Genomic DNA, 68,589 nt, shown 5'->3' with positions numbered 1-68,589 from the left:
GCCCCAGGCCCAGGCCTGAAAAATTTTGAATAGTTTTTAATGCATAAATTTTGCTTTGTTTGAGTACATTTCTTTTTTTGGCACTGAGGATTGAACCCAGTGGTGTTCTGCTACTGACCCACAGCCCCAGCCTCACTAACCCCAGACAGGGCCTCACCAAGTTGTGACCTCCGGAGTGGCTGGGATCACAGGCGTGCCCACTGTGCCTGGCTGTTTGGGTGTATTCTTAACCCCACTCGTGGAAGCTTGTAGAGTATCTGGCCTCCCCCCAACATCTCTCTTTCTTCTCTCTTTTGTATGTGAAAAAATGTATTTTTGTACCATAACTCATAGCTTCGAGGAGAGACCTTTTTATACCGTCAGGCCTGTAGAATATATTAGTGCAGCACTTCACTGAATGTAATATTAAAAAAAAAAAAAAACTGTTTTGATGGCAACTGCCACGACTCTTGTCATGATTAAGGGTCAGTTTTTTAAATATCTCAAACTTAACCAGTGTTCATTTCCCAGAGCTTCAGTATCACAGTACTCGCTTTACCAAGGACAGAAAGGAGCCCAGGAAAGGAAGAGGGGGCCATCTCTGGAGCACTGGGTCTGGGTGGCCGCCTGGGTGGGGCATCTGGAGCTGCTCTGGGTGCAGAAGCCTGGCCCCGAGCGCTGCCTGGTGGCCTTATCCAGCTCTTGCTTTGTGCGTGGCTCCCTGTGGTCTCTGGCATCAAAGTACAGCCATGGGGGGGGGGGGTCTTGAAAACTGGCCTAGTGGATGGTGCCCAGGGCTTCCTCCACACCAGTGGTTGGTGATAGTACCTGGAGGTGGCTGCCATTGGAAAATTTTAATATGGGTCCCCATTAGGCCACATGGGTCACGACCAGAGGGATGGGAAACTGGGACAGGCCTGGGTGCTGGCCAGGAAGTGACCAGATGGGAACTGAGAACATGGGGATTGGGTGAGAGGCCAGGAGAACCGTAGCAGAACTTCTTCAGGGACAGTGACACCTGCTCTGGCCACTGGTTGGTCCTGGGGTCAGCGGGCCTGCAGGGGGTTAGGAATGACTCGTGGAGATGACTCTCCACAGCGTCTGGGGACAGGGCTGTGCCTCGTCGCCAGGGGCATCCTGAAGTGCTTCCTCTCCGCAATCCTTGCTAGTCTGTTTGTTTGTTCGGACCTGGGGATTTACCACAATTTACCACTGAGCCACATTCCAGCCCTTTTTATTTATCATTTCAAGACAGGTTCTCACTGTGTTGCTGAGGTTGACCTTGAACTTGCGATCTTCCTGCCTCCACCTCCTGAGCTGCTGGGATTACAGGCGTGTGGCTCTGTGTGCACTTCTTGCTAGTTCTTAAGATGCCTTGATGAGTGACATCTGGCTTCCAGGTAGACACTGATAGTTTCTCCTGGTGGGTTTTGAGTCTGCCGGTCACAAAGCCAGCTCTTGCCATCCATCTTGCATTAGAGGGACCTCCAAAGTCTCCTGAGTGTTGAGCCCCCTGCCCCTTTTCGCTTGCTTGTTTGGCGCCTGGCACTGACGGAGTGGCCCACCAGCCCACAGCCATGGATTTTTAAAAGGCATATTATCATCCTGGGGAACTTTTATTTTTGGCTCTTTGACTGCTTGGACTTCTTGCTCTTTGCTTGTGAATAGCTGAATTGTGTGCTTTTTACCGGACCCAACATAGTCCCCTTAAAATTGTCAACCTGGTACCCGAGGCTGCTCAGCACCCTGCATTCCCATAGGTGGCCACGCCCCAAACCAGTTCTCAGGTAGCACAGAACCGGTTTGTGATTTGCCCAGTCGGCTGAACACAAAACCTTGAATTTAAGTGTTCAGTTGGAAATAGGTTGCCAGGTAAAACAGAGAAGGGTTAAACTTGATGTTGCCAAGCACGCGTCCCCCTGTCTCTGCAGCTCCTGAGGTTTCACTGTAGTTCTCCACAGCATTGTCCCTGTGTCCCTGTGACTAGATCGATTCCTGTGATGGTTGGGTGCATGCCTAGGACCTTGCCAAGTTTTCTCTTCCCAGCTGGAAGCCCCACTGTGTGGTGCCCACCATGGCGCACACTCGAGGTGTGCTGTCTGGTGGTCGGCTTTCTGTGCACTCAGTTTGTTTGGCCCAGTCTGCGTCGTCTGGTCTGTGTGGCAGGAGGCGAGCCCAGCCCGTGTGAGTTCCATGTGCCCTGGGTGGTGGGTTCTACTGATCTATAGATGTAAATGTTATCTGGCTTATTTTTTCTTTTTTATTTTTTTTGCAAAGTGATCTGTACATTCCTCTTATTTATTAAATCACTGGCTTTGGTGTTTTGTGGAGAGATTTGTAGATTGATTTCAGAACAGAATTAAAATATTGTGAAAATTACATCTTAATAAATGTTTATTGTAATTTGTTGTATGGACTTTTTAATTTTTTTGCTACCAGGGATGGAACCCAGGGGCGCCTAACCACTGAGCCACGTCCCTGGCCCTTTTTATTTTTATCTGGAGACAGGGTCTCATGAAGTTGCTTAGGGGCTTTCTGAGTTGCTGAGGCTGGCCTCAAACTTGTGATCCTTGTGCTTCAACCTCCGAAGTCACTGGGGTGCCAGGCCTGTGCCACTGTGCCTGGCTTGAACTTCTTAAATATACTTTGGCACATTATCTGAGCATTCATGGGGTTTATCCAATTTGAATGTGTTATGTCAGTTCTATGATTTTATTTCCCAATCTGAGAAGGGTCAGAAAACCTTGAATTTAAGTGTTCAGTTAGAAATAGGTTGCCAGGTAAAACAGAGAAGTGTTGAACTTAAATTTCAGATAACCCAGCAGGGCCTTCGCAGCAGAAGGCTGCAAGTCTTCATGTTGACTGAGATGCGTTGCAGCTCACACTAGAAATGGCTGGTTTGTCTGACACACACTTTGGCAGGTGTCCTGTATCACCCATTGGGTTGGCAGCCCTTGTGGTGTCCAGTCTCCACCCTAGCCGGAGCCAGGGTGTCCCTGGACGCTGAAACTCCTTTCCTTAGCAAACATTTGCAGAGAAGACTGCCCACGGCTCCATAGGGGGCAGTTTGGGGTGGTCATTGGGGTGCTGCCTGCAAGCAGCCTGGCAGTCCGTGGCTGGGAGCCCAGCAGTGTTGGGACAGGTGCCGGGATGGATAGCGTAGCACTTGGTAGGGACAGTAGTGCTGGTGAGAAAGAAACAGGATGGGTGGACACAGTCCCGTTGCACAGACCAGTCTTTTAAACAGTTTTTAATGAGGCTATAATCAATAATGACTGGCACGTGTTCTGAGGGTGCAGCTTGTTAACCTTTGATGGACATCTGCTGGCTGCTGTGGTGCATGCTTGGAATCCAAGTAGCCAGGGAGGCTGAGGCAGGAGGATTGCAAGGTCGAGGTCAGCCTCAACAACTTAGTGAGGGCTGGGGATGTGGCTCAAGCGGTAGCGCGCTCGCCTGGCATGCGTGCGGCCCGGGTTCGATCCTCAGCACCACATACCAACAAAGATGTTGTGTCTGCCGAAAACTAAAAAATAAATATTAAAAATTATCTCTCTCTCTCTCTCTCTCTCTCTCTCTCTCTCTCTCTCTCTTTCTCTCCTCTCTCACTCTCTCTTTAAAAAAAAAAAAACAACTTAGTGAAACCTGTTTCAAAAAATGAAAAGGGCTGTGGAAGTAGCTCAGGGATAGAGCACCCCTGGGTTCAATGCCCAGCACCCCTCAAAACTGACACGTATCTACACTTGTAAAACTTACCCCTGTTGTTGGGGAGCCTGATCATCCCCCTCACAAGCCACTGGTGGCCTTTTGTGGCAATTCCTGTCCCTGCTCCCTGCCCCCAGGTGATCACTGAATTGCTCTTTGGAACAGTCTGTGTGTGTGGCTGGAGATGGAGCTCAGGGTCCTGCACATGCTGGGCAAGCACTCTCTACACCTCTGGTTGCTTGTTTGACTCTTGTATTTGGTGCCAGGGACTGAACTTGGGTGCCTAACCACTGAGCTACATCCCCAGTCCTTTTTATTTGAGACCAGGTCTCAAAAGTTGCTGAGGGGCCTCACTGAGTGGCCCAGGCTGGCCTCAAACAGGTGATCCTTGTGCCTCAGCCTCCTGAGTTGCTGGGACTACAGGGGTGAGCCATCATGCCGGAAACTTTTTTTTTTTAAACTGCACATCACTCATGGCATCAATGATGCCAGTGTGAATAGTGCTAAGATTAGCTCCAAATGCCACCTAAGCATACCTTGACCTCCACTGTCCAGGAATTAAGAGCTTTCAGGTGTTGGCATGGAGCCCCGTTGGGAGGTTTAGCGCACAGCATGGTGTAAGTCACTTGTAGGGTAATCTGTAGAGACGGGAGTTCTGTGGCGCTATGGATGGACCCCACATTCACGTGTGGAAGCCCTGTCCTAGTGTGGTGGTGGAGAAAGGATTGGGTTTGGACAAGGTCTAAGTCACTCAATCTATAGTTTTTTTTTTTTTTTTTAAACTATTCATTCATTCATTGGTACCAGGGATTGAACCCAGGGGCACTAAGCCATATCCTGAGCCATTGGGATGACAGGTGTGCGCCCTGTGCCTGGCTGCAGTATTTCACCAAAGCAGCCATGTGGAAAGGGGCACCGGCTGGGTGTGCCCTAGTGGCAGTGCACCAGGGCCTGGCTGCCATCCATAGCAGAGGGCTGGTCCCTGAGTCCCCCCAGAGAGCAGTCTGGCTGCCCGTGGGATGTGCTGGTGTAGGCAGAACTGCTGTGGGTGACAGGTCCCCTCGGTGGCTGGAGAGGTCACAGCTATTAAGTGGTCCACTTGGTGGAGAGGCGCTGGCGTATGCGGGTGTGAGTGTGCGTGTGAGTGTGTGTACCTCGCAACTCCACCAGTGCTGGGTTCCGCTTCCCGCCCTCCCTTTGGCCTCTGCTCTCAGCCAGGAGGACAAGGGAGGGGCCGCAGCCTGCTCTGGAGCATCTCCAAGTGGCCACGACTCTGCAGGCACCAAAACATCCAGCGTTTGACAGTGTATTGAATGTGTATCTTATTTCTTTAATTTATTCTAATTATTTATTAGAATAATTACAAGATAGCAGAATTGAGTTTACTTCAAAAGCATTAAGCCCTTAAACTTAGATGTTCGCGGCTTCCAAAATACTGAGTTTTGAACATTCGAGAATAAAGTGCAGTTCTGGAAATAGGAGTGTTGCTGTGTGAGGGCAGCCAAGCGCATGCGTGCTTGGGTGCCCACGTGCCCACGTGGGGCCGCTGCACTGTCTCCAGGAGAGTGTCTCCAGGACCTGCTGCTCTGCTGAAGTCCACCTCAGGGAGGTCACATGGCCCCCCTGGTGGCCCCTCCCAGGCCCTGACGCCTTCTGGACCCTGCTGAAGGCCTGTCTGCTGCCCCTGCCTGGACCCTGGCATCCCGGCCTGGCTCTCGGTGCCCTCCTGCCCTCCAGCACCCAGTCTCCACTAGATGGCATCCTCTAGTGGCATTGCATTTCTGGGTGTCATTTCCCATCCTTGGTGTGGACTAGTACTTCAGTGGCTGCCAAAGGGGGCAATGGTAGTTGCTGCTGAGATTTAAAATCCATCAGGTAACCCCACTTCTGGACCAGCCCAGGACAGACGGATGGGCAGACTTCCACAGGACGCATAGAAAACCTACAGAGTGTTGAGCAGGAGAGAAAAAAAAAAAAATCAAGGGAATGAGGATGTCCCAAGTGGAGAGGCACTGTCCCTTTTCTCCTCTTGTGCTTTAGAGAGTCTGGGGCGATTTCTGGGGCCACTTGGTGCTGTGTTGGATTGGCCGACCTTGACCAGCAATGGAGAGCTGGTCATGGGAGGTGGAGAGAAGTTTTGAAAAGCCACGGTGGATGCCCCTCCCCGCCTGGGGAACGTGAGCCTGTGAGCCTCCTGTTTTCTGGAAAGAATCCAACATTGTGGCTTATAGCGGCCGTGAACTTAGCCAGCTGACTGTTCTGTGAAGACAGTCTCCCGGGCCCATGGGCACATGGCTCGCTCATCATCTAGGCACCACCTGGGTGCGTCTCTGATGCAGAGAGAGTCGAGTGGTCCCAACAGGGCTGCAGAGCCTACCGTGTGTATCTATGGCCCTTTACAAAAAATGTCGCCGGCACCACCTAGACCTGCATGGCTAATGAGCACCTGGAGTGTATCAAAGCACAAATGAGGATGTGCTGTAAGCAAAATACACTGGGAGTTTGCAAGACATGGTACCCAAAAATATGCAAAAAGATTTTTTGTTGTTGTTCCAGGGATTGAACCCAAGCCACATCCTCAACTCTTTTTATTTTTTTTAATTTTGAGATAGGGTCTCACTAAGTTGCTGAGGGCCTCACTAAATTGCTGAGGCTGGCTTGGAACTTGTAGTCCTCCTGCCTCAGCCTCCCAATCACTGATATTACAGTTATATGCCACTGTGCCTGGCTCATCTGCTCCTTTTTAATTGTTAAGCTGCTAGAAGGTCTTACTCTGCTCAGGTGGCTCACAGTGTATCAGATGGCACTGGACTAGATGAACACCACGAGGACAGAGCCCCGTGTCATAGCTTCAACTTCAATCCCTTGGGCTTAGGAGTTGAAGCAGGGTCAGAGCAGTTTGTTCCTCTGCCATCAGAATGGTCCTTGAGGAGGGAGGGAGCCTGGGGAAGTCACAGGTGCTCTGTACACACTAGTCCTGAGTCTCAAGACTTGGGACAGTCATTCATTTCCACAGTCCGAGATGTGCTTGTGTCTGTGCCTGGAAATATTCTCATCCTGGGATAATTTACGGGCAGCAAGAGTCCTTTACCCCAGTCCACCGTTGCTGGCCTGACTTCCACTGCTGCTGTGAGTGGGAGGGAGCCCCGTGGAGTACTGGCTGGCTGGGAAGATAAGGGGAAAGTTTCGTGACTTTGAGGGACAGCAGGGCTCTGAGCTCTGGCTCTGCTCTGCCGCTTGCTGAAGTTGCTCAATCCCCCGGCTGAGAAGGGATCAGCTCTACAGCACTGAAGGGCCAGCCCAGGCCAGGCTGAGAAAGGAGGCCCAAGGTCAAGTGGCTGGTCCCCGGGAACCTGGGCCTTCGCCCACCCTTGTGCCAACTCCCTAAGGCAAGACAAACTCCGCCCTTTCTTTGCTCTCTCCCAGGAGGCTTCTGAGAGTTCTTTCAACACTTGGACAAACTGTGCACAAACCATGGCAATCAGAGCTGGAATAGCATGATCTCCTCTGTCCTGCAGAGGGGCTGCCAGGGGTAGTGAGAAATAGTATTCGCAGTTACACAGTTTACAAAAAAAAATTTTTTTTCCATTTAAACTTAACAACACATCCCTGTTTTGTCTGGGACTAGAGAGGTTAAGTGACCTGCTTGAAATGACCCAGCAAATAGAGGGCCGGGGACTGGGATGGCACCAGCAGTGGTGCTGAGGATTGAACCCAGTGCCTCACACATTCTAGGCAAGTACTCTACCGCTGAGCCACAACCCTAGCCCATCCCCAGCCCTTTTTATTTTGAGACAGTGTCTCCCTAAATTGCTCAGGCAGGACTTAAATTTTTTGATCCACCTACCTCAGTTTCCTGAGTCACTGGAATTATAGGCATGAGCCACCATGCCTGATAGAAAATAGGATCTTAAAGTACATTTATAAGATGTTAGATGCTCGGAGCCAAGTGCGGTGGTGCATGCCTGTAATCCCAGAGACTCGGGAGGCTGAGACAGGAGGATTGCAAGTTCAAAGCCAGCCTCGGCAACAGTGAGGTGCTAAGCAACTCAGTGAGACTCTGTCTCTAAATAAAATACAAAATGGGGCTGAGGATGGCTCACCAAACAAAAAAAAAAGATATTAGTTGCTCAGGAGACCCTTAGTTTGTGTTGATCCTTTCTGGACATTTTTTGGCCTTCAGGGGTCTTAAGTTGCTCTATGCAAAGAGGCTGTTTTACTATGACTCAGGATCTTGTAGCAGGCTTGGTAAAATAATTCTAGCTAGTCACTTCAGAGTCAGACAAAGGTACAAAGTTCTCATTAACTTAGATTTCAAAAGGCTAAAATTGCCCCCCTTAGCTATTTATTTTTGCAGTATTGGTTTTTGAACTAGGGCCTCCAGCGTGCCAGGCAGGCTGCACCACTGAACCATGCCTCCCCCCCCCCCTTAAGTTCATTCATTCATCCATTCTTTGATTCACTTGCCTGCATAGGCATGGAATTCTCACTGTGTGGTCCCACTTTCCCTAGTCACATGAAATACTATTAATAGCAAGTGATTTGCATTTTCCATTCTCATTCTTTCCTGAACAGAGAGTGGAAATTTCCAGAGGCTACAAGACTTGTGCAGGGCCTGTAGGGAAAGAGTACATGGGTGCTCAGGACTGTCCAAGGTTTCAGGCACCCACCAGGGTCTTGGAACCTGCCTACTTTGAACAAGTGGGGACTATTGTGCAGTTAAAGCTACAAACTGGTGTTCAGTGAACACCGAGTCTCCTGCCTTGTCTCCTGCCTTGTCTCCAGCCTATCACAGTCTCCTGCCCTAAGGTTACCCCTGTCACCAGTTCTTGTGATTCCTGTTAGGGATCACCGATGATTACTTGAGCAAATTGCTTATGTCATGCTTTAACACAGTAGTGTCTTGTACACACTTTTCTGTTTGTTATTATTGTTATATTACATCGCAACCAGCCAGCTTGTTCTTTGAATGGCTAGATACTATCCCATTTTATGTGTTTGCACTATTTATTTAATCATTCCCTTATGGTGGGCATTAAAGATGTTGGTAAGCTTGTGATCAACAGCTGCAATTTCTACATGACTTATTTACTTTCAGTCTCAGTTCTGTTATGCAAGTTATTGGACTTGGTGCAAACTTTAAAAAATTAAATGTTTTTTTTTTTTTTTTTGTCTCTAGTCTTCCAGGAATGAGGCTATTAATTTCATCTCCTCCATCTTTCCAATAATGCAGAAGATTTGAGACCAGTTTGATGGCCCTGGAATGAAGATGTGTACTTACGTCATAAGCCTAATAATAGGGTTGAATTGGTCTTTTAACATACTTTACTTACCTGTCCATTACAACTGCTCCCAACCCTTCCCCCTATACTGGGAATTGAACCTAGGGGTGTCTACCACTGAGCTACTTCCACAGCCCTCGAATGTTAAATGTGTTCTCTTTTGAGACAGGGTCTCACTGATTTCCCCTGATGGGCCTCAAACTTGTGATCCTCCAGCCTCAGCCTCCCAAGTTGCCGGGATTACAAGTGTGTGCCACTGCTCAGGGTTCATTTCTGCTGTTGATGCAGTGAGGCTAAGCATTTAGTAGTTACCTCTTACCTGTAGGGGATAAGTTCTGAAACTTTGAATAGTAGTGAACTTTATATAAACCATCCTTTTCCTGTACATTCATAAATACCATAAATTTTAATTACACTACAGAAATGTTAGACTGTAGTTAGACTACAGAAATGTTGTAGACTGAATTCCAACAAGGAAAAGTAGTCATTTTTCTCGGGTTTTGTCCTGGGGGTTGGGGCACACAGTAGTACCCAGATGAAGATCTTAACCTGCAGCTAGCTGTAGGGCTGCCTAGCAATGCCCACAGCCGTGGTCACAGGATCTGACCAGTCCCCACTTCCTTTCCTATGGTCTCTCAGCTCATCAGACCTCACCCCAGGGCAGCACAACCTAGGCAAACAGCTAACCGCAATGGATGTGGACCGTCCTGGCCTTGCCCTGAGGAGCCAAGATGAGAGCTCCTCCTATCCTTTTTGCGTTCAGGCCCTTAATCCACTTGGGATAGAGGAGGTGGAGGCGCTGGCTTCTTTCCTCACCCTGCCATAATCTGCCTTCGAGGCACCTGTTTGTAGGGATCCAGCCTGAAGTTCCCTGCCTCTGCTCACCCCATAGCCAGGTAGTTACAGAGCATGGTGGGAAAATGCCTCCTGGCACCTCCACCCGGGCCACGGTCCACTCTGGCCTGGGTATGGTGTGCGGGGCACTTCACTCTCGAATTCACTCCCTTTCCTGCACTGCGAGCTTCCGTCGGACCTGGTGCGCTGAGTCCGGCCCATCCCAGGAGCTAGTAAACACGTGAGCACGTAAACGGAAGAGGAAACGTGTTCCGGGCACCGCAGGCGCGGGTCCCTCCGTGGGCACCACCTCGGTGTCTAGGTCAGCTCAGAGCGCTCAAGGTGAGTGTTTCGGGATTCCCGGGACCAGTTTGCCCAGCAACTCGTGTAGTCAAGGGGACGGCGTTCGCTCTTCGCGGCTATCGGTGACTCCGCCCCGCTGCCCAGCTCCCATTGGGCACGCCCTTTCCAGGATCTCCTTCCGGATTGGTCCAGAGGCGCAGCCCATGCGCCGGAACGTCGTGCGATTGGTTGGCGCTCAGGCCGACTTTCCGCGGCCTGGCGGCCTGGGCTGATGTGGGGCCAGCCCTTCGCCAGCCAATCAGAGCGCGGGCTGAGCGTGGCGCGTGCCAGTGCCCGGATCCCTCCGCGCCGCTGCTCCAGCCTGGGGCTCCCAGAGGCCGCGGGAGGGCTCGGGCGGGGCGTGGCGGAGAGAGAACTGATCTTGGCAGAGGGTTCGAGCAGCTTCTCCCAGAAGGGGCTTCCCCTGCTGCTAAGGACCCTCCCCTCTCCCAAGTTCAAACTTGCGCTTTGACTTCCTAAAGAATCAAGTCAAATCCTCCCATCAGTTGATCTGAAAAAAATGAACACTACCAGCCGGGCGCGGTGGCCCACTCCTGTCATGCCAGCGGCTCGGAGGCCAAGACAGGAGGATCGCAAATTCAAGGCCAGCCTCAGCAACTTGGAGAGACCCTGTCTCTAAATAAAATATAAAAAGGGCTGGGGATGTTGCTCAGTGGTTAAGCGCCCTGGGTTCAGTCCCAGGTAAAAAAAAAAATCCAAACCCAATCATGAAAACAAATAAGGAAGCAGAGATGCTAATACAAATAAGAGTCGTCAGTGGACCCAGACGCCCACCGTAGGTCAGCCAGACCTGCTCCTTTTGCACCGTTGGAGCGCCCCACCTGGTGCTAGGCGCCTTGAGGGACAGCAAGGACTAACTGCCTTAGAGGAGAACAATGGATAGAAATGGGCGCTACCTGGAATGGTGGCCCCATGCTATGAAGTGTGTTTGTGTGTGTGTGTGTGTGTGGGGGGGGTTCCAACAAGACATAGACTCCCTCATTCGCTGTAGAACTGTGCAGAAAAGGAAGGGAGACTGTGTGCACCTGTGTGCATATGAGATCTTGCACCTTGTCGCCTTCTATCTCTCGTGGTGTGGTGTGTGCCAGCTGAACACACTAGAGACTTTGTATATGTCACAATCCCTTTTCTTTGGAAACTTGGCTTCTGAAGAAAGAACTTAAACTTACATAAGAGAAGAAAAGCCAACTCAAGCCAGAGGGTGGACAGTCACCTCATCTGGTCATCTGGTCACCTTTTCTTGCTGTGTTACTGCTTGTTACTAACAAGCGGCCCTACAGCAAACTGGAGGGGGCTTGTCTGGCTCACCTTCCTCCTTGGGGGTTACATGAGACCTCTCTGCACGTGGAATCCCCCTGCCTCACTGTTGGCCCAAAGTCTGACGGGTGGCACTACCCAAATCCCTGTGTGTGGTCCATCCATGGTCGTGGTGGCCTGGGTTGCAGGTGTTAGAGGGAGAGTGCAGCCCATGGCCTCTGTGTGTTGGCTGTGAGCCCATGGTGGGTACAATGCATTCATGTGCAAACAGTGCTATGTGCCTGCCCGCCACATGCCAACACAGCGGAAGGGATTTCATGGAATCTCTCCGTGACAGAAGGAAAAAAGATGCAAATTAGTAAAGGGAATGATTTAGCCTTTTGCACTCTGAAGGAAGCCGATCTCACCACATGCCAGGGCCTGTGGAGGGGTAGTAGGGAGGGGTGGCGAGAGTGTTTACTGGTACCAGTACCAAAGAGCTCTTAGAGGGGGTGGCATTTGGGATAATGACAAATGTCTGCGTCAGGTGATCCCAGCAGAAATGGGCCGATTCATCAAAAAATTGTTGAAAACTTATTTGCCAAATAATTCATTCACAGAATTTGCAGAATTATCCAAAATTTACACATTTGTCAAAAAACACATCTTATGGCTGAATTGTCTTGATTTTGATTTAGTGAAAAAAGAATAGTCTTTTGATTTTTTCTTGACTATAATAAATATACTTTATGAATATATATGTATATATGCTTATTTATTTATTTGAGAGTGTGTGTGAGTGTTTGTGTGTGTGGTGCTGCGATTGAGCCCAGGGCCTTGCACATACTGGCACAGCTCTGCCACTGAGCTACACCACAGAGAGTAAATTTTGACACTGAGAGGAGTCACCGAATTCTTTCCCCTTACACAAATCAAGAATATAGCAGATAAGACTGCAGGAACCTTTGACACCTCCCCAGTCCTCCCTCCCCAGAGGAAACGGTTTCCACTGCCCACAGTTGAATGAATGTCCATTGGCTTCCTAGGGCCCCATGACAGAGCACACCAACTGGGGGCAGAGGCCAGAAGGACAAAATCCAGGTGTTGGCGGGGTTACACTCCTTCCTGAGGCTCTGGGGAGGACCTTTCTGACTCTTCAGTGTCCTAGGTCCCTTGGTGCTTGTCTGGATCACTCCAGTCTCTGCCTGTGCATCACATGACCTCCCCCTGTTCCTTTTGTTGTTGTTGTTGTAGTTGGTACCAGGGATTGAACTCAGGGGCACTCGACCACTGAGCCACAGCTCTTTTTTGTATTTTATTTAGAGACAGAGTTTCACTGAGTTGCTTAGTGCCTCACCCTTGCTGAGGCTGGCTTTGAACTTAGGATCCTCCTGTCTCAGCCTCCTGAGCCGCTGGTATTACAGAAGTGCCCACCGTGCCCAGCCAGCTTTTTCTTTTTTTGAGACAGGGTTTCACTAAGTTGCTGAGGCTGGCCTCAAACTCTGGGTGCAAGTCATCCTTCTGCCTCAGCCTCCAAAGTAGCTGAGACCACAGGCGCCAGCCCCAACATCTGACTACAGGGGTCTCTTATAAGGTGATCCAAGATGATCTCCCATCTCAAGGTCTTTTACCTGGTACACAGCTGTAAAGATTTTTTTCTCCAAATAAGGTTTCACTCACAGGTTCCAGGTGATATATCTTTTGGGGGGCCATCACTTTCCCACCCACTATAATATCCTAGTTTTTCTTCTATACATATATATTAAAGTTTAGGATCTATATATAGGAATATATAGGAATGTTTAATGGGTTTAACTCTTCTTTCTTTGGCATGATCATGTTGCCCAGGCTTGAACTCCTCTTCTCAGGTGACCTCCGACCTCAGCCTTCTGATCTTAATGAGTTTTACTTCAAAAGCTGCTTTATCCCCTGTTTCCCCCATTGCTGGGCTTTTCATTTGTTTCTACGTTTTCAACCCAGGCTTGAAGTAAGACTCTTAAGATCAGCACGCTCCGTGGGCGCACGCCTGTAATCCCACAGGCTTGGGATCAAAGCCAGCCTCAGCAATTTAGCAGGCCCCAAGCATTTTGGTGAGACCCTATCCGTAAATAAAATACAAAAAAGAGCTCGGTTCAATGCCAGTACCAAAAAAAAAAAAAAAAAAAAAAAATCAGCCCATGTTCGGGACCTGCTTTTGTTTATTTTTGTAAGTTGTGAGATGTGCAAAATATTCAAAGACTGAGCACAGTGGGTCTGTACAGTTCTAGAACTGTCCTGCCCAGCTCAGTGGGCATGAGCAGGGTCTTTGTAAATCCCTCCCTAAATCTTCCCGCCTCGGGTCCCTTGGAAGAACCAGGTGCCTTGGAGGTCACGGAGCCTCAGTGCTCTCTTTTATTTTTCTACCTGTGTGCTCCCAACAAGGGCCTTCTGGGGTTGGCTTGAGTTGGAGCTTCTCACCGTGCGCAGGGTTAGGTCGGCTTTCTTTGGCCAGCCGTTCTGGGGTTCAGCTGGCCTTGTGCCCGGAAGGCATTTTCACTGCTGCCCAGTATTTCCCAGGGCCCCTCAGCGCCTTCTCCCCTCGGGTTCGGGGCCATGTCTTGCTTTCTTGTTGGGGCCAGGGAGGCGGAGGAGGCTGAGCTTTGCAACATCACAGGTGCCTCTGGCCCTGGGTCACTGGCAGCTGCCTGGTTTCCACAGCCCCTGAGGTATCGGGGAGAGCTGGCACAACTCTCCTTGGAGGCCAAAAGAGGAAATCCTGATGAGCTCCAGGCTTCTCTGGTCCCCCAGTTAGGTTCACTTCCTGCTCCTCTCTGTGCATATAGCTACTAGGGATTTACAGCAGTTTAAAGGTGAACTCACCTGTGAGCCTACAGAGTTAAACCCTTACAGACTTGTGGATAGTCACGTCCCACTTAGTAGGTAAAGAGCCTCCTCTTCATCTGCCTCTTCCCATCCATTCGTCCAAGCCAACACATGCCACATGGGAATTTGCAATATGTGGCCCTCCCCCAGGCCTGCCTGCAGTACTCCCTCTGTCCCAAATCCATCTGCACCCTCTGACCACGCAGCAGCCAGATGATCCTCTCAAAATGAAAGTCACATCAGCCCCACCCCCCCGTTTTGCCATTGCATATTGCATCCCAAGCACTAAAATAACACCCGGAGTGTAGTAGGTGCTCAATAAAGACATAATCCAGTGTTGAGTGGATGGATTTATGTTCTTCCTGGTTGGAAGCTGATTCAAAGGGCAAAAACCCATGGCAAAGGGTTTCTTCTTTACCTTCTCTCACCATGCAACCTAATTCTAAGACATTTAAAAAAAAACTGGGCCCCGAAGAGTAAGAAGGAGCCCTTCCCTGGCTGCAAGACTCCAAGCATCACGTCTCCTCCCAGACAGCAAATCCCCATGTGCTCTGGTGAAAATATGAGGCTCCCCAGCTGAATGATTTTGATGAAAAAAGGTTAAAACGGGAAGTCTGAAAATGTGGAGGGGACATGGGGGCTTGGTGGGGACCGGGACCGATTAAGGAGAACATTCCCATTTCTCAGGTGTGGGAACCGCTTCTAAGCTCCAGCTAAGTGGAGTCCGAGGTTGCCAGCCTTTCTGAGTTTCCAAGCCCCAAATTCAGGTTTCACCTTGGGCAGCATTGGCTGGCAGCCTGGGCGATAAGCTGTTTAATTTCAAAATCAAGGGTTCTAACTTTGCCATCATGGCTCCTGTGAGAGAGGCGTCCTGGCATGGGGATCTGACAGTCTCTTGTCATTACTGGTGGCCTCATATCATAAGACCATGTGGCCTCAACTGAACCATGAGGTGATGAACATCCTCAAGTGAACAGAGGCCTACAGGGAGAAAGGGAAGTGGCCTTGGTGAGCACTGTAGGCAAAGGGCCTCAGGCAGCAGCCCTGAGCCTGGACTCCGTGGCTAAGCCATCCTGCAGTGAGTGTCCACTGGGCTGGGCCCACTTATGGCCACTCCTCATCTCGGGGAAGAAAAGCTCCTGCGAGCCTGTGTTGAAGCTTCTACTGGGAGACAGACCCGGGCTGGGTACAGCCAGGCCTGTGGACTTCCGAGCTGGGAGTCCATTTGCAAGGACACAGTGTGGATCTTACTGAGGGTAAGATTTTCTTAGGTGGATTTCATCAGGTGGATTTTCTTAGGGTTCTCTACCCAAGACAGGAATTTCATTTTTCCCAGTTTTATATGAACACCCATTTATTCCTATAGGTGCAAAGACACACCATGGTTTGAGACGCTTGAGAAAAATGAGATTCCCATTATCTTTTGCCATTGCATATTGTCCATAACAAACCGTAGCAGACGCAGGGACCTGGAGGCGGTCCTAAAATTTGGAGATCAGGGAAGTCATAGTGCACAGCAAGTTTGAATGTGGTTGTGGGGATTTAAGTTTGAATGTAGTTGTGGGGCCGGGAGAACTGTTAAAGACAAAAGGTGGGGGCGGGGATTGCTGCATCCACTCCAATGCAGCAAAGGGCTGTCTGTGGGAAGCCGAGGGACTGCTGCTGATTGACGCCATTAACACATGAACATGGAACCCAGGGACAGCATCCAGTGGGAGATGGGCCCCGCGTCCAAAATAGACCCTCAGCCCCCTTTCTTCTCTCCCAGCTGTCACCTGAGTCTGGCCACCAACATCATCCCTTGCAATATGATCATAGCTGCTCTATCTTTCCTCCCGAAGACTTATCATTTAAACGTGTCCCCAAGGTTCATGCATTGGAAATTTCGTACCCAATGCTGCAGTGTAGGGAGGTGGGACCCAGAGGGAGAGTTTAGGTGGGAGGACTCCACCCCCCCACAAGAGGGGATTAATGCTGAAGGAAAGGCTCTGGGCTGCAGGGTCCACCGGTTCCTCGCCCTCTCTGTGCACACAACAAAGAACAAACAAACAAAAAAGCCAAACAAGATACACTATTCTTTACTGGGCAGCCCCAGGGACCTCCCCCTACAAAAGCAAATAAACAAAAAACACTTTCAATGCTCTCATCTCTTTAGAGTCAAAGACAAATTCTCTGCTGGTCCCAGGCTCCACTTGAGCTACCACCTCTTTCCTGGATGACCTTTCTTCCCCCCAGGTCTTTCAGGTCAAAGGCACCCAAGTTCCCTACAGCACCCAACAGGAACAGGACAGATCACTGGCTGTTCCTGATGCTAGAAACTTATCCCCAGATACGGAATAGCTCACTGGTGTCACCTCTTCAAGTCTCAAGTAGAAGTCCACCTCCAGAGGGGCCTTTCCTGGCACCCCTATTTAAATGGACACACATCTTCTTCCAGGGATTACACCGCTCCCTGGCTTTCTCTCCATAGAACTCAAAAGTTTTTTTTTTTTTTTTTTTGTTAGTTGTTGTTGTTTGTCCCTTAATCAGGGATTGAATTTAGGGGTGCTGAACTACTGAGCCACATCCCCAGCCCCCTTGTTTATTTGGAGACAGACTCTGGCTAAATTTCTTAGGGACTCACAAAAAATTGCTGAGACTGACCACCCACTTGCGATCCTCCTGCACGGACCTCCCATATCGCTGGAGGCGTGCACCACCGCGCCCGGCTCAGTGCCTTTTTTTGGACAGATTCTATACCCTACACGCCCCGCTGCACAATGTCGGCAAGGACACTCCCGGATACACCGTGTGGACTACGGCAGCTGTCCGACCACCGCACTGTCACGCCCTCCTGTTCCCCACCCGCTATCGGTGCACGCCACGCCGCAGGCGCTCAGTAAGCGTCGGCACAGGAGCGCACCAGCACCGAGGGAGGGAACCACGCCGAGCCCCGGGAGCTGCTCGCACCGCCGGGCCGCAGGTGTGGGCGGGCGGCGGCCTAGCGCGCCTGCGCCCAGCACTCCTTTCCGAGGCGCGGCTCGGCGGAGGGTTACAGCGGTGGGCGTGGCCTGTCCTGGGAGGGGCCAGCGGGGGCGTGGCCTCGCGGGTGTCCCGCTGGAGGCCGCAGCAGCGCCGGCTCAGTCTTGCCGCCCGCAGCGCCGTGCGACTCCGTCCCCGCCGCAGCCTTCGCAGCCATGTCCAGGCAGGCGCGCCCCGGGCGCGAGGAGATCATGGAGTGCCAGGTGATGTGGGAGCCTGACAGCAAGAGGGACACGCAGATGGACCGCTTCCGGGCGGCAGTGGGCTCCGCCTGCGGCCTGGCGCTGGGTGAGTGCGGGGCGCAGGCACCGGCCACCCCAGGGCCCTCCGGAAGAGGGTCTCTAGGGTCCCGGGACCAACCGGGCGGAGGGAGGGTCCCTCCTCCTGGGAAGGGCGTGCCCTTTTCCAAGGGAGTGGCGGTCCCGGCCCCTCCTTGCGGTTGGGATGCGCTCTTGAGGTCCAGTGTCCCGCTGCTGCGATCGGAGGAGCAACCGGACGCAGGGACCTTTCCTGGGGGTGGCGTCCTCCGGACGCGGGGGGGCGTGCTCCTGTCCCTGAGGAGTGGCACCCCTGCTGTCACGGTGCCACGCCTCTCCTGACCAGCATCTCCTGGCACGTGGGTCGCCCACTCCCGGGAGGGTCACTCCTCTGGCTGTGACAGCCTCCTGTTCGCTGAGGTCCCTTGCCGGGTTTTCTACTTGTTCGGTGCTCCTCTGGAGTCTTGGCTCCCAGCCTGTAGGGGCTCTTCCCTAATGTACTGTTGGTGGGGTCCGGTGTCAACCCCCTCTGATTTCCAAGCCGCCTTTACTAGAGGCCAGCATGGATTCCCTAGCACTCAGTGGGATGTGCCATAGCAGCCTACCTTTGGGAAGAGGGTAGAGTCCCTTCCTCTTATGTTTAAACTCCCAGCCCCCAAACACATCCTCCTTCCAGCCACCCTTTGGCTCTCAGAAGCCCCTGTCTGATGTGCATGGATAGAGGTCCCTCTTCTGGGTGAGGGACTTCTGCTCCTTCCTGGGCACTCATTGGCATGGCTTGTGCAGCTGCCTGCTCCTGGTGGCCCTGGGTGTCCTCAGGGATTTTTAACTCATCCTGGCCTTCTCCCCCCACCCCCACCTCCTCAGCTGCATGGTCTCCCTCATGTCTGTTAGTGACATCGCTCTCCTGGTCAGCTTCACAAAAATGCAGCGGGGTCATTGGCCCTGCAGCCTGGAGCCTCCCTCCCCAGCATGGCTTTCCTGAAGCCTGGAGCCAGCCCTCTCCTGGCAGCCTCCTCCCCTCCTCTCTGAGCCTGGGCTGCTCTTCCTGCTTCCTGCTCCCCACTCAGCACACCCTGCCTGCTTTGCCAGAATGATCCTGAAGCACAGGTCTCACTTTGTCACTCCTTGGCCCAGAAACTCTCCATGGTTCCTTGTTGACCTTGGGACCGCACACTGCTCCTGGCAGCTCCCAGGTTCCCCTTAGCTTGGTGGCCCTTGCACAGGGTCCCTTTCCTTGCCCAACCCAGCTCCACCCCACCCCCCCTCACTTGGACAGAGTGTGTTTCTTACCACTTTCAGGCTTCTAGGCTGTGGGTGGACTTGACCTCAGGGGGAGCCAGCAGGCTGTGTTGGGGAGTTACTTCATTTTTCTGTGTCCCCTTTCATTTCGTCTGTTTCTTCTGCCAGCGTCATCTAATACTGATCCCCTGGTAGCTTTACAACACAGTTTCATACAGGGGCAGCCCTGGGAGTGGGCAAAACCTCCTTGCTCCTAGCAAGTGGCAAAGAGAGGGACCTGTAACCTGACTACCTGCATTTTTAACTGACTGCACTTGGTAGCCATGTGACCTGGAGGAAGTCATCAGTTAGCCCAAGCTGTTTCCTCAGGGTCTGTGGCACTGGGTGCATGTGAGGGTGCCAGGAGATGGTCAGGTCCAGGTGCAACTCTGCTCCTGGCCTGTGGGTTGCTAGGCAGACATCAGCCGGCACTGGTGGCTCCCAGTTTTTCCCTCTGTCCAGGCTCTTGGACTGTTGGTCCCTGGGTCAGATTTGACCTGCAGATGTGGTGTTGAGCTTCCAGCTTTTAAAAGTTGGAAGGCTAAAAAAAAAAAAAAAAAAAAAAAAAAGTTGGAAGGCTGCATATGAAAAGCAAGTTTCCTAGCTCCTGAAACCCCAGGGCCTGCAGCGCTGGTCTGCACCCACCTGGCCTTTCAGTGGGAGCAGCGTGGAGCTCCCTGTGGTCTGGACAGGGAAGGGTCCATGCTATTTGACTCTTTCCTCCTCTGGGGCACACTTCAGGTGATGTGTTCCCACCTGCTTCTCCCTTTTCACATGCTGGCTCCTGGAGGTTTTGGGCTTTGCCTTAAGGTCTAACTCAAAGGCCATCTTTCCTTTGAATATTTTCTCCTTTCCTCTGCTCTCCAGGTGCATGTGATCTGGGCTTTGGTCCTGCCCATCTGCTCCTGCATTTGTGGGCATTCTTACTGCTGCACAGCAGCCCTCCTGCTGTGGCTCCTCACAGCTGGCACAGCCTGGAGTGTGCCACTGAGTGGCTCTGTGCAGAGCTCTGCGTCCCCAGCTGCCCCAGCCCTGGACTGTGCAGGGAGGAAGGGGCCTTCTCCACCCTGGCTGCCTCTCCTTGCACCTTGGGCAGGAGATTTTCTTTTTCTTTTTTTGGTCCTGGGGACCAAACCATGGGCTTCACTATGATGGGCAAGCACTCTACCACTGGCTCCATCCCCAGATTTTATTTTGATATAGAACCTTGCCAAGTTGCCAAGGCTGGCTTCAAACTTGTGATCCCCCTGCCTCAGTCTCCTGAGTTGTGGGAACAGGCTGGCCACTGTGCCATTGTGCCAGTGGGGGGAGATTGCTGTCCCTGGATTTCTGGAGGTGCAGGGCCTTGGTGAAGTCATCTGCTTCCTTTCCACGACTGCTCCCAGCCAGTTTGCCTGAGGCTCCCTGCACAGCCACGTGGGGCTCAGGGTCCCCTGATGCCAACTTCCTCAGATGCAGCCTGCAGCTCCAGCCCAACTTGTGCATGTGATCCTTTTTTGCAAGGCCCCAGGGGACATTCTGCATGTGCCACTTTCTCTAATTAGGGACCAGGGTCACAGTACAAGCTTAAAAGGATATGCTGCTCTTTTGGTGCGCTGCACCCTGTGTCCTGTGTCCTGTGAGCTGGAGGACACCTTTATGTGTGCATGACCAGGATAGAGTCTGCCGACAGGAAGCTTGGTGGCTGTTGTCACAGCTCTGCTGCCACGGGGAGAGAGCCTGTGGGCTTCACATGAACGTCAGGTAGCCTGCGGTTGAGTTCCTACTGTGCACCCATTTAGCAGAGTGCTGCTTAAAAGGGTGATGGCGTGTGGTGCATGAAGTGCACTTTTTATCCCTCACTGCCACACATCACCCAGTCCTTGGTGACTTGAAACCCCACCTGTGCTCGGGACTTGAGGAGCTGCTCAGTGGGGTGATTCTGGCCTGGGGTCTCAGGAGCCACAGGCGTCCCAAGGCCTGACACGGAGGAGCTGCGTGGCTCCCTCCACGCGGGAGCTTGGTGCTGGCTGTGGGCAGAGGCCACTTGGGTGTCCTCCTGGCATGGCCGCAGGCTTCTCCCAGACCAGGGGTAGAAGCTCAAGTGTCTCTTAAGCTGTCATTTCCACGCTGCCCCATTGGTCACACAGCTCGGCCTGCTCACGCTGGGGAGGGGACCGTTCCAGCGGTGGCAGCGCCTGGGTAGGTGTTGGTGGCTGCCCACCAGGGTCACACACTCCCTTTCTCAGGAGAAGCCCACATTCAGAATTTCATTTAAAACATCAGGTTTTGAGGTGTTTTAGCAACTAGTTCCAGTTCTTGTGAGCAGGTGCCCGAGGCCACCTGGCTTCATGTTGCAACTCGGCATCGGGGCCCATGGTCCTCCAGGTTAAAGTGTCACTGTGACCACCTGGTCCCCAAATGCCCAGTGCCATTACATTTTGTTCCCTGGTGACGCTGCTGGTGGATGCCCCTTTGCGATGGGCCCAGGGCCTTCTCTGGAGGCCTGGACTTCCACCCTCTGCCTGTCTCATGTCAAGGGGGGAACTTTTGCAGCTGGAACGCCGCTGTGCTTGAGGATCAAAAAACCAAACCCCAAACAGACCTAGGGCGGAGGAGCTGCAGGTCCTGTTCAGCCAGTGCCACTTCCCACGGGTGCCAGGGCCACCTCTCTGAGAAGCACCTGGCCTTCCTCCCTCTCGACCAAGGAGCAGGGAGCCATCTTCCTGCTAATTAGCATTTCCTGGGGCGTGCCTCCCATCTGCACGGGCTGGCTGGGTGTGCCACCTCCCTGCAGATGGTGGGGTGATGCCAGGCCACACCTTTGGGCACCCTCTCTCTGCTGAGCACAGTCCCAAGCAGTTCCTGTGTTCTGACTCAGTGACCCTAGGATAGGTACCATTATCCTCCTCTTATGGAAGAGACAACTGAGGCACAGAGAAGTAATATGTCAGGGTTACCCCATTAGAGTGGCAGGATTCAAACCCAGTTGAACTTAGGAGCCTATCCCCAGAGGGTCCTCACCACAACCCTATGACCTTTTCTATTTGCTTGTTCTGCAGCTCTGGATGACCCCGGGGGTGCTCTACCACTGAGCTGCATCCCTAACCTCCACCCTTTTTTTTTTTTTTTTTTTTTGAGACAAGGTTTCACAAAGTCACAGAGGCTGGCCTCGAACTTGTGCTCCTCCTGCCTCAGTCTCTAGGTAGCTGGGATTCAGGCGTGCACCACTGCACCTCTACTGAGAGCCTTTGATTCATTCATTCATTGATTCATTCGCTGTCCTGAGGCTCAACCCCGGGGCCCTGAGCGTGCTGGGACTGCTGTGCTGCTCAGCTGCACCCCCACACTCAGGAACCTTTCAGAGGAGCCTCTCTAGCTGCCCTGTGCTGAGGCTCCCAGGTGGGGTGGCTTGCCCCGGCCACCCTCTAGGAGCAGCAGAGCCAGATTCGACCCTGGCCATCCAGCCTGACCCTGGAGCCCAGGTGACCACTGCACCCGTGTGGGAGGAGCCAGGGGTCTACCCAGTAGTTTCAAGGTGACCCTTGAGGGAAACTGAGTCCCCAGAGGCAAGGTGGCTGGAGTCAGGCCAGCCACAGCCTTCCTGAGGCCCTGTCTGGGCTGTCCTGACTGGACGCTTCTGGTTGGGGCCCTGTCTGGGCATCTTTGCTGTGAACCAGATCCCTGATTTCTGGGCCTGGAGCCCTAAGGTCCTTGGGGTCTGCTCTGACAGTGATCGTCCGGCCTCTGAGCTCCCTGCTTCCCTCAGGGCGATCAGCGTCCCCCCACCCCTGCCCACACCAGCTGTCTCCACCTGGGCTCTTGGCACTGCTGTAGCCCAGAAGACCCGAGTGGAGTGTCCAGACTGTGTCCTGAGGCCAGGCCAGCCCTGGCCCTGTCCCCCTGAGTCCAGCATGCCTGAGGAGTTACTGGACCCCACAGTCAGAAGGGACACTGCCCAAGTTCAGTGTCACGAGGCCTCTTCCTCTGCCCCTCAGGCCTGGGGACTGTGAGGAGGGGTAGTGTTGGTATGTGGACCGCCGTGATAATTGAGCATGGATGTAGTGTGCTCTGGTCGGTCATCTTCCTGCTGTCCCAGTGTCCCACCAGTGGGCTGTGCCTGGGGCTTCCCCTGGGCCTCCAGCACAGCGGTCCCCTCTGCCTCAGGATTGCTGGTTCGTTTTGGTTAGTCACTTGGACCCTGTGCCCATGGAGGGTGAAGCCCTCAGTCAGCTGGGGGCAGTTTACAGAGAAGTGAGGCCTCCCGTAGGGATGCGATCCAGCTCTGTTTCCCGTTTCATCTAGATGGCACTGAGCTACGTCCCCAAGCCCTTTAAGCAAACAAACAAAACCAAATATGTGTATTTTTTTGAAATCTTGGGACAGGACCCCACTAAGTAGCTGAGGCTGACTTTGAACTTGGTGATCCTTCTGTCTCAGCCTTCTGAGCTGCTGGGATTACAGGGGTGCGCCACAGTGTCTGGAGGGACAGTGGTCTTTTAACTTCACCGCCGCTTCTCGGCGGCCCCTGGGGTTCTCCTTCCTGCTCCCAGATGTGCGCCTCTGTCCCTCCCAGGTTGGCCTTGATTTCTGAGGCATTGGGTTCAGCTATGTGTCGATGACTGTCCATCTCAGGTAGTTTGGATTTCTTCTGCAAATTTGTGTTGCTCTTGTCCTGTTAAAGGCTACAGCTTCGCTGGGCATGGTGACACATGCCTGTGATCCCAGAGGCTCAGGAGGCTGAGGCAGGAGGATGATGAGTACAAAGCCAACCTCAGTAAAGGCGAGGTGTTAAGCAACTCAGCAAGACCCTGTCTCTAAATAAAATACAAAAAAGGGCTGGGGACATGGCACAGGGGTGAGTGCCCCTGATTCAATCCCCAGTACTTCCCCCTCAAAAGAAAAAGACAGCTACAGCCACGTATAATTGGTCTTTGAAGCCCGGAGACAACCCAGACATCCTGGAGGAGTGTGGTTGACTGAGTCCTGGTTCCCCAAGTGGAACACCGGGCAGCCCTTACACCCAGGGAGGAGGCAGCTCCCTCCGCACCGAAGTGGAGAGGTCTGTGATGTCTTCAGTGAGACAAGCCAGTTACAGGACAGAGGGTAAAGCAGGCTGCATTTGTGATACAAATTGCACACACACTCCTTTCTCCCATAATCTCTGTGAGAGAAGAGAGAGGAAATGTTACTATTGATCCCAAGTGAACCCAGTGGTGAGGGAGCCCATAGTCCTCTCTGGATTTGCAAATGCAGGTGAAGGTAGCATCCTGTTGGATGCTCACCGAGGGCCACACGTGGCGGTGCATGAGGTGGCGCATGCCTGTAATCTCAGTGACTCAGGAGGCCAGGGCAGGAGGATCCCATGTTGGAGGCCAGCCTGAGCAACTTAATGAGACCCTGTCTCAAAAACAAACAAAAAAACATAAAAAGGGCTATGGCTGTGGCTCAGTGGCAGACTGCCCTGGGCTCAGTCTCCAGTGCCAAAAAAAAAAAGAAAAAAAAAAAACGAAAAAAAAATTGGAAGGGCCCAAAGGCAGAGGAGATGTCCCCACGGGAGCCTGGTGTGACCAGTGGGCTTGCAGGAGTGGAAGGGTTGGGGAGGGGCATGTCACTCACTCTCTGCCAAGACACGGAGAATCCCTGTAACTGGCGATCTCTGGACAAGGAGAGGTAGATGGTTGTGGGATGCAAGAGGGAGGCTTGTTATATTTTTGTAATGCTAAATCATATGAATGTCTTATTAAAAAATTACAATAAATAACAGCCCCTCCCTGGGACCCTGTCCTGGCAGGAAGTCCACCAATAAGCTAGTGGTTCTGGTGTTCCAGGTCTGTTGGGCACAGGCTTGCTCGGCCCTGCGCTAAGCTCTTTATACAAGTGCTCATTTAAATCCCCTGGGGGGCTGTTAATCCTGCCTCTGTGTAGGTGGGGAGCACCTGGCATCTGGCTCCAGGGTAACACTTCTTCTGGGGACAGGTGGCAGAGGGCTTGTTCCTGATGGTGGAGCTCCTCCTTGGGCCACCCCCTTCCTTAGCCATGACACTCCTGCTGGCCTGCTGAGCCTCCCACCACACGTCCCTGAGCCCTGAGCAGTCTCCTTTTGTTCTTAGAGAGTTATGACGACCTGTACCACTGGTCAGTGGAGTCGTACTCGGACTTCTGGGCAGAGTTCTGGGAATTCAGTGGCATCGTCTTCTCGCGCATGTACGACGAGGTAAGTGGAGATCCTGCCTCGCGCTCTTCATGGTGAGGTGCCCGTTTTGGGGAATGCTGGGTGGTGTCTCCTTTGAAATCCTCACGTTGGCGGGGAAAATCCAGACCTGGAGAGCAGGTTTAGTCTAGGCCCCTGCCCCCAGAGCCTGCTGTCTGTGAGTGCTCTGCGTGGTGCACCCCCGGCCCTTTTGGGAGCTTGAGCCCTGCTAAGGAGTAAACCCAGGGTGCTCTGCCACCCAGCCACCTCCCCAGCCCATTTTCATGTTTTATTCAGAGACAGTCATACTAAGTTGCTTAGGGCCTTGCTGAGTTGCTGAGGCTGGCCTTGAACTTGCCATCCTCCTGCCTCAGTCTCCCCAGCTGCTATGTTTGTGGGCGTGTGCCACCTTGTCTGGCTCTATTCAAATTGTTTTGACTGTAAAATACACATAAAATTTACCCTTATAGCAATTTTATAGAGTATGGTTCAACAGTAGTAAGCACATGCATGTTGATGTAGTGATTTAAACTGGCCTGGATTTTATAAAGAACTTTTCAACTCCTTAGTGAGACTGTAAGCAACTGAGCAAGACCTTGCCTCAAAGATAAAAAGGCTGGGGATGTGGCTCAGTGGTTGCGCCCCAGGGTTCAATCCGTGATACAGTAAAATAAAATAACTAGGCCTGGGGATACAGCTTCGTTGGCAGAGTGCTTGCCTTGCATGCAGAAGGCCCTGGGTTCAATTCCCAGCACCACCCAAAAATAAATAAATAAAATAAATAAAGTAGTAGACTAGAGTAGCAAAGTAAATTAAAAAAAAAAAAAAATGAAAACTGGATAAGGCTTTGGGCAGTGAGTGAGTCAGCTTCCCCTGGCAGTAGCTTTCACCTGTTCAAGGTGCACTCCTGCTGAGTGCGCGCCTTGTGTGTGTGTGTGTGTGCGTGCGCGCGCGCGCTTGTGTATGCATCTTGGCTTTCTGTCCTTTGAAGGTCGTGGACACGTCCAAAGGGATCGCGGACGTCCCCGAGTGGTTCAAAGGCAGTCGTCTCAACTACGCAGAGAACCTCCTGAGGCACAAGGAGAACGACAAAGTAGCCCTCTACGTGGCCAGTGAGTGCCCAGGGGTTCTGGGTGGCGCACAAGTGCACGCCTGTGGTGCTGAGCGTTCGGAGGGGCCTGAAGCACGCAGGAGCCGCAGGCTGGGATTGTCACCCGACAGGCTGATGCCTCCCCGAGAGGATGAAGACTGTGACCTTGGTTTTCCTGGGAGGGGAGCGCCAGGAGCAGCAGAGACGCCACTGAGTGGCCTGAGCCACCGGGGCAGCCGCAGTCTCTTCCCTCGGCTTCTCCTTCTACCATCAGGTGGAAAGTGGGTCCCAGTTGGTGCTAAGAAGTCTCTGGAAGCCGCTGTGCAAATGGAACATGGGGGCAGGCTCCCCGCTCATAGTGAGGGTGCCGCCGGGTGGTTTTTGGCTCAGCTGGAGTGTGTGCAGTCACCTGGCGTCCCCCATGTGGTTAGGTGTTCCTCTTGGCCCAGCTCTCCCCTGTGAGTTAGGCTGCCTCTCAAGAGGCCACATGCTATGTCATGACGCTGTGGGAAGGGGCCTCAGGAGCTGGGGCGAACCTTCTGTTGTCAGGACGGACCTCTGTTGTTCGGGACGTGCCAAGGTCTGCTGCTGAGAGCTCTTGGGATGTAGGGCGCTTGGCCCCCGGCTTCCACATGGGCCCCGGCTGCTTTGGTCCCTGTCTCCGCTGAGTGCCCTCACAGGCGCCAGTGTCCCTGCCTCTGTGGCCACCCCAGTCTTTACCCAGGGTTTCCATGTTCAGTCAGGCGGGGTGAAGGGGTGGACGCCTGGATTTGAGAGGTCGAGGCCCGGCCACACTCATTAGCCATGTGACCTTGGGTGAGTTGTGGAAGCACTGAGTCTTCCTGCAGGTGTGACGTGGGAAGGACGATAGCACCACTGCAGGGTCGCAGGGCTGAGCAGATGTTCTGCACCTGTGTGTGGTCGTCGGGCACCTGTGTGGTCATACCGTGCTGGGCATGGGGAAATGCGGAGAGCCTTCAGTCAAGGTCGTGTGTTGGAGATCCTGTGCACCTTTAGGACCAGGGCACTCTTGGCCACTGAGTCACATCCCAGCCCTTTTTATTTATTTATTTTTTTAAACCGACCTGGAACTCCATCCTCAAAGACTCCAGATGCTTGGCCCAGATCATGTTATTTTTATTTATTTTTAATTTTTTTGTAGTTGTAGATGGACAAAATGCCTTTACTTAATTTGTTTATTTATATGGTGCTGAGATCAAACCCAGTGCCTCACACATGCTAGGCAAGCACTCTGCCACTGAGCCCCAGGTCCCGCCCTGTTTTGTATTTATTTAGAGACAGGGTCTCACTGAGTTGCTTAGGGCCTTGCTTTTGCTGAGGCTGGCTTTGAACTTGTGATCCTCTTGCCTCAGCCTCCCTAGCTGCTGGGATTATAGGCGTACGCCACTGCTAAGTGTCTCTTTTGACCAAAGCTCTGAGGTCACTCTGGTGTCCACAACATCTTGTTGGTTGCTCAAGCCAGGCCTGGTCTACAAGGGAGGGGCTGCGCAGAGCTTACCAGGGTAGCAGCCTTGGTATGGGCATGGAGGCCACTGTCCCCTCCTGTCTGTCCCTACTGGTCTATTTGATGCAAATTAGTCTCATTGTTTTGACGCTTATTCTTAGGTAACAAGTGAGGTCGGTTGTTTAATTTTCTTATTTATGCACAAAGTCAAGTTTTCTACCCTGAGCTCACATCATTTTTATTTATTTATTTGTTTTTTGAGTGGCAGGTGATTGATCCCAGGGGCATTGACCACGGAGCCACATCCCCAGCCCTTTTGTATTTTATGTAGTGACAGGTGTCACTGTGTTGCTGAGGCTGGGCCTGAACCTGTGGTCCTCCTGCCTCAGCTTCCCCAGTGCACCACCATGCCTGGTGTAGGGGACCTTTCTTTTAGGACGGTGTGTGTACACATGTCTTTTTCTTCTCCCAGGGGAAGGCAAAGAGGAAATTGTGAAGGTGACTTTTGAAGAGCTGAGGCAACAGGTGGCTTTGTTTGCCGCGGCCATGAGGAAGATGGGCGTGAGGCAAGGAGACCGGGTGGTCGGTGAGTGTCTTAGGGTTGGAGTGGCCTGGGGAGGCCAGGGCAGCATGCACGGCATGGAGGGCTGAGGAGCTCCACGTGGGTGGAGTGGGTTGGGGTCCCTGTCCCCGAAGGGCTGCACTGTCGTGAGGCAAGAAGTAGATGTGGGCAGAGTGTGGAGAGGGAGCCGCTGGTGAAGGGGGATCCTGTCCTTGGGCTCCTGCCTTGTCCTGAGCCTCCGACAATCCAGGGCTCTCCAGGGGGTGCAGCAGTGTGGGTGTGCACTGGGCAGGAGCTGGAGGGTTGTCCGGCAGCATCAGGAGCTGTGGGGTGCAGGGTGGGCCAGGTCCAGGCTGATCCTGAAAGGCAGGTCCCCCTTCAGTGCCTCCCCAGGGCTTCCCGACGCAGCCCCTTTGACTGCCCTTCCCTTGACCTGGGGAACGAGGGAAGGTGCGTAGAGTCTAGAGACTGCGGGGCAGGCAGGAGCTGCCCAGTGCTGGGGAGAGGCCCTGCGGGGGCTGACCTAGAAGGGGGAGGCTGGAGTGCCAGATGGTGATCGAGGCCTGAGGCCTGGCTCTGCTCCCTCCCTGAGCTGGGCCCTTCCTGTCCCCTTGGTGGCAAGGCACAAGTTCCTGCTAGGAGCAATTGAAGTGATTCTTAGTTTTCCTTTTACATCGACTCCTGGAAAAAATGAAAGGCCTGGGTGTGGAGCTGCCCCGGGCCCAGTAGGCGTGTGCACGGGGACACAGGCAGGGATGAAGGTGATGGAACGCTTCTTCCTGTGGACCCGGGGCTTGGGGCTCCTGACCTCCCTCCTCTCCCCCTCAGGTGGTGGATGAGGGCCAGGGTCCAGGGCAGTGGCTGGAGGTCCTGCTGGGCAGGGCTGTTTGGCTAGGGTGTGCCCCTCTGAGGGAGCTTCCTGGGAACAGGCGTGTTCAGCTTGTGTTTGCTAAGAGGACGAAGGTGGCCTCATCCCGTGTGAACCAGGGACAAGGCTGGCTGGGGCCTGTGTCTCCTCAGGTGACTGGGCAAGGAGCTCATGCTCAGCTGCTGTTGGTGACTAGCAGGGACACGCCCACTCGCCCCATCTTGCTCTGGACGGCCGGCTGTTCTCCCGAGTATCCACAGGGTCCACCCCACGCATCCAGGTGCTCAAACGTGACCTCGCTGGAGGCTGACCCTGGCCCTCCTTTGACAAGTCCATTGCCACCCCTCCCAGCATAGGCTCCATTGTTCTTGCAGCCCCTGGCCCCCGGGTTCCTGGAATGTGGGCTGTGGCCTGCAACACTATGGGACAGGCTTTCTCTTCTGCTCCCACGGTGTCTCTGCAGAGGGCCTGGCACACCTCTAGGGCCACTGCTGGTGCCACAGGGTGCCGCTGGGTGCATAGGATCTCACTGTCCTCCCCCCAGTAAGTCACACTTTTTTAACGTTTAGCAGGACAGCGCAGAAGGTTCTCGTGGGCTCCATTTTTTCTTTGCCTCCATTTTTATTTTATTTTATATATATTTTTGCCACAAAATGGAACCCGGTGTCTCCCTTGAGCTGGGCAAGTGCTCTGCCTCTGGACTCCACCCCAGCCCCGGTTTTCATTTTTCAAATCTCCATTTGAAGCACATTCCTGAGAGCAGTGAGCAGGGTCTGGGGGAGGCTGAGTGCCGGGTGGGGCTTTCCTGAGGAGGCGCTGGCTGCAGGGCCCAGGGCTCTTCAAGGCCAGGCCAGCCTAGGCCACCGTCCCTCTTGTGGACTGCAGCTTAGAAACCCATTTCCCCCAAGCACAGTCACCAGCTTGGGGCCTCTGTGTTCTAGAAGGGCCATCAGAACAGGTTCAGAGGGGATGAGTGGGCAGGGGCTCTGAGGGCCACCGTGGAGTCTGGGCCTAGTTCTGCTTGCTAAGGCTTGCGGAGGGGCCCGTGCTGGGCTGGAGGGCTTGGAGGAGGACGGGCTGCTTGCTTGTCAGTCACTAGAGAGTCACTGGAGCTCGCAGACTGCCCTGGGCTGGGAGTCCTGCTGCCCTCGGCGAGTGGCCACCCTCGTTCCTCCCTGCGGTGGGCTCAGGGACCTCTGGGGCCTGTGTCTGGGCCAAGCAAGCCATGCCTGGCCTGGCCAGTGGGTGCTCCTGGCCTCACAGGGGAGATGCCCGAGCACAGAGGACAGAAGTGTAAGCTGTGTGGCCAAGCAGGCGGGGACTGGGCAGAGGGAGGGGCTGCCCAGGGGACAGGGACCCTTCTGCTCCAGATGCCTTGTTCCCAAGTCCTCTCTCAGGAATGTGGATCAGTCTGTAGTGTTGATCATGGTCTCTGGTGGCGGACATTCTCTGCTGCTATGTCATGGAGCCAGCCTTCGGGGCACAGAGCCACAGCCCTGCTCGGCCCTCAGATACCCACACGAGGCTGGGCCTGTGCTCATTTCCCCTCCCTCCCTCTACCCCGCTGTCCAGCCATTTACACATCTGTCTGTCCCTCCATTCCTCCATCCCTCCCTCCCTCTACCTCTATCCCTCTATCTATTCACTCCTCCCTCTCTCCCTCCCTCCCTCCCTCCCTCCATCCATCCATCCCTTCATCCATCCACCCCTCTCTCCCTCCCTCCCTCCGCCCCTCCATCCTTCCCTCTGTCCCTCCATCTGCCAACAGGTACCCTGGCCTTGCTGTGCTGGGCGTGCCGTGGGCAAAGGCTCCTGGTTGAGTGGAGCTTGAGGCAGGCAGAGCCCTCCCTTCCTGCGAGGCCCCGACCCGGGCAGCCAGTTGCTTGTGTCACGTGTGTCACGATGAGCTTGGCAGGACAGGAGTGCAGGGGTTTGGGTTGACGAGCCAGGGGATCCACGTTCTTGGCCTCCGTGGGAATCTCTCTAGGGAGTCCCATCTGAGTCCAGGGCTGGAGGCTAGTGGGGAAGGGCGTGTGTGCGGAGGGAGCACACAGAGCAGGCGGCCTGTGCCAAGGCCCCACGCAGGAGGCGCTCAGAACAGCTCAGGGGCTGAGGGAAACCTGCTGTGACTGGGGAGGGGAGGCCAGCAAGGGCAGGGCTGGCTCTGGCTAGAGTGTGGAGGGTGGACGGGGGGGACAGTGCAGTGGACAGAGAGCCTGGTGGCGGGTGGTTTTGCTACTCAGACATCAGCTGGCCAGCCCCTTTCCACCCTGGCCTGGCTCTCCCAGGACCATTGGAAGCCCACTGCCTGGATGCCACCTGAATCCCAAGCTTCCTCCCATGCCAACAGGTTACTTGCCCAATGGCCAGCATGCGGTGGAGGCCATGCTGGCCACAGCGAGCATTGGTGCCATCTGGAGCTCCACGTCTCCCGACTTCGGTGTGAACGTGAGTTGGGTCCTGTGGTTGGGAGTCCTGGTGGGGCCCTGGGGGTGCGTGGGGTTCCCCGTGGACTGCGGGCAGGGTGCTAGGGTGTGCCCTGGACCATGGCACAGCAGCGCCCTTGGATCTTACCTTGAAATCCACAAGATGCTCCTGCTTCCCTTCCCTTAGTCCTCATGTCCCAGTGTCCTCTCCTGCGGTTTGGGGCCACATGAGGGTTCCTCAAGGTGCTGGGGACAGTGTTCCAGGCTCATCCTCAGGGTTGGGCACAGATGGGGTGGGGCTTCTTGCGTGGCCTGCTGCTCTGATCTCTCCGTGGGTGGGTGCTCTGGGGACACCCTGTGCATCCCCCTCTGCCCTGGGGAGCCGGGGGCCCAGGGTGCGTCCAGGTGTGCACAGCAGTCAGGTACTGGGGCCGGCCTGCCCACTGAATGAAGAAAGCCACTGCTGGAGGAGACCCGTGAGGGTCCCGCCCCCAGCCAGGGCAGAGCCTCGAGGACAGGGCTGTGGGGCACGGGGTGCCTGCTCTCCACAACTGCTCTCCTCCCTTTATGCCACCCAGGTCCCTGCACCATGCATGGGTTGTGGTGGCCCAGGGTGCGGGTCGGCATGGCCTTGGTGGCCCTGTGTCCAGGCAGGTTTCCGTCCTCTCTGTCCTCAGGTTTCCTCATCTGCAGAGCAGGGGTGGCAATGAGAGAGGCGTGAGGGGTGCATGCCCCTGGGTGCCTAGGGTGTGGCTGTGCACAGTTCCTGGTGCTGCTGGGCTCCACGCTGTGGCCTCGCAGCCTGGCTCTTGGGTGTGCACTTGGTATCTGTGCTCTGAGGCTTGCTGCTTTGATGAGTCACCGCGGGTCTCCCCGTGAGGAGGACTCGGGCCAAGGCCTGGGGGAGGGAAGGGCTCGCCCGGGGCCCCACAGCAGCCCAGGGCCCGGGAGCTGGGTCCGGGATGGAGGCCTGCTTGGGGCCAGATGCGGTGTACATCCTGCAGCTTCCACATGACATCACACCAGGACTGTCCAGGGTCAGCAAGAACTGGCCGAAGACCCAAGCCCCAGTGATGGCCTCTGCGGGCCCTGTGCCGGGCTGTGCGAGCTGCCTGGGTCCAGTGGGGTCCAGGGAAGAGGGTCACAGGTGGGCCTCTGGCACTGCTGCTCTCGGATCCCTCAGGTCTCGAGCGACCCGTGGGCAGTGAAGGGAAGGGCCAGGAGGACGAGGAGGCCGAGGGCCTGGTGGGCACAGGCAGGCCAGCTGCATGCCTGGGGCCCAAGCTCCATGTCCCCGTATGGACAAGGGCACTGAGAGGACGAGGTCTGGGACGTAGGTGCAGCTTGAGTCGGTGGCAGCTCTGACCCTTGTGGTTCTGTCCCAACTCGGGGATGGAGTCCAGCCTGACTGGGGACCTGGCACAGAGTCCCTGGAATCAGCCCTGGTGGGCGACGGGGGGGATGGAGTGGGGAGGGTGGGGAAAGGCACGTGGCCCACAGCGTCTCACCGTGCCCTCCTGCAGGGCCCTTGTGCTGTGTGGATGTCACCTGAAGTCCCTGGTGACTCCAGCAGGTTCTGCCTGTCTCAGGAGGAGCGGTATCAGTGAGGGCTCTAAGCGCCTTCCCAGGGGCACCCTTCCCTGGGGCACCTTTCCCTGGGCTACGTGGGCACGGGGCATGCGCTTGCTGACATTGGCACTAGGTGGCAGCAGCTCTCCACTGAGATGGCCAGGCTGTCTGGGGTCAGGGAGGGACAGGCGGGAAGGCCTTCCTGCTAGATTCTGGGAACGGGTCTCGTTTTGCTGGTCTTTGTGGTGTGGAGTCCCCGTTCCATCTTGTGTTCCTCAGGTTGGAGGTGAGAGGGGTCCTGGTGACATTCCCTGTGCCCGGGGCCTTCGGCAGCCTAGCTGGCTGCAGTCCTAGCTGCTGGCACCTGTATGGTGCCCACTCCCTCACGCTGCAGGAGCCTACAGCTGTGACCCCAGGCGTGGAGGGTCCTTGTTCAGGTCTCAGCCCTATAGGAGTTGGTGACGTGGCTGGAGCCTGCGGAGGCAGAGAGCCCAGGGCGCATGGCCGACCCTGCCTCCATTCGCACGTCTCTGCCGGGGAGAGAGGACCCCGCCTCCACCTTCCAGTGTCCTCAGGGCTTCACCTGGACACCCTCTCAGCAGAGGGCGTGCTCCTGACACTGCAGAGAGCATCACGCTTCCTGCCTGGAGCAGGCTTTCTGCTGTGCGCCCCCCTAGGCCTGTCGCCGAGGCATCTCTGTGTGCAGCTGGTGGCTGTGGGGATTCTCAGAGGGCATTTCACAGGCAGCGCAGGAGCCTCTGCTGGTGGGGGAGGGAAGGGCCCAAGGAGGGTAGCCACTGCCCCTCACCTGGCTGGGCTGGGTGACAAAGGGGCCCTCCAAGGCTGTGGCACAGGTGTGGGCCAGGACACCTCTCTTTCCACAGCGATGCCCCTTGTGTCACTCTGTCCTGACCCTGTCCACCTTCTCACCATAGCCCTGGTTCCCTCCCTGCCCTACTTGTGGCTGCCGGGTGCCCTGGCCTGTGTAGCCGTGCCCCTGGGCTGGACGGTGTGGCCCTGCGGGTGCTGTGCTCCTGGGTGCCCCTCCCCCAGCCTCATCCAGACCGCGGCTCCTGTGGTCTCCACTCCTCTGGGCTTTTCTGTCACCTTGAGCTGGTGTGTTGTCTAATGTCCACACGTGTGCCAGGGGCCCGCCCTCCTGAGCATCTGGGGCTGTGTGTGTTGCGAGCGTGGATGGGACAGCCACCCTCCTGTGTGGTGGCTGCTCCGTGGGATTCCGTGCTGGTGCTTGGTGGGCCGCTGAGCACCACAGTCGGGTCAGAACCACCATCATCACAGGTGTGGGTTTCCTGGCAACACGCAGGGTCCCAGCAGCCCCTGTGGACACCAGAGATCCAGACGGGTGCCCCCCCCCCCCCCCCCCCCCCGTGCCTGGGGCCTTCGAGCTATGGTGTCAGACTCTGGTTCTGAAGCACTTACTAGTTTCTAGTCACTAAAACTGTCATTGTGACTGACAGTTTTCTCTTTGGCATTTGAGCCCCAGGCCACTGGCCCACCTGGGCCCTCCCTGTGGCCTGACCAGGATGGTTCCCAGACACTGGGCTTCCAGGCTCTCCCAGCCCGGTTCCTCTGAGCCTCCCAGGCCTCAGGCTTCTCGCAGGCCTGGCCCTTCCCTCGCCTGGGCCACCCGCCACCCGCCTCATGGCAGAGGCACCTCTGTAGCCAGCTGGGTGGCGTGGGTGACATGGGCACCGCCGCTGCTGCTGCGACTGTGATTCACCAGGTGGGCAGCACCCGGGTGACCGGGGTGACCCGGCACCCCGGCTCCTTGGGCGGTTGTGCGCTGCGCATCCTTCCCGCTTGGGGGCGGAGCCTGTGACGTCCTTCTCCTGGGCTCTGCAGGTCAGAGAGGGGTCCTCTCTGTGGAGCTTGCTGCCCACAGGCGCGAGCTCTCAGCAATGCCAGGAGTTTTGCTGCAGTGGTTTGCCTCCCAGCTGAGGGGGACCCCCACCCCAGGGTCCTGGCACAGCCAGGGTTCTACAGGAGCCCCGGGTGCTGGAGGGAATAGGGGCAGGACTCCTGTCCAAGGCCACTCAGCCTGAGGAGTGGCCCTTCTCTCCTGAATGCAGCGCCTGCTGGCCCTTGCCTTCTGGATGCTCAGTGGGGACTGTCCTCCCACTCACAGGGCGTCCTGGACCGGTTTTCTCAAATTCAGCCGAAGCTCATCTTCTCGGTGGAGGCCGTGATCTACAACGGCAAGGAGCACAGCCACCTGGAGAAGCTGCAGCGGGTGGTTAAAGGTGCGTCCCCTCCCGGTCCCCTCCCGCCCCCCCCCCAGAGCAGTTTGAGCAGATTGGAGCCTCCTGGACTCTGTGTGCACAGAGCTGAGGCCCTCAGGAGTCCTGCCGTGCACCCCGCCTCCCTGGGTGGCTCCTGGTGTGATGTGTTCTCGCCTCTCCCTCCAGGGTTGCCTGACCTGAGAAAGGTGGTGGTGATCCCATACATCTCGCCTCGGGAGCAGATCGACATTTCCCGGATTCCCAATAGGTAAGGAGCCCGCGCCCACCCCAGGTGCCCACTTCAGAGGCCTGCATGGCCCCAGTGCCCTGGGCGGTGCCCTGGGCTTCTGCTCTCCCTGGCGGTTCAGAGATAGAGGTTTTGGTGAAGGTGCTTGCTTCGTAGATGGGCCCTTAAGTCCCCAGAGCAAATCCCCCAAGGCCACATGGCAAATGGGGGGCAGAACAGAGGGTCCCAGGAGTCCTCCCTCACAGGCCTGCCTGTGTCTGTTTGCTGTGGCAGGCTTGGGCGGAGGCGTCCAGGTCCCTGGGCGGGCCACACAGCTCTGCCTTGGGACTGACGTGCACACATACATGAGCGTGTGGGCGCACTGGCCTCTGTGTGTTTGTGTACGTGTGTCAGCCAGGTGCCCGAGGCTGGTGATGCCCTCCTTGGCTTTTTTGACACTTACAAGCTGGTAAGCCGCACGTCTTGAGTGCCAGGTGGAACTGTGGGCACCTTGGTGAGGAACAGAGGTGAAGGAGGCGCAGCCTGGGTCGGCTGGGACTGCCCGGTCCTCGGGGTTCTCCCTGGATCTCTGGAGACAGCTGTGGGCGAGGCTGGGGGTCAGGGTGACCCTCAGGCATCCTTCCTATTAACTTCTAGCCCGGTGGCTGCAGGATCCACAAGGGGCCCCTCGAGCTGTGGGAAGGGGTTGTTCAGAGATGGCAGGAATCCCTGGGTCTGCCACCGAGGAGTGCTGGGGTGGCAGAGGCCCTATTTAGACAGACAGTAGGTGACGTCTGGCTCGCTGGTTTTGTGTGGGGGCTCCTGGGCGCTGAGGGGTGTAAGGCACGTGTCCTTACAGCGTGCCCATCACGTGGGTGGCAGTGGAAGGGCCTGGGAGTTGAGAGTGGGGTGTGGCTGTTCTATTGGGTCCAGAGGTGGCCTCCAACTGGCCTTGAAGTGCGGCCTCCTAGTGCTGCAAGCAGAGTGGTGGCTTTGGGAGGCTGTGGCCTCTAGTGCCAACCTTCTTGGATTTGGGTCTCAGCTGGGTGACCCTATGCCAGTGATCAACCTCTCTGTGCCCTGGTTTCTCCATCTGTAAAATGGGGACCCCACCTTCCTCGGGGGCTGGTGTGAGGGTCAGAGAAGTGAGTGCTGAGCCAAGTGAGTAGTCAGCGCTCAGTAGCTGTGTCTGTTATCGCCCGGCTGCACGGGCTCTGTCACTGGAGCGTGACCTTCACAGGTGGGCCTGAGGGCTCTCTGCTGACCTCAGGTGGAGCCCTGGTCTTCTTTCCTGTGGCCTCAGGCCTGGCCCCCGTTTGCCTGACGGAGCTGGACACGGTGGCGAGGAGGAGGAAAACCAGCTGGGCCGCCAGCCCTGCGGTGGCCGGTTTCTCTTCCCCTGAGTGTATTTCCCTGTGGCGGGGTACAGTGGGAGCACCTGCCCCGTGACGGGGGACAGTGGGAGCACCTGCTGCCGTTCAGCTTGTGCCCTCCTGAGGCCCCAGTAGTGGGCTCCGCACCGCCCATGTCCTGGTCGCCAGGTCCACAGAGAATCCAGGACACGTGCTGCCCCTCACAGGGAGCGGGGATAGGGCCACCTCTGGGCTTTGCATCTTCAGAAGAGCAACAAAAGTAACGGCTATTTACTGTGATTTATGGACCTTTTTAAAGGAAAGTCTCTTCTCTGTGTGACGCAGTGTGAGCAGTTTATATTTGGGGTGTTTTATATAAATGGGCTGCACAGGGAGGCGCCGGGGATGGCCTCCTTCCCCGAGCCTGGCGCTCGCGGCTGTGTGTGCCGAGGGCTCCCAGCGAAGCGTCTTGGATGCCCTTCCTGAAACACCTTGTCCCCGGAGCCTTCTCCCTAAGGACATCATTCCGCTCACAGGGAGGGTGTTCCCCGTCCTCGTCATTCTCCCTGGTGACTGTTGCTGGCTGAGAGTGACCGACTCCCACCCCCTTCCTTGGAGGGGAGAAAGTTCCACTTGGCAAAAATGTAGAGGGCCAAGTTCACAGGACCCATGTCTCTGCTGGTCTCAAAATAGAAACCCCCTCTCGCGGTGGCTTTGGGAATCCTGCCGCTCTTTCTATCCCAGCAGACAGGTCTGGGTCGTGCCTTTGGTGGCTCTTGGCCACCCACATCAGTGCTCTCTGTCAGCGTGGGGTGAGGCTGGGCAGGCTTCCTCTGCTGGTCAGGAGCTTGGGTGAATCCCGTTTATTCTTGGACATGTGTTTGTATCTCACGCCGTGGGCCTCAGGACACAGTGACCGAGCCTGGCCACGTTGTTGTCACTGGCACTGTGGTTGGCCCCTATTCCAGTTCCTCCTCCCCGTGGGGCCTCAGTTCAGAGGCAGGTGGCCTGTGCTCCCCTAGGGTGGTCAGTGGAAGCAGAGTGTGGCTGGTCAAAGGGACTAAGAGCCAACAATGGGAACGGGCCGCGACGCCGATTCCAAGCCGCAGCATTTGCACCAACGGGGTGTTAGTTGCGGGTGGTCCTCTCCGCAGTGCTTGTGAGGGCCTGGGAGTCTCCACGGAGCCAGCCCTTGGCCTGGCAGCAGTGCTAAGGAGCCCACTCGAGATCTTCACCCTGCAGTCTGTCCCTGTAGTCGGCTTGAGTTCCTGAGATGGGACCTCCCTGTCCCTTAAAGTGTCCACGCCAGGCCGGTGTCCCCAGGGATGCACACCTTCCTTGTGCTGGAGGCTAGTGCTGTGTGTGGCAGGGTGGGCGGGTCAGGTCTGGCATCTGGAACGGTCACTGTTTCGCTCTCCTGCCCGCAGCGTGTTCCTGGAGGACTTCCTGGCGAGCGGGCCTGGCGAGCACGCCCCCCAGCTGGAGTTCGAGCAGCTGCCCTTCAGCCACCCGCTGTTCATCATGTTCTCCTCGGGCACGACCGGGGCACCCAAGTGCATGGTGCACTCGGCAGGGGTAGGTGTCCCGGCAGGGCTCACACCACGGGCTCCCAGTGGCAGCGCGGTGGGCATGGAGTCCTCATCGCCCTCCCGGGGACCCCGAGTGCTGCTCCCTGGGGAGTCTGGAACTGGGCCAGGTGAGAGGCCTGCAGTGTCAGGGGACATTGTGGCACTTGCCACGATGAGGACAGGTGTGGAGGTCACTGTGAGACGGTGACTTCCAACTGTAGGCTGTGGCCCTGAGGGGACTAAGGTCTGGGGTGGGGTCCTGCAATGGTCTAGGACCCAGACCAGTTGAAAGCAGAAATGCCACACATCAGGTCGGGAGGTACGGTGGTGTCCACGGGACTGTCCTTGCGTGGTGTGGGTTGGGGCACTGCTGGGGGATGTGGTGGAACCCTCTCTGACTGTGAGCCCTGGGCAGACACCTGAAGGCCACGAGGTGACGTCCCAAGCTGGGGTTAACCTAGGGAGGCCCCCTGCTGCCCCCGATGGAGGCTAACGAGGGAGCCCGCTTTCCCACTGTGGAGGCTGGGTTCTGAGACCTGGGTTGTGGGCTGGCCTCCCCAGCCCCTGTCCCTGGCTTGTGGGGGCCGCTGCTCCCTGTACCACCCCAGCCTGGCACGCGACACCCTGCCTTGGTCTGTTTCTGTTGCTAAGCCAGACACTACAGATGGCGTATTTAGGGAGAATCCATGTTTGCTCAGCTCAGAGAGCCAGGTGGAGGGGCCCAGTCGGCCCAGCTGGGGACTTCCACAGGTCTCTGTGTGGCACAGGGCACCGCACCTAAGACGGAGCAGCTCGCTCAGCGTCCTTCTTCTACACCCCTGCTGCCAACATGGGGCCCCACCCGTGTGACCTTTCCCACCTGTCACTTCCCAAGGGTTCCACCTCCAAATGCTGTTAACGTGTGACTCTGGGGACGGGTTTCCACAGGCACCAGGCCCGTGGGTCTCCTTGGACTGAGTCAGGACCACCTAAGGGCCTTCTCCTGGCCTTATCGCCTCTGTGAACACCTCTGCGGAGGGTGGGCTGGGGCTTCCACATCTGAGGTGGGGGGAGGAGGGAGCGGGTCAGCCTGAGGCAAGCCTCTCGCATCGAGTTTCCCAGAAGTCCAGCGTCCTTCAAGGACCCTCGAGATACATGGCTGCTGATGGTCTGGGCATAGATCGGCTGCCCCTAGCCTTTCTTCTTTTTGGTGCTGAGCATTAAACTTGGGCACTTAACCACGAGCCGCGTCCCCAGCCCTATTCTGTGTTTGATTTAGAGACAGGGTCTCACTGAGTTGCTTAGTACCTTGCTAAGTTGCTGAGGATGGCTTTGAACTCGTGATCCTCCTGCCTCAGCCTCCTGAGCCACTGGGATTAGAGGTGTGGGCCACCATGCCGGCTGTCCTTTCTTATTTTAAAAGTAAAATGCCTTGGGCTGGGGTTGTGGCTCAGAGGTAGAGCGCTGGTTTAGCGTGTGTGGGGTGCTGGGTTCCATCCTCAGCACCACATAGAGGTAAAATAAAGATATTGTGTCCACCTATAACTAAAAATTAAATATTAAAAAAATGCCCACAGGACCTGTAGAAAACCTCTAGAAAAGCTGTAGAGTGAGGAGTTCCTTGCCCTTTGCCAGGCCCAGGCCTCGGTCCTGGGCTCCTAACATTTCCAGCATCCAGTTGTGACATTTTCTGTTTGTTTTTTGGTACTACTGAGCCACGTCCCCAGCCCTTTTTTATATTTTACTAGAGACAAGGTCTCACTGAGCTGCTCAGGGCCTCACTTTTGCTGAGGCTGCTTTGAACTCATGATCCTCCTGCTTCAGCCTCCCCAGCTGCTGGGATTGCAGGCGGGTGTCATTGTGTCTGGCTGTGGCATTTCTTATAGCCTCCCTTGCTTCATTTCTCTCTGGGTACCTATGCGTTTCTGTCTCGTTTTTTGCTGATCCATTCGAGGTAGGCTGGAGCCGCGAGGAACTCTTCCTTGACCTCCATCTCGTCTCCTAGGAGCGGGTGCTCTCAGTGCTGTGGTCCAGGGTCAGCTCCTGAACACCAGAGTGGCCGCTGGCTGCCCTCCAGCTTGCAGCCCCCACAGCACTGGGTCGCGCTGTCCAGTCTCCCCAGGGCCCTTCATCTGGAGCAGCTCCTTGCCGTCCCTGGTCTTTCCTGACCTTGACGTTTGAAATCCAGGACCTGGTGTGGCTTGGATCTCTGGGCCTGTGTGACGTTTCCTTGTGTCAGATCCAGGGGATGTGGCTCTGGGCGGGGCTCTAGGGCCCCGACACTGTGTCCCTTTCTAAGCATCTTCTCTGGGGGATACGCAGTGCCATTCTGTCCTCTCGTTGTCATTTAATTGGTCACTTCAGAGGTGACTCCAGGATGAGTCTGGTGCTTTCCTAACAATCCCTCCACACAGTCCTGCTGGCTCCTGGGCTGCGAGATGCTTCCTCCTGACTGGGGCCTCCCCAGGGCCGCTCCTCCCCAGGGCCGCTCCTCCACCAGGGCCTGTCATCCCTAGGGTCTGTCCTCCTCAGGGCTGCTCCTCCACCAGGGCCTGTCCCCCCCAGGGCCACTTCTCCCCAGGACCCTCCTCCCCAGGGCCACTCCTCCCCAGGGCAGCTCCTCCCCAGGGCCGCTCCTCCCCAGGGCAGCTCCTCCACCAGAGCCTGTCATCCCCAGGGTCTGTCCTCCCCAGCGCCATTCCTCCCCAGGGCTGCTCCTCCCCAGGGTCACTCCTCCCCAGGACCCTCCTCCCCAGGGCCATTCCTACCCAGGGCAGCTCCTCCCCAGGGCCTGTTCTCCCCCAGAACTGCTCCTTCCTCAGGGCTGCTCCTCCCCAAGATCCTCCTCCCCAGGGCTGCTCCTCCCTAGGACCCTCCTCCCCAGGGCTACTCCTCCCCAGGATCATCCTCCTCAGGGCCTGTCCTCCCCAGGGCCACTCCTCCCCTAGGGCCGCTCCTTTCCAGGGCTGCTCATTCCCAAGACCCTCCTCCCTAGGGCCGCTCCTCCCAGGTCCTAAGCAACTCAGTGAGACCCTGTCTCTAAATAAAATACAAAATAGGGCTGGGGATGTAGCTCAGAGGTCGAGTGCCTCAGAGTTCAATCCTGGTACCCCCCCCCCCAAAAAAAAAAGTACAGGCAGTTGCTCAGGGTGGGATGTGGCTCAGTGGTGGAGCGCTTGAGGCCAGTGTCCCAGCACTGTCCCCAATTGCTCGAGACCACCAAACTCCTCTGCCTACACTTCCTGTCCTTAGGGGAGGCTTCAGATAGCCCTAACCCCCAGCGTACTCTCCACGACTCACAGAGAAATTCTGAGAGGAAAGCCGCTTGCTTCTGCCTTCTGAGGTGCTGAGGTGAGGGACAAGCGCAGGAAGGTGGGTGACGGGGTCTCACAGCCGCCGTCCCACACTGAGCGGAAGAGGGAGGGAAGCGGTGGGCTCTGCAGGCGTCCAGGCCGGGGCCCTGGAATCAGAGCCCTGCTGGGCGAGGCTTGACCCTTGGCCTCTTGACCACTCTGGGCTTTGGCTGGTGGCAAAGGCTGGTTCCTAACATGTGGGTCCAGCGCTCCTGCATGCTCTGAAGGATGGTGACCCACCTTTGTACGAGCTCCCCCTGCAGGGGCATTGAGGGCAGGGTCCCCACCTGTCCTCAGGTTCTCCTCCGGGACAGGCCCTCTCTGCTGTGTGGCTCATGCTCAGTGATAGGAAGCTTCCTTTCTCCCCGAGGCAGTCTGTGGAGGGCATGGCGGCTGGTACCATGAACAGGCGTGTACTGTCTGTACTGTCACTTTGTCCCTCTCAGTGAGGTTCGCTCCTGTCCTGATGTTCCAGGTCCCCACGGTGCCTCTGATGGAGCTGGCACCAAGAGCTCGCGGGCAGCTGGGGTGCATCAGGGTTTCCCGTCAGGCATGAGCACTGCTCAGGTGGCAGGTGGCAGAGTGACCCTGGAGGTGGCTCATCAAAGCCAGGTGGAGACGCTCCAGCTCCTTCCTAGGTGTGGGGCTGCCGCTCACCTGGGCATCCTCCCTCCGCAGGGCACGCTCATCCAGCACCTGAAGGAGCACATTCTGCATGGGGACATGCGCTGCAGTGACGTCCTGCTCTACTACACCACGGTGAGCCCCTCACGTCCGCCTGAGGTCCCCCTGGGTGCTGGGCTGTGCTGTGGGATGGCAGGCAGACATGGCCCTGCCACCAGGCGTGCACATGGGTGTGCGGTGGCCCTGCGTGCAGGTGTGGAGGGCTTGCTGTCCTCGCTGGGCACAAATGTGTCCAATCCCGAAGGAGAACTTGGGGTTGGCCTTTTCCAAGAATGCCAGTATCAAGAGGTTCCGGAATAATCCAGCGGTGTTTCCTGGATGGCACAACTGTGCTGCGTTTTTAGGAAGCGGGTACTGGAGGTAGGTGCCTGCCCTGCCCAGGCTGTTCCCTCTGTGACAGGCCATCTGGACCCCTTGCAGACACAGGAACAGGACCAGGACACGCCCGGGGATCACCATAGGCAGGGTACCTGGGTTTCTGTGCCCGGCTGTGAATGAGGGGCTTGGGCCAAAAGACTCAGGGATCTTTTAGCAGCAAGATTGTTTCCTCCCTGTGCCCAGCACATGGCGCGTAGGCCTTGGCACCCCGGGCTCCAGGCCCATGTTCTGCCGTGTCCTGGTCTGGCACCCTCAGGCGGGTCCCTTGCAGCTCTAGGAATGAGTCCCTGCTGCCTCCCACGGAGGCGGGTTCTGGGCTGAGGAGAGCAGCACGGGAAGAGCCCTGTTGGGGCCACCTCCAGGGTGTCGTGCTTTCTGGAAACATCCTGCCCCAGGCTGGCCACCCCATTCTGCCAAGTTGGATTCAACAGCAGCCTCAGGTGTGGTTATAAGCATCCCCAGCCCTGGCCAGGCCCGTTCTCTGTCACTCATGGACCTCACTTTAATGGCCTTGCTGGACAGTGCTGTACCCGAAGGGCTGGGCTGCTGGGCCTCCAGCCTCTGCCTCCTCATCAGGGCCGAGTCCTCCCTGGGAGAGCCTCAGCCAGTGGGTGGACACCTGTCTAAGCAGACTGGCTAAGTGGCGGCTCTGCCAGTGAAGGCCACTCACGTCGCAGAGGGCCGTCCTCAGGTGGAGGCCAGAGTGGCTGAGGTGGCCAGCAGGAGGGTCCCAGTCTCAGGCCTGGCCACGGCTTGCTGGGTCCTGTGGTACCTGCCCGTCCGACCCGGGCCTCACACCACCCACATGGGGAGCCACTCAGGAGCTTCCTCCTGCCTCCCGTCCCCACCACAGAGTGACCCCAGGTGCTGGGGGACGCCAGGGCCCCCACGACTTGTGCTGAGTCCTCCCAGGTGGGGCACGACCCCTTGTCCTCGCCCACGTGGGCGAGCAGCTGCACTCTCCTGCCCTCCAGGCCCAGGCCCCTGCTGAGCGTCCCTGCTCTGTCGTCCTGTCTGTGCTCCAGATGGCCCCGAGGCTCTGTGGGTGGGAGCCTGGTGGGCGGGCCTGTGGGCACATTTTTGGAGTTTAAAATTCTTTTTTAAATTAAAAAAAGAATTGAAATTAAAAAAAAATCCAATCCCCTCACATATGGTGAGGATTTTAAGCCACATCAGAAGGACACAGTGGAGGGGGCTGTTCTCCAGGGCCTGGGGACTGTGCCTGCCATCCTGGTACTGCTTCCCCGGGCAGGCCTGTGCATGTGTTCGTGCATGTGTGCATGTGTCCTCATGTGTGTGCATGTGTGTGTGCATGTGTGGTCATGTGTGCTTGTGTGTGCATATGAGCATGTGCGTGTGCATGTGTGCTCATGTGTGCATGTGTGCTCATGTGTGCATGCATATGCATGTCCATGTGCACACGCATACGTGTGTATATGTTCTCATGTGCATGCACATGTCCACACAGTTGCACATGTGTGTATCTGTGGGCATGTGTACATGTGTGCATGCACACATTATATTGCAGTTGTATGCGTGTACACATGTATACGTGTCTGTGTCTGTGTCTGTGTGGGTGCATGTGCGTGTCCGCCCTGTCTGCTCAAGGCTGTGCCACTGTGCCGTGCTTGTTTTCCACCTCACAGTGTCTTGCCGCGTGTCCCCCACCCATTGGGCCTCTTCTCCGTGGCCACATGGGGCTGACTCTGAGTGCTTGCGAGGTGGGCGCTGAGCGTCCTGGGGTTTGACTGAGAGCAGTGGAGTGCATGTGTCCTGTGGCTGTCCTGTGTTGGCGGGTGCTGGGCTCGTTCAGTCTCACCCCAGTGAGGGCTCACAGATCTCCTCTGCCACGTCTCCACTTACGTGCAGCTGCCTCTGCGCTCAGCCTGTGGCTGAGGCTGGTGCGTCTGAGGCGGGCAACTGCAGCCCATCCTGGGCTCTGGGCCGGGCAGTGCTTTCGGGCTGGTGGGGAGCTGGCGGCGCCTGTCTGAAGCTGATGCTTGTGTTGCAGATCGGCTGGATGATGTGGAACTGGATGGTGTCCGCTCTGGCCACTGGGGCATCTGTGGTCTTGTACGATGGCTCCCCCATGGTCCCGACGCCCAACGTGCTGTGGGACCTTGTGGACAGGATAGGGTAGGTACCTGATGTCCTGCTCAGCCGTGGGACAGCGCTGTTGTCCTCGGAAGGTGCTTTGGAATATACGCAGCTGCAGCCACATGTCCCCTTGCAGGCTGCTATCTCTGGAGTGCACTGCTACCCTGGACATCCATGCCCAGTGCTGGGAGGTCCAGGAGCAGCAAGAGGGCATGCTGGGCTGGTCCACTGCTGGGTCCACACTCCCCGGCAGGGTGAGAGGCACCTCTCAGGGCCAGGAGTGAGCTCGGCGGCTCCTGGAGAAGCTGTGGGTTTTGATTTTGGTACCTGGGACTGAACCCAAGGTGCCCAGCCACGCAGTCCGCCCCAGCCGTTTTTGATTGTTATTCAGGACAGGGTCTCCTGAGTTGCTCAGGGCCTCATAGAGTTGCTGAGGCTGGCTTTGAGCTCGCAATCCTCCTGCCTCAGCCTCCGGAGCTGCTGGGATTACAGGTGGGCGCCACGGTGCCTGACCCACATGGGACCTTTTTGGCCATCTGTTTTGGTGCAGTGCCAGGGAGCAAACCCAGGGTGTCCCTGAGGGCTGTGGCCATGTTCTCTTGGCATCTTCCCTGAACATTATAACTTTGGTACAAAGGTGTTTATGGTGTCTGGATGGTGTGGCCCTCTCTGTGGCCCTGTTAACTTCTCTTCCCTTGATGGGACACAGGACCCCCAACATGCAAGGCACTGCAGGAGGAAGTATCGGAGTCACCAGGGCCCCCGGGGTCAAGAGCGTGGGGAGGACCTGAGCAGCCCCCACCCAGCATTAGAAACGGTCTCAAGGCTCAGCGCCACCGGTCTGGGCTGAGGAATGAGTGGTGACACGTTCTTATCACTTGCCTAATGACAGTATCTCTGGCAGTAAAAACAGGAGGCTGCCGAGCTCCAGGAGCCGAAGTGTCCACGCTCCAGGTGGGGTGGAGTATGACCTGAGCCCCCAGTGGCAAGTCTTCAACAGAGTGCTGGATGCCGTGGGGCTCAGGGCATGGAGGAGAGCAGCATGGTCTCAGATGTACACCAACACAGCTCACTGCAGGCGAGGCCGGGCTGGGGGCTTTTGGCTCCTGCTTTACCAAGCAAGGCTATCTGCGGCTCTGTCTGCTTCCTCAGAGTGAGGGCAGAGTCAGGCTAAAGGGCTCGACTAAGCCCTGCACCTTCCTGCGGCTGAGCCAGACCCACCACGCTGAGCTGTGCACAGAGGGAGCCAGTCCCCGCACCATGAGGTCAAGGTGGAGATGCGTCCCTCAAGCCTGGAGGGAGCCCAGTGCGGGGACTCTCCCAGGTGAGGGTGGGACGTTGGCAATCCAGAGGAGGCCCTCGCCTGTTGGTCTTGTGGACTTGTAGGAATGAGTCACCAGCGCAGAGAGCGTTGGTGTGGGGACATGTGTGGGATGCACAGGACCCTGGAGAGCCCCTGATGTCTCCTTTCCCTCCCGTGCCCCTAGCATCACCATCCTTGGGACGGGTGCCAAGTGGCTGTCTGTGCTGGAGGAGAAGGACCTGAAGCCGGGTGAGTGTGCCTCGCCCTGGACTGCCCCCACAGCTGTCCAGGAGAGGGGACCTGCCACTATGTGTGCGCCTGTGGGCTCCCAGTGCTGGGCTTGGCTCTAATCTCTTGGTGGCTGTCCTCCAGTGGAAACCCACAGTCTGCAGACGCTGCACACGATTCTGTCCACGGGCTCCCCGCTGAAGGCCCAGAGCTACGAGTATGTCTACAGGTGCATCAAGAGCAGTGTCCTGCTGGGCTCCATCTCAGGTACGGCTCCACCCCAGGCTCAGTGGTGGGTGGAGATGTGGCATGCAGCCAGGGAATGGGGTGGCAGGGACAGTGACTCTGCCCCTGACAACCAGGCTGGCCTGCTGGGTCACCTGCTGACTGCACCAGCCCACGTCTTTGGACTGATCCCACTTGGCAGGAGGGCTGGGCCTCACGCACTCCTTATTGAGGTGCTGAACCCCTGTTCCTGGTGGAGTGCACGCACGTCTCACATCAGTTGTGATCGGAGCCCCCGAATAGCTCAGCCTGGTTGTCTGTGTGTATGATGAGGGTGAGGTGTAGCAGGTGGAGGGACTTCCCTGGCTCCCCAGGAGCAGGTCTCTGAGCTGGGAGCCTCGCCCTAGCTTCCATCTGAGGAAGGTTGAGGCAGGAAGGCCAAGCCGCCTCGAGCACCTGCCCAGCATGCGTGGGGCCACTTACATTTCCGGTTGCTCTGCACATGTCTGGGAGTGACCCAAAGGTCAAGAGTCTGACTTTGGGGTTAAAGATAGATTTTAGCAAGTAGGTGCTTTGCACATACAGGATCTGAAAATGAAGATCAATTGTACTTAAGGACGGTTATTGTGACATTGTTGACACTGATAAGAAACATAGGTTGCCTTTATACGCCTCTGGAAAGGATTTACCTGAACGATTTATGACCTCAATTTATGTAGCCCCTAGAAGTGACAGTATGGAGGTGGTTATTTGGATAGGATCCCGCTGATTGTTGTTGAGAGGGGTCACGACATGTTGAGTGGAAAAGGACTGATTATTGGTCAAAATAGATTAAGAGGGACCCCTGGGTGAGGCTGTTCCTTATGTGTGCATGGGGGTGCCCTGTGTGTGTGTGTGCGGGGGCACCCTGTGTGTGGATTGCAACCTTCTTTTTAACACAAAGCTGCTCTTTGGAGAATACTTTGTGTCCACTACAAAATTCAGAGTCCCCAGGGCAGCTGGGTGTGGAGTCCCCATAGCGTTCCCCCTTCTGGAAATGGGTCCTTCCCTGCGTGGGGGGGCATGTGCCAGGGCTCCTAGCTCATATTCTTTTACACATTTGCAATTCTGATTTTTTTCCTTGTGGTTTTAAAAAATACGTCCTTAGGACCCATATTTAAAAGGTGCCATTTTACTTTGAGTAGGTGGAAGGGTGTCAGGAGCCCCGGGCCTCCATGGGGATCGTGCTGTGGTCTCCAGGGGTCCTTGCAGGCTGCACTGCCCTGATTCTGCCCCTCAAGGGGACCCAGGGGTCAGGGCTCTGGCCTTCAGTGAGGGCCTAGTACAGGCCCTGGCCTTGCCCAGACCCTCTGTGCCTGTTTCCTCTACGCTCCCCATGAAGTTTTGGGTTCCCCCTGGTGGCTCGTTGCCGAGTTCTCCTGGATGTGTGCCCCAGGTGGCCCCCGCTTCCCGGACGGAGCCTGGCTCCCCTGGCCCCGCTGATACAGATGCTCGGGTGCAGGGCAGTCCCCTCGTGGCTTCGTCTCTGATGGTCTCCCCAGTGGCCATGTCGTCAGAACCCCACCTCTTTTCTCCCCGCTATCCTGCTTGTCCGTCCTCTGAGGGGGCACAGGCAGACCTTGCGTCTGGTGAAGGTGCTCATGTCCCTATGAAGCCTGGAACCTGGTGGGACCTTGGTGGTGGCAGATGCGACCAGGACCCCTGCATTTTGTGGGATGTGCCAGAGAGTGACGGAGGTGCCAGAGACCCGGAGCAGGCGTCAGTCTGGTTCTCTGCCCGGGAGGAACACAGACCCACAGAGGGAGGCCGAGGCAGACCCTCGGAGTCTTGGAGATACCGAGTCATTTTATGTGGCGGCCATCTCCCCCTCCGCCCACAGACACAGAGTCGATCACGGAAAAACTGTCCTAATTACGCACACTTTCCCAGGTGTGCAGCAGGCATGACGCAGGCTCCGCAGGGTTAAGTATGGCACAGACTCAACACAGCTCGGGTGCAGCAGGCACCTCGCCACCTCCTGGCTCCTCCCGCTCTCCTCTGTCTCACTGAGTGACATCCTGGGGGTCCTGGCCATCCTGGCCTGACTGAGCACTCTGTGGTGTGCGTGTGAGCCTGCATGTGTTGCTTGTGTGCCCGGGCACAGCCTGCTGTGGCACTGGGGCTGCAGTGAGGGGACCCTTCTGGGCTTGGGCCTTGTGCTGCTCCCGGCCCCGCGTCCCCTGGTCTCTGTCCCGAGCTCCTCCTGGAAGCCATGCTCTCTGGCCTGAGGCAGTGCCCTGGCATCCTGGCAGCCAGGAGGTCTCTGGCCCCAGTGACAGCCACGCACGGCCACTCTGCCCAGGTGGCTGCGGCACAGGGGATGATGGAGAGACTTCCGTCTTCTGACACCAAGTTTTGAACTCCAGGGTGACATGGAGGGCATCTATTCAGTGTCCTCTGCAGGAAGCTGTCCTTCGTTCTCAGGGACACAGAGAAATGGGGTCTTTGTGCGTCTGGTCTCAGTCCCCCTGTCCTCACCTGCAGGTGGCACTGACATCATCTCCTGCTTCATGGGCCAGAACGTGTCCATCCCTGTGCACAAGGGTGAGGTGCAGGCCCGGAACCTGGCCATGGCCGTGGAGGCGTGGAATGAGGAAGGTGAGGCGCACCGGCTGCTCTAGGTGTGGGGGGGACAGGTGTGGGGAGGGACAGGTGTGGGGGGGACAGGTGTGGGGAGGGACAGGTGTGGGGAGGGGACAGGTGTGGGGAAGGGACAGGTGTGGGGAAGGGACAGGTGTGAGGAGGGACAGGTGTGAGGAGGGACAGGTGTGGGGAGGGGACAGGTGTAGGGAGGGACAGGTGTGGGAGGGACAGGTGTGGGGGGACAGGTGTGGGGAGGGGACAGGTGTGGGGGGGACAGGTGTGGGGGGACAGGTGTGGGAGGGACAGGTGTGTAGGGGGAAGGTGTGGGGGGGACAGGTGTGAGGAGGGACAGGTGTGGGGGGGAAGGTGTGGGGGGGACAGGTGTGAGAAGGGACAGGTGTGGGGAGGGGACAGGTGTAGGGGGACAGGTGTGGGGAGGGACAGGTGTGTGGGGACAGGTGTGGGGAGGGGACAGGTGTGGGGAGACATGTGTGGGAAGGACAGGTGTGGGGAGGGACATGCCCTTCACTTGGGGGTAGTTCCCTCAAATGGCCGCTGTCCACACAGAGCAGTGTCCTCCGTCCCTGGCCTGGCTTTGCACCCCTGTGGTTCCTTGTCCCAACCCTGGAGAAGCAGGTGTGGGGTCGAGCACAAATGTGAGCTGTGTGGGGTCAGCTCTGGGACAGCTGATGTCCTGGCCTTAGTGAGGGCCCAGAGGGGACCAGGTGGCCTCTGCTGGTCTCTTCCTGCAGGTCTTGTGTGGAACTGGCCTTTGCTTTGTGGTCTAGTGACGACTGCTTATAAACAGCAGAGCCTGTTAGTGTCCCCAGCACCAACCAGGGCCTGGCGTGTACTCTGAATAAGTTCATGGACTTAAATTCTCTGGGCCACTGCTGCGTTGTCTTTCCTTATCTGAGTGGATGGGAAGGCTACACCAGCCCTGTTTCTGTGAGGCTCAGGGAAAGATTGGCAGGGGCAGTGGCCACACCAGGACCCTACCACCCTTCGTCTTTCTGGAGAAAATCCCTTCCCACCTGGTCCCAGAGTGACTTCTCATACAGGTTGTCCCTTTCTGTCTGAAGTTTCTCTTGGGCCTGGTCAGGAGGGAGGTGCCCTGGCAGGGACCTTCCACACCCACAGAGAATGCCTGTCGGCTTCTGTCTGGGGGACATTGTGGGGTGGTGTGAGCTGGGAAGGTGGAAGAGCCAGGGGCCTCCTGCAGAGGGGGAGTGCAGACAGCGGAAGGTGCAGGGTGGACGGCTGGTCAGCTGGCTGCCTGTGCCCCAGGGTGCTCCTCTGCAGCCTGCGTTATGACCAGCTCGGAATCTGGCTGCCCAGGGGTGGGAGAAATCTGGGCAGCGGGAGCAGGGCCGTGCTTTGGAAGCCACCAGTGATGGTGGGCACAAGACACCTATGTGCCTGTGACCTCGAAGCCCCCCCCCCCCCCGAGAAACACCTGCAAACGCCAGCAGGTGACATGACATGCAGGAGTGCCCCAGCCGTGACCCGTGAGGGCATCAAGGCTGGGAGCAGAGGCAGGCCTGTCCTGGGGAGGGCTGAGCTGAGCACACGTAGGGGACCAGGTATGGACAGGGCGTGGGGACCAGGGCGTGGGGCCAGGGCCAGAGCGTGGGGCCAGGGCCAGAGCGCAGGGCCAGGGCGTGGGGCCAGGGCCAGGGCGCTGGGGCTCTCTCGCAGGCGGCAGAGCAGAGCAGGCTGAGGCATCCCCGTGGCCCTGCCAGGCAGCAAGGTCCGTTCCTGCAGCCCAGCGTGCGTGAGCCCTGTGTGTGCTGTGGGCTGCGCCGTGATGGTGCTGCTGCGTGACCAGGGAACGGTGAAGCCTGCTCTCGAGGGGAGCAGAGAGGGCCGGGGCTGGGGTGGACCCGAGTTGGCCTCCTGGGAGCCCCGCAGGCGTGGAGTGAGCGGGGTTGGAGGAGCTGGGGGAGGAGGGCCGCAGAGCGGGGCCTGACCTCCCGCTACCTTTGCCAGGGAAGGCCGTCTGGGGGGAGAGCGGAGAGCTGGTGTGCACCAAACCCCTGCCCTGCCAGCCCACGCACTTCTGGAACGACGAGAACGGGAGCAAGTACCGCAAGGCCTACTTCTCCAGGTTCCCAGGTGGGTCTATGCCTGCACCATGCCCAGCCCGAAGCTGGGGCGGCTGTCCACGCAGGCTGCTGTTCCTGGATGTGTTCTGTCTCCCCTGTGTCAAGGGAGGCTCCCCTGGGCGCAGCCGAGCCCCACCTGCCCCTGCACCCAGCCCGGTGCCAGCGCTGGCCAAGCCCCTGGTTTGCCTGCAGGTGGCCTTGGGAGGGTGGGGACCCCTGGGCTGGGTTCTCCTTCCTCCTCTTGCCCTGGCGCCACCGCCCAGCCCTTTGGAGGCAGAGGGAGAGGGCTTTGCGCAGGGAGGCGTCACTGGCCTCTTGCCCTGGCCAGGGGAGTCTCTTCTCCCGGGGGTCCCACCTCCCTCTCTGTGAGTGGCCGCTGCAGAAGGCAGAATTCAGCAGGCCCCTGCCACAGTTGCTCCGCTGGATGCTGCCTGCGTCCGGCTCACATGATTCTGCACACTCCATGTGAGCGAGTCAGAACGTGGCCGGCAACTAAGCAGGAGTGGCTGCGTCCTTGCGTGTTGGCCTTGGGCGCCAGCTTGGGGGGGATGCTCCTCCCATGCAGGGTGCAGCGCACCCATGAGGCACAGCCTCTCCTGCTGCCCGCCTGGTGCTGCAGACTCAACAGCGGGGACATGCTCTTCCCTTCCCACGGCTCCTGGTCACGGGGAGGTCACGGGGTTGGAAACTCCGCTCGGAGATCCGAGATCTGTCCAGGAAAGGATGCCCCCTCGTCCTCTGCAGGGCTGCTCCTTGGAGACCAGCTTTGTTCTATAATTTTTGTCAGATGCGGGGATTTGTGTGATGAATGTCTTTCTGGACTAAGTTCAGGAAGAAAGCTCTCTTTTGACTCTGATACTCCTTCTTGGGGAAGACAAATTCTTTGTGTCATTCGTCCATTTTTATCTTGGAAACTCAGAGCTGGAAGCCCTGCCCTGGGTCCTCCTCTTACCCTGGGTGGGGTTTCTGGTCCCTTTGATTAATGCCATCTTGATGCCTGACGTCACAGAAGATACATTTATTTGTATCTCTCACCTGGGGACAGGTGAGAGATACAAATAAATGTGGAGTGACCAGAATGGGACCTGGGGCTGCTGGCCATGGTCAGAGTGGACGGTCTCCTGCAGCACAGGGAGCTGCACAGAGAGCCTCCCTCCTGCACAGGCTCAGAGGCCTCACCCTGTCCTGTCAGGGCAGATGCAGGAGGGCCATGTGCGGGGGAAGGACGACCAGGGGATGGCCGGGGAAATCCGAGGGTTAGGACAGAGGGCAGGTGTCCCTTTGGTGTGAATTCTGAAAAAGAATTTCTATGTGACTGAGGGCGAGTGACCCAGGGCAGTGAGTGAGGGGCACAGGAGTGGGTTCATGGGCCGTTCTTGTTCTCCTTATGGCTTATTTTAAAATATTTTTTAGGTGTAGTTGGGCACAATAATACCTTTATCTTATTCATTTATTTCTATATGTGGTGCTGAGGGTCGAATCCAGGACCTCGCATGTACTAGGCGAGCGCTCTACCGCCGAGCCCCAGCCCCAGCCCCTAGCTTATATTTAAAAATCATAATAAACACTTAAAAATAAGTCAGAGGTAAACTTAAGAAGGACTTAGGCCTCGGCAGGGACAGACCCCGGGAGGCCTCCAGTGTCACCTACAGACCTCCAGGAGACGTAGGGCTGGAGTTGCAGCTTGGGTCCCGAAGGTCTGGCCGGGCACTGTGGAGGGAAATGTGCTCTGGGGCCTGTGCCAGCAGCTGCTCCCTGCGTGGCCACCAAGGCCGGTGGCCTCCCGTGGACTCTCCGCTCAGCTTGGCTTTGCAGGAGGCCAACGAGCTTCCTGGTGTCATTTTCATAAAAGAAGGTCTCCTGGGCGCACCTGCACCTTCCTTTTCCTCCACATTTCCAGAGCCTTGGTCATCAGGCCCAGGCACCAAGCAGCCCAGAGAAGGCAGGAATGTCCCCTGGATTCAGGGAGACTGGTGCCATGCACACGTGATGGGGCAGGTGGGACTGCCCCTGGGTCTGCTGCAGCTGAGGTGCTGCTCTTCTCTGTCGCACCTTCTAGAAGCCCATATTTGACGCCCCGGTGCGAATCTTCGGCCTGGGAGGCCGATGGCCCCCGTGAGCCGCTCCCTCCTTGCAGGGCCCTGGGTGTGGGGACCCGGCTCCCTGCAGACAGGCATCGGGCGAGTCCCCACCAAAGACCCTGCGGGGCTTGTTGAGGGCGCTGTGCTGACACCACAGGAGCCAGCGGGCTCATGAGGACGGTCCTCAGGGCCGTAGGTCAGCCCTGAGTCAAGTGGGAAGTGGGGGGCGGAGCCCTCCGTCGGCCACTCTGGGAAGCTTCCCTTCCCGGGCGTGGCTCCTGGGCTTTGCAGGAGGATGAAGCCCAGGGGACAGGTTTGCTGGAGTTCCTCTCCGGGCTGGTGCAGGAGGCTCCCCTGGCCACACGGCTGTCATCCCAGCCTAGCCCTGGCCCTCGCCTGGTCCCCACTGCCCTCCCCAAGGCCAGCCTTCCCCTACACTCAGCCCTCCATGTGCCCAGCTACCCGAGTTGCCTGCACGCTGAGTGTGGGCTCACTCTCCTTGTCCTGTGGCCTTGCTGGTGTCCCCAGGTGCTGTCTCCCCAGGTCCCCGTGTCAGAGCTGGGTGGGTGGCCATCCTGCCATGGGACTGCTCCTGGGGCAGGAGCTTCTGGTTCCCTGGGTTCCCTCTTAACCCCAGCCTCATGTGGCACCTGTTTGGGCCTCGTGGTGTCCGCTGGCTGGCATCCCATCTGGCATCCCATCTGCCCCGGGCAGGCCACCTTAATTGCATTCCCTGAGTGATCAGTGGCTCTGCCTCTTCTCAGGTATCTGGGCGCATGGTGACTACTGCAGAATCAACCCCAGGACCGGGGGCATCGTCATGCTTGGCCGCAGGTGAGGCTCCGGTGGGCTTCCCTCCCTGGGAGGACCCTGCTGGGGGATCCGGGAAGGAGGCTCTTCCCTGGGAGGGGTGGCCCCTCCCGGCACCCTGCCTGCTTGAGTGGGGTGCTCCACAGCCCTGCTGGGGCCCTCCCCCACCCCTTCCCCGGCCCTGGGTGCTTTGTGCTTCCCACCCTGAGCCTGGGTATGTGCTGTCTCTGACCCAAGACCCCTCTGGGGAAGGGTCCCAGCCCTTGTCTTGCTGTCACGTGGGTGGACGTCCCCCATCTTGTGTCCTCCCTGTACTGGGCTGACCCTGGTTCCCGACCTGGTGGGTTTGGGTTGTGGGGGATTCGTGGGGTGAGAGGCCCAGGGCAAGGACTGACCAGTGTCTATCACTGGAGGGGGGCTGTGTGTGGCCTTGTCCCCGGTAGGGAGGACACTGCAGGTGAGAAGGGTGGTGAGGGCTGAAGTCTGTGGTCAGGGGCCCCTCGATGTCCAGGGGGGCCGTGGAGCACGGAGGGCTGGCTATGGGAGGTGAGGCCCTTGCCGACTGGCCCGCTGGTGCCTGGGTGGGGCTGGACTTGCTGGCCACGGCTCCTCTCATGCCCTGCCTCTCTCCAGCGACGGCACGCTCAACCCCAACGGAGTGCGCTTCGGCAGCTCGGAGATCTACAACATCGGTACGCCCCGCCCTCCCTTCCCCCAGGCCCGGGTCCTAGGCAGTACCCGTGGATCAATTTCTGGTCAGCTTCCTTGTGGCTTGACCAGGGTGAGGATGGACATTTAAGCACAGCTTCTTTCCTGTGGCCCAAACTGAGACCTAGACCTCAGAAGGGCTGTAGGTCGCTTGGCCCCTTCCCTGTCACGTTCCCTCCTCACCGCCAGCTGACGGTGTTTAGGCTTAAAGGGTGAGGGAACAGAAGCACAGAGAGGCTGTGTGAGTGCTGAAGGCCACACAGCACCTTGCAGACACCAGGTGCAGTCAGTGCAGACCTTCGAGTCTCATGACCGCCCAGTGGAGTCCTCTGGGGCACGCTGAGCTGCCTGACCCAGGGACTCGAGCCCCACCCTGGCCCTGAAATCAGCCTTCTTGGGTGGGGTTTGCCTCTGGTGCTCAGGCCAGCTCCCAGTCTGTACGACCAGGGTGGAGACGCCTGGCCTCCCCCATAGAGCCACCGCAGGGACCTGCCCAGTTGTAGTTGTCACTGGCAAGCCCGGCCCACATGGGCTCCTGGAGGCCCTGCCCAGTCCAGGCGTGGCTGAGCACTGGCTCCCAGCAGTGGCTGTCCTCCCACTTGGTTATGAACATCCCCAGGGCACTTTCCCAGGTGGGCTGAGGACAGGATGTGGGCTTCCCTGCCAGGTTGGTGGCCGGGCACCCTCCCCGCCTTCCGCCCAGTTGATGGGTGTCCCCAGCCTACAGAAGGGCCTTCTGTCTCCACAGTGGAAGCCTTCGAGGAGGTGGGGGACAGCTTGTGCGTCCCCCAGTACAACAGGGATGGCGAGGAGAGGGTGATCCTCTTCCTGAAGATGGCTCCGGGGCACGCCTTCCGGCCCGAGCTGGTGAAGCGGGTCCGTGAGGCCATCCGCCTGGGCTTGTCAGCACGACACGTGCCCAGCCTCATCCTGGAGACCCAGGGCATCCCGGTACGTGCCCAGCCTCGTCCTGGAAACCTGGTCCCTTGCCAGCACTGGAGCTGGTGCCTGTGTCGGGGTCCCGGGGCCAGCAGTGCCATCCTCCCCTCCCCTCCCCTCCAGGACGGCTTTGAACCGCCCGGTGACACGGGTGTGCCAGGGTGAGGCCACCAGGCTATGGTGAGGACCTGGGCCCAGCTCTGCGGGGGCTCTGGGCGCCCGCCCTGCGCAGAGGCAGGTCCTCAGCTGCACCCACCTACCCTGCTCGGATTAGGGGAGGAGACAGGTCCCTCAGAGGGTCACAGCGACCTCCTGCATTGCTGAGCGTTGTCTCTGGGTCAATCCCCAGGGCACCTGTGCGCACAGAGTCCCCAAGATGGTGGCCGCGGGATGAACTACAGAAGTGCTGCTCGTTCAGAGGGGTGGTGGCCTTGGGGGCGGTGGCCTTGGGGGCAGTGGGCTGTGTTTTGGCGAGTGTTGGGGGCTGTGGTGGGATGCGGGCTCACCTGGAAACAGCTTTGGGGACATCAGGGCCTCTGCCACACGCTGACTTGGGGACCCCTCAGTAGCCTGAGTCACTGTCTCTACCTTAAAGAGATGCTCTGGTGTCCTTGTGCCACCTGTGCAGGAGGGGCGCGCGCTGCTCCTCCTCTTCCCACTGGGGCAGTGGCTGCCCTCTTCCCCTGGACCCACGTCCATGTCTGCGGTGCTCGGCTCCCTTCCTGGTGTCCTCGTGCCTCGTCATGGTGGCTGTGTGGAGAACCCGCTGCTGGGAGCTTCTGTCCTCTCCCTGGTTGAGGACTTGCTGACAGTCTGTGGAGACACCGGCCCCTTGCGGGAAGACAGACGCCTGGGGTCGTGGTCCTGCTGCCCCCGTGAGGTCTCAGTGCCCCTTCAGCCAGCCGGTTCTGTCCCCTGGGCTTGTTGAAGAGCCACGTCTTCTCACCAGGTCCTTCCCAAACTGCGCCCGAGCCCTGGCTCGTCATCCTCCCTCCTCCGGCCTCTGTCCCCTGCTGTCCTGGCCCCTCGCTGCCCACACCAGCTGCCTCTGCTTGATGGAGCACGAGGTCACTGTGAGGCTGACTCAGGTGCCATGGTCTGGACTGACCAGGGCTCAGGGCGGGGCTCCCCAGTGTCCTTGGGCGGGGGGACAGTCACCAGGAGCTGGAGCCACTTTCAGGAGAGGCCAGCTGAGTTCCCGGCTGTCGAGTTCTGGGCCTTGCTGGAGGAGGGAGGGCCCCTGCATGGGGAGCCCCGGGCTCCCCAGCCTTGCCCAGGTGAGGGCCATGTCTGCTGGACAGTGATCCTTCTGTCCCCTGGAGCAGTGCTGCTCCCACCATAACAACTGAGGGCCCTGGGAGTGCTCGGGAGAGATGAGCTGGACCCTCCCCATGTCTGGGCTGTGGTGTGAGGGGAGGGCTTGTGACAGAAGGGACAGCTGCGAGCCCCGTGGGACGGGTCCTGGCTGGCACTCCTCTAGGCCCTGGCTTACCTGTTCCCTTAGGCCTGCCTTGGGGCCACTGATGGGCGTCCCCCAGCCTGGTCTGCACCCCTGAGCTGGGCTGTGACAGTGCTGGCTTGGCAGTGCAGGGGCCTCAGGGCCTGAATGTCATCCTGGTGGCTTGGCTCTCACTGTCACTGGGGCCAGTCAGCCACCTGCCCCCTCTACCTCATGGCTGGGCTCCAAGAGCAGAGAGGTGGCCTGGGGCCCACTCAGCCTCCCTGGCTCCCTCCCATCCCAACAACGTGCCTGACCCCTCTGAGTTGCCGCGTCACCGTCACCCACCGCTGTCTGCAGGGCCTGGGGGGCTGGGGGCCAGGGCTTCTCCCTGCTCGGCCTGCGCTGGTGAGCGAGAGAGAGCCTGAATCTGAGTGAGTGAGTGTGTGAGTGACTGAGAGTGTGTGTGTGTGTGAACCAGTGTGTGTGAGTGAGCGAGTTAGTGACTGAGCCAGTGTGTGAATGAGCGATCAGGGCAGGCAGGGAGGGAGGCAGGGAGGGAGGGACACTGGTGGCTGGGACAAGCTTATCTTCTTGGTCCCCTTACTGACGAGGAAGCTCCGAGGCAGGCCCTGTCTGATGGAGGGGAACCCAGTCTTTGGCTGGCCACTGACTCTAAAGAAAGGCCTTGAGACTCTGGTCCTGACGAGGGGCCTGGGCGTGGAGTCCTGCTGCAGGGCCCCAGGTAGCCACCAGTGTCCCATTCCAGGGGCCTCTCCCTGGTCACCTGGGTGCTGGCCTGCTGCCAGGAGGGCTCTCGGCTCTTTCTGGCCACCAGAGGAGGCTGTTGCCAGCGCATGAGCCCCACATGAAGTGTGGCACAGCCCCGGGGAGGTGGCACCATGAGGGGCCCATGGCACATGCTGGAGTGACGGGCAGCCCCTGGAAAGCTGGCACTTAGATCCTTAACTGGTCACACATCAGCTGAGTCTTTTCAGTGCATGAATATTAACTGAACCTTGGGTAAAAACTGGTGTAGAACTTGGGCGCCATGGGGCCTGGGGCCTGGGGCTGTGGCGGTCCTGCCCACGGGCACACGCAGCCCAGCCTGCGGGTTCCCGGTGGATCCCCGCTGCCGATCCCAGAGGGAGCCCTGTCCACTCGGGAAGAACCCGGTCATGAGAAGAGGCCACAGCCTCCCTGGCTGGGTGGCTCTTGGGGAGGCCGGCAGGTCCAGCCCTGGAGGGCAGTGCCCCTGAGGTCGAGGGCGGGCCTTGTAGTGTAGTGTAGTGGATGACGAGGGCGTGGAATGAAGTAAGAGTCAGCCATAATGGAATACCGTAGCCAGGCCCTCTGAAGCATCTCGTGTCTCCTGTGTCCCCTGCTCATGGTCCCTGGGGCAGGCACAGTCACCCTCACTTCACAGTGGAGGAAGCCAGCTCAGGCGAAGGGATTTGCCACAGGCCCCCAGACGGGGTGGCAAGGTCACGTCTTCATTAAAAACTTCCTGCTCAGGTGCCTGTTGGGAGTCGGGGACGAGCCGTGGATTCCCACCCTGTGCTCTGAGAAAGGGCCCAGTGGCACCTGTGTGCCCACTCCAGGACCAGCCGGGGTGTGACATTTCGTGCCGATCGTGTGACGGGCATTAGGAAAGTCAGTCTGGGCCTCATGGCATCTCTGGACGCTGGTGGGGGCAGCCCGGGAGGCTCAGGAAGCCCGTGAGGGTGGCTTCTGAGTCCCGGGCAGCCCCGCTCACTATCCCTGCCCAAGCTTCACCTCTGTGCTCTGTCTCCTGTCCCCCATGTAGTACACGCTCAACGGCAAGAAGGTGGAGGTGGCTGTGAAGCAGATCCTGGCGGGCAAGGCCGTGGAGCACCGCGGGGCTTTCTCCAACCCCGAGACCCTGGACCTGTACCAGAACATCCCCGAGCTGCAGGGCTTCTGAGCCGCTGGGCAGCCACTCACGGTCAGCAAACTGCTCGCACACCCACGGCTGCGGGGGGCGTGTGGCCAAGCACTCCCGGGCCTGGGGCATCGTTTCTGCTTCCGAGTTCAGTCTGGTGGGCACCGAGTCTCATGCGCAAGGACGGAGCTGACCTTCGGACTGGAAGGCAGGTTGGCCCACTGTGGCCTGTCCCCGAGCGCTGTCTGCACATGGCCTTGCTCACCCTGCGAGTAGGCCTTGCGGTGCTTGCTGGGCCCAGGTGGCAGCGCCCACCCGAGGAGTGGCATGGCCCAGCCTGCGAGCCCATGTCCTGTTCCCCTCTGTGAAGGTGCAAACAGTCCCTTCCCGAAGCCCCGACGCCTGGTCCTTCCGCTTTCCTCAGGGCACCTCCACCATGGGGCACTAGTCCTACCAGGGACACCTGCCTGGCTTGTCACTGTCTTTCCACAGCCGGCCGTTGGGACCCCAGGCCAGGACTCACGCACCGCGTCACACTCCGGCCAAACAGCACCTCCTGCCCCGGACTGTGGACTTTGAGTGGTTAGGGTGATTCTGTGTTGGTTAGGGCTCTGATGGGGACCATTTGGTGCTGCCTGTGCACCCCGTCACCTTTGGTGCCCTGGCGAGTCCTCCAGGCTGCACAGCAGGCAGTGTGGTCACCGTGGTCCTGGCCCAGCAGGGCTGCCTGGGCCTCTGAGAAAGGCCTTCTTGCACTTGCTCCACCTGAGAGCCCTCAGGACATTACTGTTGAAGTCGTGTCACCGGCACTTGTCAGGTCTTGGCAGCTGGGTGGGTGGCTTGTGCCTCTGAGGTCAGCATGCCCACGGACGTCAGGAGCCCTGGTGTGGGCCCTGCGGTCAGCGGAGCTGAGCGCAGGAAATGCCTCCTCGAGTCCTGTTCTTCTGGGTCATGAGAACACAGGGGAGCACTGGAGGGTTCATGCAATAAATAACGGTGTGCACTAGGCTGGGCTCTGCTGTTGGGGCCCCCATGTCCTTTCTAAGAACGTGGCCGGGTCTCTGTGCTCTGCTGTCAGGGGCCCCATGTCCTCTCTGGGGACATGGCTGGGTCTCTGTGCACCAGGCAAGCTCTGCTGTCAGGTGCTGCTGCCACTGTGCCTTGGAGCTACTCATCCCAAACTCTGGCAGCCCTTTAAGACCCTGGTCTTTAGCCATGGACTAGTGGCCAGCTGGCTACAGGCACTGCTGTTAGTGTGAGGCCAGTACCCTGCAGCTCCAGGTCCTGTCCTGTCACCCCCGTCCGCAGTGCACACTGTCTTGGTCACTTGGTCACTGGGTGGCCATCTCCCTCCCTGTGTCTACAATGGCAGGAAGGCAGAAGCTGCGGGGGCTGGTCAGAGCAGAAGGCCTGTCTCCTGGATCCTTTCAGCAGCAAGGTGATGGCTCTCTGGGACACCACTCTCTCGTGTGTGCAGCCTCAGGGGCCAGCTCGTGCTCTCGGTCGCAATTGCGGGGGGGATGGGGTGCTCAGACAGGAACGCCATCCTCGGTGTCAGCTTCTCATGGCCATTGTGACCCACTTCCCCCGCTTGCTGTGGTTCTGGGAGTCAGAGGTCACCACTGCCGGGCGGTGGCTCTCCCTCCACCTGCAGCTGCTGTGGCCCTGGAGCTGTCCTTGTGCAGTGGCCCAGCACCAGGCCGGCCACAGGACCCCTGTGACTGCCCTGGGAGTGACCTAGGGTACCGTCCCCATTTCCCACTAGCTGAGGAGCCAACGAGGCCCCAACACATCCTGCAAACCATGTCACGCCCCAGGGTCTGGGGTGAGGATGGGCATCTCCGGGGCTGCCCCCTGCTAATCACCTGCTGCTGAGGAGCAAGGAGCGGCCCCTGGGAAGGTGGAGCCACCTGGGGAGGCTGAGCTCAGGCCCTGCTGCCCCTGCCTGGGCTGGGGCCACCATCCACGAGGCCCTGTTCTCCCCCCAGGTGCTTAGGGACGCCTGCTGCGTCCATGGCGCCCGAAGAGGCCCAATTAGTGTGCCCTTTGTTTCCTGTAGGAGGCCCAGGCTGACTGAGCCCCGCTGGACAGCTTCATTAGAGAGTGGCAGATGGGCTGGAACCACAGCCACTGGTCACAGGTGTGGAGCTGCCTTGGCCATGACTCTAGAGGACCCCCAGTTGCTGGACAGGCTGCCCCACCCTCCCCCCCAGGCCCTGCTGGAGCAGCTTCAGGAGACTGGGCTCCACGTGGCCTGCCCGGGGCTGTGTCCCAGGTGGGCGGGAGCTCTGGCAGCTGGCCTGGTCCAAATGGGCGCCCTCCTCTCCTGCCCAGCTCCCTCCTGCCTGGGCAGGTGCTCTCATAGGGCAGGAGCTGGGGTGCCTGCCCCCTTCCTCCTCACTGCACCGAGCGCTGGAGTTGGGTCCCCGTGGGCTTCCTGTCTGCCTCACCTGCAGGTGACCTGAAATCCACTCTTCTTGGGCCTGGTGCATCTGCCTCTGTCACGGGCTGCAGGGGGACAGAAGGGACCCTCCCTCAGGTCTTCAGATGCTCCTCCAGGGCCTTGTGAGCTGGGGGGCCAGGCCAGGGGCAGTCACCCTTCCGTCTGGTGGCTGCACTGTCCTCTGTGTGAAGGTCTCGTCCACACTGGGACAGGGGCGTGGAGGAGGAGACTTGTCCACTCTGCTCATGTCCTCCGGCCATGGCCATTACACAGTGTGCTCAGCTGCGTGGGAGTGTGGAAGGCGTCTGTCCAGACAGTGCCGGGCCCTCCTGCGACCGTCTGTGGCAAGGAAGGGCAGGCATGGTGACTGGTGACAGCCACAGCCCCTCCCATGGGGGAAGGGCCTCTATGTCCATCTCCAGCCCCCTCCCCACGGGCAGGGCACTTTCCCCTCTGGGGCCCGTGACTGGGGGCTGGAGGGCTGAGGTGAGGCCTGATTGTGCCCAAGGCTCAACAGCCAGGTGGGAGCTCGCAGGTCGGCTTCCGCCACACTAGGCTGGGGGGGGGGGTGTGAGTGTGCATGCACCCAAGTGAGCAGCGCACGGGTGTAGACGTGTGACTAGTGTCTGTGCACACACACCCTGAGGCCAAGGTTGCGCACACACTGGCCCCAGCAGGATGGGCCGTGGGCACCCTGCACCCCGCCTGTGCTTGGGGCGAGGACGGAAGCCCACTGACCATGGCAGGTGAGTGGGGAAGCTCCTCCAGTCGCAGCTGCCAGGGCTACAGGATGCTGGCCTGACCCTTCTAGTTGAGAAACAACTTTCTGTGTCCCCATCGGGTGGTTTTTCTTGGGGGCCCTGCAGGACCAGGGACTAGCTCTGTCCTAACTCATGTGCCCACCTGAGTGTGGGGTCCCACAGCGGCCAGGGTCGCGGAGGCCGCGGCTGTGGAGGTACAGCCAGCGTGCCTCTCCTGGGGACACCACAGCTACTGTCTGAGAGTGTGATGCCACCATGTGAAGACTGGAGGGCCACCAGCCAGGCAGAGGCCTGCGAGGGGACCACCTCATCTAGAGGACGGCAGGGGCCCCGTGGGGACTGCAGGGCACGTGAGTGGGGAGCGGCTCCAGGTGGCGTGGGTCGTGTTCTGAGGGCTCCAGGAGGCCACTGGGACTTGGGCCCAGCAGTGCCCTGGCTGGCTGGGTGCTCACTGTGTGGGGCCCAGGGCAGTGCCTCCGCCTGGCCTCCCCTGGCCTCTGTCTGGCAACAGCTTCAGGCACAGCTGCCGCCCTCCCCTCCTCTCTCCCTGTCACCCCAGCACCTGCGCGCAGAGCAGGGTGGCCCAGCACAGAGCCCTGGACGCAGCAGAGCCATCAGGAGGCTTTGAGGAGCTGTGCCCCATCCTCTGCTAGCCACAGCTGCCCTGGGTGTCCGCACACACCATTTCTAACAGCCTCCAGCCATCTTGTCCCTGTCAAGGGCAGTAGTAAAGGCCTGTGAAGGAGGTGTCCACGCTCCTGGCCACGCTGGCTCCGTGGTCACACCTTCCCCTGTTGCATGGCCCTCTGGCAACTGCAGAGGTGAGCAGTGGTCCAGTACTCCATCAGATGACCTCTAGGAGATGTGGGTGGCTCACTGTGCTCTGGAGAGGCTTCCAGGCTCCGTCCCCTCTGGTCCCTCTGTCTGTCCCTTCTCTTGTCTCACTGGCTCAAGTAGCACAGCGGGTGATTTCGGGAGTGTCAAAGAGGGTGGCCATTGTGGGCCCCACATGGTGTGGGCCGGCTTCCCTGCAGCCCTGGGCTCTCCTCTGCCTGCTGGCTGCGGTCAGGGCACGGGCGTCCACTCCTCTTTTCAGTTACGACTGTGGATTTTGTTGGCGACAAGTAACAGAAACCCCAGCACCAACTGGGCTCTCGTTAAGTTACTTAGGGCCTTGATAAGTTGCTGAGGCTGGCTTTGAACTTGTGATCCTCCCACCTCAGCCCCCCGAGTTGCTGGGATTACAGGCGAGAGCCACCACGCACACAGCCTAAATAGCTTTTTAAATGTCAGTGTGTCCCAAATATTGCATATCTGGAATTCAGACATAGCTGGGCCTCCCACAGTTTCCTGACTTGGGCAGCCCCATTTACTGGAACCAAGTGCCTACACCTGAATGGTGGCTGCACCCCTGTGTGACCACAGGCAGGTTACTCGCCCTCTCTGAGCCTTGTTTCCTCCATCTGTAGTGCAGGTATTAAGACTGTTATTAGGTGGCGGGGTTGAGGCGGTGCCTGTCATTTGTGCTGGCCTGTAACAGGTACGCACGGGATGTCAGCTATCCTCATGTCACCATCTCCTGTCTCCACTTCTGTGCAGCCTTCGGTCTTTCATTCTTAGGTCAAGAGTCTTCTTGGTCTGCTCAAGGTCACATGCCCATCTCTGATCCACCTGTGCCATCTGGGGAATGGGAGGTTCTGATGGCAGTACCTGGGTCATGAGCCCACCTCTTCCCTGGAGGATGGGCAGGTGGGCTGAGAGTGGGAGGCTGCACAGGAGACCTGGGGTGCCGGGGTCAGGGACATGGTTACCCTGGCATCGTGAAGTGGCTGAACCCCAGGTCAGGAAGGAGCACTGCGCTGGCTGTCAGCTGTGGAGGCCTCAGGAGTGGGTCCGAGAAGGCCCGGCTTTAGGAGGGCAGAGGATTGATGGCCGGCCTGGCTCCTGCCTGAAGGAGCCCAGATAGGGTTCTGGAGAAGTCTGTGTGCCTGGTCCTAGGTGTCCCTGCATAATGAAGGCGAATGATACTGGCTTGTCCGGCTGGAGGCCCGCTGGTGCAGAGGGAGGCCAGCCTCCTGTGGGAGCCTCTGGGTGAATCATCAGTGAGATGGTGGCCCTTGGAGCTCCACGTCCTCTGCCAAGAGAGGCACCCGGGGGTTGGCAGGCCAGGAGAATGGCAGAGGTGGTCCTTCCCATGGGGGTGTGTGGCACCTCTGTGGTGGCTGATGAGTGGTTTTCTCATGGGGTATGGCAGAGGCGATGCCCAGTGACGTAGGGGCAGAGCAGGTGTCGGGCAGGTTTCTGTGATGGTAACAAAAGCTCCTGAGGTCAGCAGCTTATAGAGAGGAAGGGTTGATTTGATCACAGCTTTGGAGGTTCCAGCCCATGAGCAGTTGGCCCTACTGTTTTGGGGGCCTGTAGTGAGGCCATGCATCATGAAGGAATCCCAGGGCAGAGCAGAGGGGTGCAGAAGAGATGGGAAGGGAAGGGGCCAGGGGACCACTATGCCCTTCAATGGCACACCTGGGGATCTAAGGACCTCCCCAGGCCACCAGCTCTTAAAGGCCCCCCCTTCCAGTGCTGCCACACTGGGGAGCACCCTTTGCCACATGGGCCTTGGGGACATTCTCGCCTTAACGTGTGCAGATCTGCCTGGCTTCTGGATGCTCACGTGGAGGAACCCACCGTGGGGAAGGTGGACTCCCGGGGCCACCAGGCTGGAAGGTGGACTCCCGGGGCCACCAGGCTGCAGGAGCCTCATGCAGGGGTGCAGGTCGGCAGCTCCAGTGGGGCCAGGCTCCTGCCTCCCCTTCCTGGCATGTGGCCTTTGGAGAGAGCTCTGGGAAGAGGGAGAGGATCCCCTTTGGGTGCTTCCTGTTCATGCGCCTTTCCTTGGGTGGTTCCCAAGTGTCTGGATTGATTTAAAAAAAAAATCATACCCGGGTGAAAAAGATCAATCGTGAGTGTGGTTTCCACGTGGCTTTGACACCATCGCAGACTCCCATATGCCTAGAGCCTCTAATTAGATCTGGAGTGAGGATCAATTCACGTGTCATGAAATTTTAAAAGACAGCGTTCCATGAATGGTTCTTCCTATTATTCCAGCCTGATTGAAATTGTGGGTTTTTAAAAGGTGCTATTTATACTCTTAAGACAATGGGGCTTTCAAACGATTCTGACTCCTAAGTTCCTATGTGATTTCCAGAGGAGGGGAAATTTTGAAATTTTTCATAATGAATGTATCTTTGTGACTTTTCTTCCTTCCTTTCTTTCTTTCTTTCTTTCTTTTTTTTTTTTTTTTTAAATTACCTGCCTCAGCCGCATCTCACTCCCCCTTGGATGGGGACCTCTGGTTCTTGCCAAAGTATGTATCACATAATTGCTTTCATGTTCAGACTTGGCAAGAGTGTGTTGTAAATGGCCGTGACACAGAGGTGACAATTCTATTAGTCCTGCGTTTTTGCATGGTTGACCTTGCAAATTGAATCCTGGCTGCTGGACGCCACGTGTGCAGTTGGGGGGCATCGAAGGGAAGTGGGGCTGAGGCCTCCATCTAGGTCTCTTCCCAGCTCCCCAGACGGAAACAGCAGCCCATGATTGATGGACTCCTGTCCACTGTGGCGTTATTAGCCACTCTGTCAAGGTGACAATGTCATTTTTAATATTCTGTCTTTAGACGCCGGTTTATTTTTAGGGTATGAGTTAGCCAGCCTTTTCGGAGGCAGAAAGACAAAAGGTGCAGGGGATGGACCTCAACCCTGGGTGCTGGGGAGCTTTTTAACAAGAGCCATCCCCATGGGGGTCCTGGGTGACTGTTAGCTCTGTCCCCACGCCGTGCTCACTGGAGTTCATCTCTGTGTACAAAGAGACCGGGCTTGGGTGAGGACACGGGGAAACTGGAACCCTTGTGTGTGGCTGCTCAGAATGTAAAATGGTGCAGCCACTGTGGAGAAGAGCGTGGGCCCCTCAGGAAGTCAAATACCTAGAGTTAATCACCACACGAGCAGCAAGCCCAGTCTAGGTGTGTGCCAAAGACCTGCCCTCACACAGATGCCTGCATACAGCATCCCAAAGGCGGAGGCGGCCACAGTGTCCTGCATTAACAAGGTGTGGTGCAGCCACTCGATGGCACGTGGTCCAGCCACAGAAACGAATGAAGCACAGAGAAGTGCTGCCAGGTGGCGCTGGAGAACACTGCACCACTGACAGGCAGCACAGTGCCCGGGACAGAGCGTGTGGCTCCGGCTGTATGGGCACCTACGACAGTGGACATGGCAGAACTGGGTTAGCAGGACCTGGGGGAGATGGAGTGAGGAGCTGGCATCTGATGGGCTGGGAGGTTCAGCTGGGGAAGAGAAGTTCTGGAAACGCACAGGAGAGATTCGCACCGCATCGTGAACGTGCTGAGAGCCCCTGCATCTTGGCATCGCATGCTGCCGTTCAATTGTATGCTCAAAAATGACTAACGTGGTAATTTTGCCACTTTATATAAAGTTATGTATATTTTTACTACAATAAAAATAACTGAGATGTCGACTTAAGCTTCTGCAGTGGACTATATATATGTGTTATAGCTCAACCATAAAATGCCGGTTTCCAGGCCCAGATCCTGATTTTAATGGTTTGAGGAAAAGCCTGAGTAGCAGTGCTTCAGAAAAACTTCACCAGGAGGAAGTTAGGGTCTGGGAAAAGGGGCAGAACTGAGGCAAGAAACTCCCTCAAGACTGAGTCGGGACTGGGGTTTCACGACCAGTGTGGTCTGCACAGATGGGTGAGTTGTGAGCAGAACAGAACCACTTCTAGGCCTCCAGGGGTCTCCTTTACTGTTTGGCATAGGCGTTCCCTCGCCCCTGGTCCTGAGTGACATATGCTCTCATGCTGGGCCTTGCATGATGGATGGGATTTGATGAGGATAGGAACTGGATGATCCCATTGACCTTGCATCAGGACTTGGGACATGATATCTGGGGGTTTCTTGGCCTTCTCCTCATGGTCACAAGATAGTTGCTGCAGCTAAGACATCTTACACACTGATGTCACTGACAGCCGACCAGCACGGTGAGGCTTCTCTTTGTAGCTGTTTCTTATTTTTAAGGGGAAAAAATTTCCCCAGATGATCCTCAGCAGCCTTCCCCTTCCCCTCCAATTCACTCACCATAATGGTCTTGTGCTCACCCCTCGCTCCAAAGGGTGCTGGGAAGCAGGTACCTGGGTTCTTTTTGTGTTTTTCCTTTTGTGTTTTGACATGATTTCAACATTAATGGAAAACTGTAAGAATAGCAAAACAGTTCCAGCCATCAGACCCCAGGGTTGGAGCTGTGAGTTGCCTCCTCTCTCTCACACACACATGCATTTTTCTGGATTGTCGAATTGCAGATATTCCTTTATCCTGGTTAGTCAGCTTTGTGTCTCTGTGACCAAAAGACCTGACAAAAACAGTGTAGAGTAGCACAAGTTTGTTTTGGCTCAGTTTCAGAAGTCAGTTTGTGGTTGGCCGACTCCATGGCTCCGGGCCTGTGGTCAGGTGGACAGTCATGGCAGAAGGGTGTGGTGGAGGGAAGCAGCTCAATACATGGCCACCAAGAAGCAGAGAGCGCTGCACTCGCCAGGGACAACATGTAAACCCCAAGGCAGCCTCCAGTGACCCACTTCCTCCAGCCCCACTCCACCTGCCTACAGTTACGCCCAGTTAACTGATTAGGTTGAGGCTCTCACAGCCCAGTCATGTCACCTCTGAACATTCTTGCACCGCACCACCTTGGGCTTCTGAACCTCATATCTGAACCATAACAACCCCTAGATACTTTATTGTGTTATTTCCTAAAAATGAGGATTTTCTTTTAAATAGCCACAGCACAATGATCAAGAACAGGGAATTAACACGGACACCGCTGTTATCTGATTTACTGATAATATGATTATTGTCTAATAATGTCCTTTATAGCAGAATAAAGTCCCCGATAGAGCCGAGTGCGCGGCTCCTCGTTTGTTCGTCAGAAGCTCCTCCTAGGACTTCCTTTTCCTTCCAGGATTTTGATGTTTGGAGGATGACGGGTTTCCATTAGGTTACGAATACCTGGCAGGGCCCCACACAGGCGAGCCCGGGCCCCGTGGAACACGTACTGGGGCCACTCGCTGTCCCTCGGTCCATTCCTGACCATGAAACCTGCACCACTT

The 68,589-nt window shown here is 57.4% G+C and overlaps 1 protein-coding gene across 3 annotated transcripts; it reads left to right on the top strand.

Annotated features, from left to right (window-relative positions):
* Window positions 1-17,337: 17,337 nt before the first annotated feature.
* Aacs (acetoacetyl-CoA synthetase) lies at window positions 17,338-65,681 on the top strand. 3 transcript variants are annotated; one of them, XM_026402938.2, is made up of 18 exons: window positions 17,338-17,567; window positions 24,910-25,013; window positions 25,981-26,101; window positions 28,017-28,130; window positions 31,325-31,422; window positions 35,116-35,230; window positions 35,396-35,477; window positions 38,215-38,362; window positions 42,366-42,446; window positions 44,761-44,885; window positions 46,334-46,398; window positions 46,522-46,644; window positions 49,126-49,239; window positions 51,214-51,339; window positions 54,175-54,244; window positions 54,854-54,912; window positions 55,677-55,879; window positions 59,113-59,346. In XM_026402938.2, exons 1-18 carry the CDS (start codon window positions 17,435-17,437, stop codon window positions 59,248-59,250), a joined length of 2,019 nt encoding a protein of 672 aa, XP_026258723.2. In that variant the 5' UTR covers window positions 17,338-17,434; the 3' UTR covers window positions 59,251-59,346. The 3 variants fall into 3 exon arrangements, with proteins under 3 accessions (XP_026258723.2, XP_077652189.1, XP_077652188.1); XM_077796062.1 differs by lacking the exon at window positions 55,677-55,879 and having other exon boundaries at window positions 17,353-17,567; window positions 59,113-65,681; XM_077796063.1 differs by lacking the exons at window positions 44,761-44,885; window positions 46,334-46,398; window positions 46,522-46,644; window positions 55,677-55,879 and having other exon boundaries at window positions 17,352-17,567.
* The last annotated feature ends 2,908 nt before the right edge of the window (window positions 65,682-68,589 follow it).

This window comes from Urocitellus parryii, chromosome 3 (genome assembly GCF_045843805.1).
Source record: "Urocitellus parryii isolate mUroPar1 chromosome 3, mUroPar1.hap1, whole genome shotgun sequence".
Classification (NCBI taxonomy): domain Eukaryota; kingdom Metazoa; phylum Chordata; class Mammalia; order Rodentia; family Sciuridae; genus Urocitellus; species Urocitellus parryii.
Note: the sequence above shows the minus strand (reverse complement) of the source record. Positions and strands in the feature narration are given on the sequence as shown.

Coding starts and splice junctions, on each gene's coding strand:
- Aacs (XM_077796062.1), top strand. CDS start 17,435: ATGTCCAGGCAGGCGCGCCCCGGGCGCGAGGAGATCATGGAGTGCCAG. Junction 25,014..25,980: donor TCTCGCGCATGTACGACGAG/GTAAGTGGAGAT, acceptor TGTCCTTTGAAG/GTCGTGGACACGTCCAAAGG. Junction 31,423..35,115: donor CTCCCGACTTCGGTGTGAAC/GTGAGTTGGGTC, acceptor TCCCACTCACAG/GGCGTCCTGGACCGGTTTTC.